This window comes from Carex rostrata, chromosome 11, assembly GCF_964058835.1.
Source record: "Carex rostrata chromosome 11, lpCarRost1.2, whole genome shotgun sequence".
Classification (NCBI taxonomy): Eukaryota; Viridiplantae; Streptophyta; class Magnoliopsida; order Poales; family Cyperaceae; genus Carex; species Carex rostrata.
In genome coordinates this window covers 7,371,218-7,443,306 of record NC_135928.1, presented here as the reverse complement: position 1 = coordinate 7,443,306, position 72,089 = coordinate 7,371,218, and the positions used below count along the sequence as shown (strand labels likewise).

The window sequence follows — 72,089 nt, the reverse complement described above, 5'->3', positions numbered from 1 at the left end:
TCAAACTAAACAGAAACATACATGTTTCAGCCAGAAATAGTCCACTGTTTTAAAAAAAAAAACATATCCGAACCGGACCCGGACCCCACCCGGACCGTGGACCGGACTGGACTGACCCCTAGATCGGACCGGACCGACCTGTGTATAATTTGAACCATGGGTCTAGCACGGGCATAGGCCATGGTCCTCCAAATTATACCCGACCCGTGCGATCCCCTGAACCGCGGGAACCGTGGACCGGCCGGGTTTGGACCGGACCTACCCGACCCGACCCGTTTTCAATTCACTATGTAGGGGTGTTCATTGGGCCCGGTTTAATCAGTTTTGAACCGAACCGAATTAGTTTGGACCAAACGATTCGGTTTTTTCGATTTAATGGTTCGGTTCAGTTTGCTTTTTAAAATGAAATTATAACTTCGGTTCGGTTCGGTTTAGAAATTTTCAAAACTGAAATAACCAAACCAACCGAACTTTTATATATTATGAATTTGGTCCGGACTGCCCCGGTTTGTTTCTTAATCAACTACTTTAAATATTTCTGTTTATTTCTTAATATCTCGGTTTATTTTTTAATACCCCGGTTTATTTCTTAATATACTTGAGTTTATTATATATCAATTGCTTTAAATAAAAAAATAATATATTTTGATTTGAACCAAACAGACTGAAATAAAACTTTGGTTCGATGTCGGTTCGGTTTTATTTTTGAAACCGAATTATAACTAGAGGTGCTACTTTTACCCGATTACCCAGATCCGATCCGGAACCGAACCGGATCTGACCCGGAACCGACCCGGATCCGATTAATTTGGATAGGGTATGGTTTAAAAAATATAACCGATTAAATTATGGGTATGGGTACAAAATTAATAATTTAATATCCGACCCGGATCCGAACCGGAACCGATACTGTAATGGGTAGGATATGGGTATCATTTAATTATCCGACCCATAACCGGACCCGACCCGATACCCGTATAAATACCCGATAAAATATATATTAATAACTCTGCATCAAGCTTTTGTGTTAGATAATATATTTCAGCTGAGCTATAATTTGATAAAACTTAACCAAATTTATGCTACTGTTTTACACTACCCTTTAATTACATCCTTAACTAGCCCTTTAATTATGCTCTTTAATTTTTGTTCTATATTATACACATGTGACACATGACACTTGATTATCAAATTTATTCTTCCATAACCAGCTTATTTTATACCTTTTTTCTTCTATTACATTCAATTCATAGATTTATTTGAATTATAGAAAAGGAAATCATCATCTCTAATATTTTACTTTCTAAAAATTATATCTCCTCCATCCTCCTGAATTCAAAAGCTATTAACAAAAAACTGAATTCAATATTTTTTGTTACACCATGAGTACTCAAAACAACTAACAACCAACTAATAATTTAGAGTTATTATTTTTATTTTGCTATGTAGCATGATATATTTTATTATTTATAAACATGATTAATAGTATAATTTTTATTTTGCAGTAGTTTTTAATTTATATTGTAATGATTTATTATATGAGATGTTTAAGAAATTATAATTATATTTAAATGTAAATAATTTCTCGAATACTTTGGAGTTGTGACCTATACCCGCTCTGGATCCGGAACCGCCCCGTATCCGAACCGGACCCGATAATCCACAAACAAGTTACGGGTATCTATCTACCCGGAACCGAAAGACTGGACCCGAAATATCTACGGATAGATAGGTATCCGGATCCGGACCCGACCCGATTTGAAACAAATAAGTATATGGATCGAAATTTGGACCCGAACACTTTTAGGGTCCGGGTCCAAATATAATAGTACCCGGACCCGACCCGACCCGATAGCACCTCTAATTATAACTTTGATTTACCCAGTTCAATTCGATTTCAACCAAATCGAACCGATAAACACCCCTAGTTGCATGAAATCAAACTAGATTTGTCAAAATCCTAGAATTTAGACGGTTTAATCTACGTTTTCTATTTTCATTTTTATTTAATTTTTCCAGTTTGTGCTGGGGCTAATTGAAGAGGATCAAATCAGCTAATTATAAACCTTAGAAAATTCGTTTGAGAAAATAACACGCAGGAGCTGTGAAGTTCGTTACAGAACAGAACAAAAAAAAAAAAAAGGGTCAAAACGGTAAAGCAACAGGTGACCCGGTCGGTGAGTGACACGTGCCAGTGGTCCACCGCCCACCCGTGCTTATCATCACCCACCAACCTGCCACCCCAAAGCGGCGGAACTCATTGTCTTCTCCATTCCTCAATAAACAGGAGATAACCATTTCCTTCTTCCAATACAACGGAGATCTCCATTTACATTAATAAAATGGAGAGGCGTGCAATTGTTGTGCATCATGTGCCGAAAGCGAAGCGGGGAAGGACGGCATTTGTCAGGATGCCACTAAATTGGCACCAATGGCCGCCTAACGATGGAGACCTTATTTCTTTTTTTAATGTTTTCTCTTTGGAGACATGTAATAGGTTTGTACTTGAGATTTTTGTTCTATTCCCAGTTCAATCAAACAAAGTTATTGCTTTCTTAGAGATATTTTCAATGTTTAATGATTTGGGACTATTGATAGAATGGATATATCCAACGATATCTAAATGCGGTCAGATTAGTCAACGCTGTATTTAAAAAAAAATCAGAACTTATTTGACAATAGATGGACTGCTTTAAATCGGGAAATTTTTTTTTGGTAGTAATTAGTAGAAAAGAAGAGAGGGAAACAGAAAGAGTACAGTGTTTTTTATATGGGTAGTAAGATCGGTACTGTTCATATCGATCCTAACTTTTTTTTTTTTGCAAAGTTAGGATCGGTACTGTTCATACCGATCCTAACTTTTTTTTTTTTTTTTTTTTTTGCAAAGTTTGAATCAATACAGATCAAAGTTAAAAAAAAAAATGGTTAGGATCGGTATGAACAGTACCGATCCTAACTTTTTCAAAAAAAAAAAAAAAAGAAGTTAGGATCGGTATGAACAGTACCGATCTTACTACCCATATAAAAAACACTGTACTCTTTCTGTTTCCCTCTCTTCTTTTCTACTAATTACTACCAAAAAAAAAATTCCTTTAAATCGTGTAAATTTAAGTTGAGCTATCTTGATCTAACTTGATTCTGACAAGAGAGCCCACGGACCCGAAATTTTTATTAATACCATTTAAAAAATAAATAAATCAAAACACCACTAAAATTAGAGAATTCGATAAATACCACAACCTCCTCCAGTTCAATCTGCGTTCCCCCTCCCAAAAAGGAAATCCAAAAATGCACTATAATATACTGATATTTAGATTTTTGAGGGGGGCTTCAATTTAATCTGTGCTCTCCAAGAATAGGGCTGCAGATTAAATTGAAAGCCCTGATATTTTTCGAATTCCTTTTACAGTGGTATTAATAAAAAATTTAGCCCAGGGACAAATGGGAAAGAAAAAAAAATTTAAAAAGGAGAATCAGTCTTTAATCTAGTGACAATGTTGTATGTATGAGAAGTCGTAAGTTCAAAATCCGAAATGAATAAATTCTTTGTGAATATTAAATAATTTGATGACTTCACTTCCAACTTTTACTAAAATAAGAAAAACTGAAAAAAAAAGTATACACCAACAAAATTAATTATTACGCATAAAATCAAAATTTTGAAAACATATTGCAATTTTGAAAATTGTAGAGACCAAACTGAAAAATAGATGATAAAGACCAAATGGGTAACAGGGTAAGACACTAAACTTTATCATTCTGTTTGTATATGGTGATGCCGAGTATATCCAAATTCTTTGGAGAATCATTAATATTAATCTTTCACAGAATAATAATATACTGAGACTGAGACTGACTCATCTGGTTTGCAAAGAGTGATATTTTAATCGCTGAGAGCATTCTTAATTAGGCCTACATTTTAACCAGCTAGTCTGATTACCTCGGGACTGGAGAGGATATATAAATTTGGTACTGGAGAGGGCATCTCTCGTCATTCTAATCCTGATTGCCTCTGTGATTAGCCATTTATTCATGTTTTGCTCATATCATTTTCTTCTCCTCCTTTTTAAAAAAAAAAAACTTGGTAGGGGCTGTTTTAATTTTTTTCTTTTTTTAAACAGAACTAATTTTAAATATTTTAACAGAACAAGCATCACTGATTTAGTTTTTTTATAAAAAAACAACTCTACTGATTTGCAGGATCAATGGAGACATAAACATGTTTGCTACACCGATCCGCAGAATTGGTGGAGTTATTTACTATTGATTTCTACTGTCAGATTGTATAGATGCATGGGTCATAAAAGCGGATCGGTGGAGCAAACATATTTATGCCTCCACCGCTGTATTTTGTAGAATTAAAATCAATAATACTTGTTTTGTTAAAAATATTAAATTTGTTTATATTAAAAAAAAAATTGCTGTTTTGCTCCGGTCCGCAATGAGTTATTGCAACCGGCAACTGAGATTTGTGCCCCAATTGACTTCATTTCTTCATATCTCCACAGAATCTCAAAAACTATGATACTAAACCAATCTTATTGCTAAAATAACTTGAATCACTAAAAACAACGACTTGAAAATAACTCAAAAAAATTTCTTCATACATCTCATTTGAAAGAGAAAATCGAGTAGAAAATATTCATAATTTTAGATTCGCAAAATTTATCATGAGTCGTCGGAAAAATAGACAAAAATGATCAGAGAAAAAAAGAGTGAGTGAAAGAAAATTTTCCTTTTTTGGATAGAAGAAAAAAAATAATTAGGAGTTAAAACTATTCAAATTTAGATTTAAATGCTTGCAGATAGAGGTTTAAAAGCTTGGGAGTAACATTTTAAAAAGTTATAAATAGAACTTTAAAAGCGTGGATATGAACGTTGAAAATGGAAGTTAAACAAAATTAAAAAGTTTTTTCGGTTAAACTAGTTAGGGAGTGCACTCGGATATGATGACTCAGGGACAACATTTTCCTTAAAAATGTTAATTTCGGTCCTATTCAAACAATGTTGTATAAGAAGTATACTTTTTGTTTTACTATATTATCTTGTTGTTTAACAGATTCAACATCATTAGTTTATTCTTATTATATTTTTAAAGCATATCCATATTTTAAAATAACATCACTTGAAAATAACTGCAATAAAAGCATAGAATTATTATATTCAACAAATCTTCTACTTTTATTGCAGCTTCTTCTAAGAATAAATTTATGGTTTCCTCAACTCAATAATGAAATTTTGCGTTTTCAAATTAATGCTGAGAAAAGTTGTAGGATGGATTCTATTATTCATTAACTTATGGAAGCGTCTAATTGTCCACAGCTTTTTGTCCACCATTTGTCCACAGCTTTGACTTGTGCGAATACTGTAAACTTACTTCTACATGCTATATAATTATACAATATATCACATAAAATATATCAGTTAATCACAAAACATCCAGCAACTATTTTGAGTGGTCCCATGATAGTTAGAAAAAGATTGCAACTTGCACAACATGACAAAATAAATGTACTTTCAAACTGTACTTTCGAAAATTACAGTTATAGGAAGTTATTGGCAGTTAGAGTTAGTTATTAGCGGTTATTGGCAGTTAAAATTAATTATTAGCGTCCGCACTGGGTTGAATCTTGTATACTGTAAAATTGAATCTTGTATACTGTAAAATTGAATATTGTATACAGTAAAATTGAATCTTCTACACAGTAAAATTTACAATTTAATCTTGTATACTGTAAAATTGAATCAACAGAACTGTAAAATTGAATCTTGTATACAGTAGAATTTTCAATTTAATTTGTATACTGTAAAAGTTAAATCTTGTATACAGTAGAATTTTCAATTAAATCTTGCATACTGTAAAATTGAATCTCGTATAATGTAAAATTTTCAAATAATACTGTAAATTTTCAATTGAATCTTGTATACTGTAAAAAGACAGTTAGATGGGAGTGGATAAGGTTGCGGACAAATGGTGGACAAAACCCAGTGGACAGAAACCTTTTCTCTTAACTTATTTAGAGGTAAAATATTAGTTGTTTCTAACATAACATATTTATATCGATTTGACATTTTTTTATATTATTACCTTGTAAATATTAGTTGTTTCTAACATAACATATTTATATCGATGTTGAAAACGAGATGTAAATTTACAATAGTAGACCACTGAGGTGTAAATAAATTCCACTTTTTCTTTTTTGAAAGGCCTCCTTTGGCTTGTAAATATTTTTTTTTTATCAATGAAAATCCGTAAGATAGCAAGTTGCTACCTTACCCTAAAAAAAAATATATTATTACCTTGTAGAAATTTTGTTTAGATTATTTTTCAAAAACTATCCATTGTTTCTTTTTTCAATATGGCCATATTTTTTTTGTAATTTAATTATATATTTTAGTGTTATCTCTAAAAATTAAGATACATTATAAATCAGTATAAGGTTCGAAATTTTTGGGATTAATTTCAATCCAAATAAGAAAACGCATAAGATATATGTTTATTTTAATAAACTAATTTGAGTGAGTATATGGTATTATGTATATTACGATTTGGTCTGTAATACGGATCGATATTTTCTTTTTCAAAATCTTATTGGTCGATCTAAACCGTTAAATATGATTTTCATATGAATATGTACTTGTAAACCAAATTTTATATTTTCTTAATTAATTTTTATTTTTTAAGATAGGTAGAAGATCATTGTTTTTTGATGGTTTAGAATTTTCAGATCAAGTGATTTTCTACCTATCTTAAAAAATAGTAAATTTTTAAAAAATATATATAAAATTTGGTATGCAAGTACATATACAGATGGAAATTATGTTGAACGGTTTGGATCGACCGTTAGAATTTTAAAAATAAAAATATTGATATGTATTACAGACCAAACCCATAATATGCATAGTACCATAGACTAGCTCAACTAATTTTGTGAGGAAATAAAGATAAATAATTATGGATGAAAAAAAGGTGTGGAATAAAATAACTACAAAAGGGCCAAATTGTATACAGATGGTCAACAAAAAAGATACACGTGTATTTCTCCATATGAATGTGTATTTATGTAAGAAATGATTACTTAGTAAATTCTTCCGGTTATAATTTTCAAATTTGGAAAAAAAAAATTAAAACATTCCTTATAAGTTCATGAAAATTTCATTGGACTTTTAGTAATGGAAATAAAATAAATAATCATTAGTCATTAATATAAACAAAGTGTATTCTAAAAAAATATGGCATATATAGAGAAGTTAAGCAAGGACTTATATGTCCATACAAGTAAAATAAATAATCATCAATCATTAATATAAAGAAAGTGTATTCTAAATAAAAATAAAACTGTTGTATCAATAAAAAATTGATTGTGTTAGTATCATCACCCAGTGTTTAAGAAGAACAAAATTGATATTCAGAAGAAAATTTCTTCCTTAAATAGTTCAAATTATGCTCTGAAAATAATAGCCCCTTATGTTATTTGCAAAATAATTGTAATTAAGTTTGTTAGATGGATGCTGTTGTTCGTACAATAATCATTTTCGTCTATTTGACTAATTTGTAAAAACATACAATTATTGAATTTTACGATTTCTTCTATTTTAAGATTATGTAGGTCCAAGAAGAGTTGGAATTACAGAATGATACGCTTGGACTGAAGAAATCATGAAGACTTTTATCAAGAAGACAAATTGTAAAATCAAAGGTGGTAAAATAAGTTTGAGGATGTTTTTGCAGAAGTAAAACGTTGGTAACGTTTATAAAACGTTGTAACGTTTTTAATTCTGCCAAAAACACTTAAGTAAAAGATTGATTAAAAACACAGAAATAACTTAAAACGTTATAACGTTTTTACAAAACGTTGCAACGTTTTAGGATTACTAAAAATGGCAGAAGCACTGGTGTACAAAACAAATAAAACGTTATAACGTTTTGTAAAAACGTTATAACGTTTTAGGATTGTCAGTATTTCAAATATAAAACGTTGTAACGTTTTCATAAAACGTTACAACGTTTTAATTAAATCTAAGCTTCAAACTGTTCCTGTTTTTGATCAAGATTTTACAGCACAAAACGTTATGTAACGTTTATAAAACGTTGTAACGTTTTTGAACCTTTTTGCTGAGCTGTCAGAAATCTAAACCCTAAATCGCAATTTGAACTAAAACGTTGTAACGTTTTGGTTCAAACAGCTCATTTTTGAGCTGACACTATAAATAGATGAGTGAGGTTTTCTTCTCACTTATCTCAGCCGACCCTAATTAATTCAAAAGTGATTTTCTGAGAGCTTAGCATACTCCATTGTTGTGAGAGCCTAAAACTTCAAAATCCCTCAAGCAACCTCAAACCTACTTCACCAATCTTGATATAGATTAGGTTAGAGTGATCTATTGAGTGTTTCTCTTGTGTTCCTAGACAATCGAGACCTTGTTCTCATCTCTTTGAGTTGGCCGTTTGATTTCCCGCTTGGTGTGTAAGGGCTCAACGGTTCACAAGTTGTAATCCTTTCGTATTGGGTAATAGGAAGGCGCACCTCACAAGGTTGCGAAGCCCCGGAGACGTAGGCCTTTGTTTTGCCGAACTCCGTTATCACCCCGCGTGTCAAATTTCTCTAAACTCATCTCTTTACTTTCAATTGCAATTTAATTTCAGTTTTTGAGCAATTAAAGGTGCCCCTAAGTGCAACAAAGTGGTATCAGAGCAAGTTACTCGAATTAAGACACACTTAATTGGAGATTAGATCAACTTGACAAATGGCACCCTATAGATCCGTGAAAGAACCCCTAGTTTTTGGTACTACCACCAAAAATTTCATGCATTGGAAGAAAACCATGATTAATTACTTGAATATCCTTGAGGTGTGGTATGTGGTTGAAAAAGGGTATACACCAACATACACAAGTGTAGCTACCGAGGGTTCAACCGATGCCAAAATTGAGACCGTTGATTCCAAACAAACCAAGAAAGACAATGACCTAGCAACCAATGCCATATTCAATTTGGTTAGTGAATCGGTAGCCTCACTCTTTGGTAGTGCATCAAGTGCGAAAGAAATGTGGAATGCTCTTGTAAACCGGTATGAAGGCAATACCCAAATCAAACGAACCAAAATAACCGGTTTAGAAGCAAAATTTGAAACCTTTAAGGTTGAGGATGGTGAAAGCATTGAGGATATGTATAATAGACTTATGCATATCCAAAATGAGTTTACCGAATTGGGAGAACCACTTTCTAACAATAAACTTGTAGGAAAGCTATTGAGGGTGATGCTCATGAGAGATAAATGGTCCGGGTTGGTGAGTGCTCTAGAGGCAATCCAAGGCACGCACGACACATTCACACCGGATGACCTCTATGCTCATTTTAGGAGTTTTGAAGAAAAACTTCGACAATCCGGTGATTTGAAGCAAAGCTCAAAGTCCAAAACCGTAGCTTTTCCGGCACAAAACCGAAACTTTCCAAGCTCCTCAAACACCCGTCTTTCAAATGATCAATTTATCAACAAAATTGATCATGAAACATCCAAGGATGCCCTTCTCTTATCCAAAATGTTTCAAGGAATGCTTGACTTTGAAAGAAAATACAACAAGGAACGAGAAGAGAAGAACAAAAGGCTAATGTGTTTCGCTTGCCATAGAGAGGGGCATTCCATTCAAACATGCTTCAAGCTATTTCCACAATTGAAGAACACGGATGGGGAAGCACAACAAGATCGAAAACCAAGACAAAAGTATGATGGGTACAAGAAGAAGAAAGCCAAAGCTATGCAAGCTTTGTTCTCGGATAGTGAGACGGAACAATCCGATACGGAATCGGAGAATGAAGAGGAGATCAACCTTGCATTGATGGCAAGTGTAGATGAAGGTCCCTCGAAAATTGACATAGACTCAATTATAGCTAGCAAGAACATCACCGATGAAACAACCATCAACTTTCTCATGGAGCTTGTTAAATCAAGGAATGCCAAGGAGGGAGATGATGAAGTCAACACCTCAACAAACTTCGCTAGTGAGGTACATTCAACACTTAGTCTTGATGGTTATGAGACCGAACTTGAATGTATAAATGAAGGTGGTGAAGAGTATAGTGGTGAAATTGATATTGAAAATTGCATAATCACAAATGAGACCAACAATGACTTGTGTACCAATAGGTTAGACACCAATGATGCAAGTACTTTCAAAAATGAAATTCTAATGCACGATAATCATGAATCTAGGTTGAAATCACTCCTTGATGAGTCCAATAGAATCTTGGTTGAGAAGGAAGGTATTATTCAAAAATTAATTGCTAAAAATGACATGTTAGAACTTGAAAATAAAAAGTTAAAAGCATCACACTTAGGTGAAATAGGCATTTTTAAAGTTAAAGTTCAAACCTTAGAAACCGAAATTCGGGCATTGAGATCTCCTAGTGAATTATCAAAAGTCACTAGTCTAGATCCCTATTATGTGAGCAAGTTGATACATGATCAATCCTATTATAAAAATGATAGAGTTGGTCTTGGATTTGAGAAGGGTAAATCCTCACTTAAATCTAATCACATGCTAAGCCCTAAAGGAAAAGGGGAACATTCTCAAACTTCAAGTATTCCAAATGCCAAATTAAAGTTTAATTGTGAACAATATTCAACTTATCAATTTTTTACTAAAAATGGTTTAACTCCTTTGAGCAAGGAATCATCAAAATTGAAGTCCTCTCATGTCTCAAATGCTAAACAAGATCAAAAGTCAACAAATTATGCCTTTAGGTACAAATACAATAAAAGAATTTCTAAGAACAAAAATGTTTATAAAGATAGTGATGGGAACACTCTTAATCCAAAAGGGTCAAACAAAACCTATTTTAAAGGACCCGATGGTTGGTTTTATGAATTCAAAAATAAAATTGCTTTACAAAACCAAACTCAAAGAAATGGTTTAGCTAGAGATGTTCCCCAACATCACAATAAATTTGATTCTAACAAAACCAAGAGCATTGCATCTAAAGTTGCAAATAGGTCACATGGTAGTCATAAGAGTAGTTTGCATGAAGTGAAGTACCAATCAATTCTCAAACAAGGCTCTACTACTCAAAAGCAATCAACTACAATATGCAACTATTGTTGCAAACTTGGCCACACTTCCTTAGAATGTAGCTTTAGGAATGTAAACAACAAACATAATGTTGTTTGGGTTCCTAAAGCTATACTAGCTTAGGTTCACACTTAATCTCCCCTAAAGTATTATAATTGCCAAACATAAAGGGGGAGATTAAAGACAAGGTATATGTTAGTTACTAACTCAATAATAACTAATATATACTTTGTAGGTGTGTTTGATTTCATCTCAAAAGGAAAGTGCTTGGATCATTGATAGTGGATGCTCACACCATATGACCGGTGACAAATCTAATTTTAAATTCTTAGAACCATATGATGGAGGTACGGTTACCTTTGGCAATAATCAAAGAAAGAGCTCTATTATTGGTATAGGCTCAATTGGTAACCAACACTTGACCATATCTAATGTATATCTTGTTGATGGATTAGATTACAACTTACTTAGTGTAAGTAAGCTATGTGATTCGGGATATTATACCAAATTTGATGCTAATGCTTGTCACATAATTAGGTCCTCGGACGATGCTCTAATTTATTCGGGAAAACGAAAGAAAAATGTTTATTACTTGTATTTTACTCACTTTGATTCCGGTGAAACATGTCTAAGTGCCATATCCAATGGATCATGGTTATGGCATCGTAGATTAGGTCATGTTTCAATTGATACCATTAGGAAATTAGTGAAATTAGATCTTGTGCGTGGTCTACCAACACATAAACTAGAACTTGAAGGATTATGTGAGGCATGTGTTCAAGGTAAACAAACCAAAAGTAGCTTTAAATCCAAGGATATGGTTTCTACCGATCAACCTTTGCAATTATTACATATGGACTTATTTGGACCAATAAGTGTACCAAGTTTAGCAAAGAAGAAATATGCATATGTAATTGTAGATGATTATAGTCGCTTTACTTGGGTTTTGTTCTTACAACACAAGGATGAAGCAATTAGCAACTTCATTGAATTTTGCAAACGTGTTGAAAATGAAAAGGGGTCAAAAATCATTAGGATTAGAAGCGACCATGGGGGGGAATTTGAAAATGCAAAATTTGATCAACTTTGCTATAAAAGGGGATATAAACATGAGTATTCGGCTCCTCGCACACCTCAACAAAATGGGGTAGTTGAGAGGAAGAACCGAACCTTAGTTGAGCTTGCCCGAACCATGCTAAATGAATACTCCTTACCCAAACACTTGTGGGCCGAGGCGGTAAATACGGCATGCTACGTGGTAAATCGCGTAAGCATAAGGACCATGTTGAATAAAACACCATATGAGCTATGGAAAGGGTACAAGCCTAAGTTATCTCATTTTAGAGTATTTGGTTCAAAATGCTTTGTTCTTGATGAATCTCCCAAAGTAACCAAATTTGATTCTAAATCAATTGAGGGAATGTTTGTAGGATACTCAAATTCAAGTAAAGCCTATAGAATTTACATTCCATCTCAAAGAATCGTAATTGAATCCGTGCATATTAAATTTGATGAAAATGCTAATCAAAAGGTCGAGAAAGGTATTGAGATTGTAGGTGTTGAAGTGCCAATTGTTGATCAAGATGAAGTTGAAACAAGAACCGACACAATTGAGAATCAACCCGAACAAACTCAACCCGAAATAGATACAACCAACAATATTGAGACGGATCAAATAATTGAAGATGCAACCAATAATGAGATGGATCCAATAGTTGAAGGAATGCAAACCGAAGAAATACAACCTCCACGAATTGAGTACCAAATCCCCCAAGACCTAAGGGAAGTACCATCTCATCCTCTTTCTAATGTAATTGGTGATCCTAGGGAAAAAGTTAAAACAAGATCCAAATTAAATCAAATGATTGGTCATTGTGCATTTGTATCTCATATTGAACCTAAAAATTTCAAAGATGCAAATGTAGACCCTAATTGGATTTGTGCCATGCAAGATGAACTTGCTCAATTTGAAAGGAACAAAGTTTGGGAACTTGTACCTAAGCCAAATGATAGAATGATTATTGGAACCAAATGGGTTTTTAGAAATAAAAAGGATGAAGATGGAAATGTAATTCGCAACAAAGCTAGGTTGGTAGCTCAAGGGTACAAACAACAAGAGGGTATTGACTTTGAAGAAACCTTTGCACCCGTAGCTCGTCTTGAATCCATTAGAATGCTTTTAGCATACGCCTCAAACAAAAATTTCAAATTATTTCAAATGGATGTTAAAAGTGCATTTTTGAATGGATTCATAGATGAGGAAGTGTATGTTAATCAACCTCAAGGCTTTGTTGATTCAACATTTCCTAATCATGTGTATAGACTCACCAAAGCACTCTATGGACTCAAACAAGCCCCTAGGGCATGGTATGGTGGATTAAGTTCCTTTCTAATTGACAATGAATTCATTAGAGGCAAAAATGATACAACTCTTTTCACCAAGAAAAGGAATGGAGCACTATTGGTGGTGCAAATTTATGTAGATGACATAATCTTTGGTTCACCTAATGCGGCACTTGCCGAGGAATTTTCTTCTCTTATGAGTAGTGAATTCGAGATGAGTATGATGGGTGAATTGAATTTCTTCTTGGGACTCCAAATCAAGCAACTCATGGATGGCACCTTTGTGAGTCAAACCAAGTATGCGAAGGAGTTGATCAAGAAGTTTGGGATGACCGAAAGCAATACGAGCAAGACTCCAATGGCTACGAATGCAAACCTTGACTCGGATCCAAATGGCACATCGGTGGACATCACTCAATACCGAGCTATGATAGGTAGCCTACTCTATTTAACCGCTAGTAGACCCGATATAATGTTTGCGGTATGTCTATGTGCTAGGTATCAAGCAAATCCCAAAGAATTGCACTTGAAAGCCGTTAAAAGAATTCTCAAATATATCAAGGGTAGTTTAAATTTGGGATTATGGTATGGCAAACAATCGGATTTAGACTTGATAGGATATGCCGATGCCGATTTTGCCGGGGATCGTATGGATAGAAAAAGCACAAGTGGCACATGCCAATTTCTTGGTGGTTCACTTGTATCTTGGTCGAGTCGCAAACAAACCTCGGTTGCCCTTTCCACAACGGAAGCCGAGTATGTAGCGGCCGGTAGTTGTTGCACGCAAATTCTTTGGATGATCCAATCCCTAACTGATTATGAAATTCGCTTCCGCAACGTACCAATTATGTGTGACAATACTAGTGCCATTATGATATCCAAAAATCCGGTCCTTCATTCTAGAACCAAGCACATAGAAATAAGGCATCATTTTATTAGGGATCACATTGAAAAAGGTGAAATAGAACTTATACATATTGACACCAAAGAACAAATTGCCGATATATTCACAAAACCCTTGAATACTCAACAACACAATGAATTAAGGTTTAAATTAGGCATGCTTGAACTGAGAGATTAATGCATATCAAAACTTTGTTTTAAAATAATTCATATAAGTCAAAACAGTTCAATTTGTGTTAAACTTGACAGTACAAAACGTTATGTAACGGTTTATAAACGTTGTCACGTTTCTCATCTGCTACTTAGCCAATTTTCAAGGAAATTTCCCTACCTAAAACGTTATAACGTTTTTAGAAAACGTTATAACGTTTTTTGTTTTTTTTTAGAAAATGTTGTGCCGTTTTACTTCCGATACTTGACCAATTTTCAGGGCAATTCACTACCTAAAACGTTGTAACGTTTTTAGAAAACATTGCAATGATTTATTTCTGATACTTAGCCATTTGAAGAACAGTTTTCCTGTTTAAAACGTTACAACGTTTTCACAAAACGTTGTAACGATTTAAATAAAAGTTTCAAATTCAAAAGTTGCAAAATTGATCATTCTGAGACAGCACAAAACGTTACATAACGTTTTTGAATCGTTGTAACGTTTTAGACAATAACGCAGTACATTCACAAAACGTTGTAACGTTTTAGAAACCGTTGTAACGATTTAGGCCGAAAAGGCGTTTTAAGTGCAGATCCGACCCGATTTCTTTCATCCCCTTCTTCTCCAAGCCGCCTCCTCTCCTTCTCTTCCTCTCTCCGCCGTTTTCTCTCTCTTCACCTATTCTTGCCAACAAAATCTACGAAATCAAGAAACTTGTCTCGATTTCTCCTCTCCTCTCTTCTCTCTATCCAATTCTTCAATCATAATCTCCATTCTCTCTCTCTATCACCCGGTCTCCAAAACCCTAGACGAAACCCTACTTTCAAATCCGGCGATCCGACCGTTGGATTGACGATCCAAGTTCATCTCTGCACTTCTCTTACTTCACTCTTCTCAATTTGCTACTTGCTTCTTCAATCGGTAATATCTCAAACCTTTCTAAAATTAATGGGTCCAAGAAAGCAAACGGGTGAAAGGGGCAAGAAGAGAGCCCGTATTGGGGATGGTTCTGGAGGAAGTAACGCAGAACCAAATTTTGAAATAGACCAAGAGAACCGGTATCTCTTTCAGGATATAGAGGCATATGACAACTATATCGGTCATTTTCAAACCCGAAAACTGTGCAAATCCTACTATTTTAACAAAGCAACTGTTACTTTTAGCCTACCAGAGGATAACAAAATACTTGAATATCTGAACCATTGGAGTTGGGAACCCCTAGTGAAACTTGATGAACCATTTGCGGAACTCACTACCCGTACCTTTTATGCAAATTTGATCTATACCGAGAGCCCATTTGTAATGACCTCATGGATAGGCGGAAGAGAAATCCGCATGGACCTTACCAATGTTGCCCAATGGTTGGATCTCCAAAATGAAGGAGAAGAGAGCTATCTGTTGAGAAATTGGCCAAGGGGTGCCACTGAAACCGCTGACTCTTACAAGAAATGGTTCGACAGGAACAATGTGGCCGGTGCATCCATTTATGCAACCCCTCTTCCATCCTTACACCGATTGTTATTTCTCTTTGTCAACAATATCCTAACCCCTAAGTCTCAAATCAAAACCAACATTGAATACGGTGCCATGTATTATCTTCGCCATCTCATTCAATTGGATGAAGTGTCAATCAACATTCCTTACATCATTCTCTGTCATATGCAAAGTGCACATAGAAGCACCGTGGCAAATTTGCCATATGCCCATGTCATCCACAAAATTATCAGGTTGAGTGGCATTATTCTACCAACGGACCTACCCTATCGTTCCCCTAAGAACCTGACAACTCTTCTGACAAAAATTGGGTGGATGAAGATGTACTCTCCTTCAGGACAGCTGATGTACTCTCCCGATACGCGGGATATCAACTCATGGATATTCTATCAAAATGCCCTGCCAAACCAGTATTGGGATCCGGATGAGATGATTCAAGAACCACCGGTTGAAAACCCTCAGGAAAACCAACCCCAATTTGGCCCTCAACAATTGCCTCAAATGGATCAACCGTTACCATTTCCTCAAATTCCTCGAAACCCAAATGATCAAATGATGTGGTTATGCCAAAGAATGCAAGAACAACACATGTCCTTGGTGACAATGCAAGCAGGGATGGTTAGAATGGAAGGGACATTGAAGAATCATACCAAAGCCCTTAAGAATCTTGATGAACGCCAACAAAACCTCTCAAAGAAATTCATCAATCAATTTGGCGTGTCGTGTGGCTCAGTTGCTTCTCGTGGAGAAGAACCTGAAGAAGAACCAAACCTTGATGGTATTGATGAAGAAGATGAGGAAATGGATGAAGAAGCAGATGAATCCACTCAAGACCCACCCGCACAGTAGATCTACCTTTAAAATTATCTTAATTGCATTTTCAAAATTGACAATTTGATCTCTTTGCATGAACTATTAATGTTATTGTTGCATGTTTTAGTTATGAACTATAATGAGGTTTAATTCGTGTTTTAAATTTGTTGAACTGCTACAATTATTAGCTAGCTATGATTTAGATTGCTCAAATCTAGGGTTCAAATTGCAAAAATTGTGATTTTTAGGCATTTTTCTTCAAATCTCATGTTATACTATGCTTGCAATGTTTAATTTTGTTGAATTGCATGAATTGATTGAATTGACATATTGGATATTTGCTATTTGGTGTTAATGTGTATGAGATGTAGATATTTTAAATGTGGTATATGAATTGATAACTTGTTAGGGGCTATATTGCACAAAGTGCAAAATTGGATATCTTGAAGCCTTAATAAATTGTATTGAATTGTTTTGGATTGCATGAATTGAAATGGTTTATATACATGGTTTATGCATAATTGATGTGCATAATTTGATGTGATAAATTGAAATTGAAATTTCTTGCATGATTAGAGTTATACCCTCAATCATAGTTTATTTGTGAATTATCGTTGTTACATTGCTAAATTGAGGGGGAGTGCATATTTTGAGGGGGAGCACTTAAAATTAGTGCTAATTTCTATTCCCTTTCGTCGATTTCCAAAAGGGGGAGAAATTGGTAACAATTGCTAGATACACAAAATCAAAATTGAGTGAACCAAACTGGACAATTTTCGATTTATGCACTTACTCGCATTGTATGTTTTTGCAAATCGTCAAAAGGGGGAGATTGTTGTTCGTACAATAATCATTTTCGTCTATTTGACTAATTTGTAAAAACATACAATTATTGAATTTTACGATTTCTTCTATTTTAAGATTATGTAGGTCCAAGAAGAGTTGGAATTACAGAATGATACGCTTGGACTGAAGAAATCATGAAGACTTTTATCAAGAAGACAAATTGTAAAATCAAAGGTGGTAAAATAAGTTTGAGGATGTTTTTGCAGAAGTAAAACGTTGGTAACGTTTATAAAACGTTGTAACGTTTTTAATTCTGCCAAAAACACTTAAGTAAAAGATTGATTAAAAACACAGAAATAACTTAAAACGTTATAAGGTTTTTACAAAACGTTGCAACGTTTTAGGATTACTAAAAATGGCAGAAGCACTGGTGTACAAAACAAATAAAACGTTATAACGTTTTGTAAAAACGTTATAACGTTTTAGGATTGTCAGTATTTCAAATATAAAACGTTGTAACGTTTTCATAAAACGTTACAACGTTTTAATTAAATCTAAGCTTCAAACTGTTCCTGTTTTTGATCAAGATTTTACAGCACAAAACGTTATGTAACGTTTATAAAACGTTGTAACGTTTTTGAACCTTTTTGCTGAGCTGTCAGAAATCTAAACCCTAAATCGCAATTTGAACTAAAACGTTGTAACGTTTTGGTTCAAACAGCTCATTTTTGAGCTGACACTATAAATAGATGAGTGAGGTTTTCTTCTCACTTATCTCAGCCGACCCTAATTAATTCAAAAGTGATTTTCTGAGAGCTTAGCATACTCCATTGTTGTGAGAGCCTAAAACTTCAAAATCCCTCAAGCAACCTCAAACCTACTTCACCAATCTTGATATAGATTAGGTTAGAGTGATCTATTGAGTGTTTCTCTTGTGTTCCTAGACAATCGAGACCTTGTTCTCATCTCTTTGAGTTGGCCGTTTGATTTCCCGCTTGGTGTGTAAGGGCTCAACGGTTCACAAGTTGTAATCCTTTCGTATTGGGTAATAGGAAGGCGCACCTCACAAGGTTGCGAAGCCCCGGAGACGTAGGCCTTTGTTTTGCCGAACTCCGTTATCACCCCGCGTGTCAAATTTCTCTAAACTCATCTCTTTACTTTCAATTGCAATTTAATTTCAGTTTTTGAGCAATTAAAGGTGCCCCTAAGTGCAACAGATGCATTATAATAAAGTTAATAAATACAAATTGGTCCTCTATTTCCTCATAAAGGCTTTACAAAATAGATATCCATCAAATCTTTATTTAGTTTTTGAAGCTACAAAATTTCAAGTCATTATATTAAATAGTTATGTAGTCTCTTTAATATCTAACTAACTAGATGTTATTAATATTTTAATTATTTTTTATTGCTAATAGAGACATCAAAGAATTGGACAAAAATAAAAAGCAAAAAGTTGTAATTTTTTTTGTCTTACGTGTCTGCAAGCTCTAGTTGGTGGGTCCATACTTAAGGTAAGCAAATTATGAAAATAATTAAAAATATTAAAGGTTGAATTAGTAGTTGCCGAGTTAGCTTACGAGATGACGAACATATTAATATGATCATGTACAACTATAGGATTAGAGTCGGTGCAATTCCAATTAGACATATCCACAACACGGTTTAATTTGTTGATAGAATAATTAATATAAACTACTAACTTAACTAGAAAGCTACTTCACATTAAATTGAAAAGACTTCAACCTTTTTTTAAATCTAATTAGGAAAAGTTCCCATCTTATCAATTGACCTAACCCGTGGGGTTGATGTAATCAATGATCAGATTATATGTGGTATTCATTTTTGTCTCTGATGAGTTCTGTGTTTTTTGCATAGTGCCCAATCATTGTTTCTTGAAGCAAAAAGAATAACAAGTTATTGCATTAAGAATTTAATAAATATTCAAAAATTATAGAGGAGGGTTCTAATACTTCATATCTTTTATATCTCATCATATTTTTTATTTTTAAAGTTCAAACTGTCGATCTGAATCGCTCAACATGATATTCATATTAAAATATACTTAGAGACGAAATTTTATAATAAAAATATTACTATTTTTTAAGATGGATACAATATCATTGTTTTTGGACCGTTAAAAAACAATGATTTTCTACCCATTTTACATAAATAGTAAAAAAGTTTTCAAAAATTATAAAATTTCATCTCAAGTATATTTTAATATGGATATCATGTTGAGTAGTTTCGAATGACAGTTTTGAATGGTCTCATTTTTAAATTCAACATTTTCATGATAAATATTCTCTAATAATTATAATAGTAAGAAAATTTAACCACATCCTTGTCAATAATGAATGTACATATATTGACCATAAGTGTCAATTTTATTTGTCAAATGTGAATCTATGTATAATAGTTGAAACTTTTCAGTTTATATAGAGAACTATAATTTAAATTGAAAATTTTCAGTTTTGTCCTTAAAATTTTAATTTAAAAAAAAATACTACTAATTTCCTTCATAAAATGAATTATATAATACTTATTTATCTAACTTCTATCTCAATTTTCTTATTATGTCCCTGAAACATACGGCACCAAAAATGCTTTTGCTTATGATTTTTAATTTAAAAATGTCTTGGGTTGATCTTCCAGTGACATATTACAAAATTACCCTCGTCTATAGACAATCTAAACATGTTAGCTTGTCCTTCACGCTCTGATTAATTCATTTAAGTCATAGGTAAAGACAAAATAAGGTATACATATTTGGCGTATTTAGAACCAGTTAAGTTACGGCTGAATTGGGGCTTATTACTTAACCGGACTATGATTATCTTTTAATTACATTTAGTAATTGACGTGCGGCAGAGAAGTTGACCAGATATAAATGCTTCTCAAATTCTTCATGACCGTTTGATAAGAGTGAAATAGAGGAATATAATGAAAAATATATTTTTGCCGAACAAGAGAAGAAGTTAGTGGAATTAGAAAACTAAAAATAGTAGAATTGAATTTGAATTTTTGCAATCAAATTTTTGTTTTTTACATTTTGGTCTCTCCTCTATTTCTGCATTAGTCAGTTCTCTATTCTATAGAAAATGTGAAATAAAGGAATTAGTTTTTTTTTAAGAGATAGATTTAACTAGTTTATCAGTGTTTGTTCACTCTTCTACCATTAATCGAACACGACCAAAATAGTGAGGAATTAAAGTCTATTCTAAATTTCACTTTTCCTCACTATTTTTCTATTCCAATGATTTTGCAAATAACAAATGCAAGCAACATCAAAATAACTAGAACAGTTTTATTCCAGTGACAAAAGTATGAGGGAAATATTATGAATACATTTATTTGACTACTATACATCTTTTTTTTTCTCTTAACTAACCCTTCATTTCTACAGTAATAATTAATTATCTTGTGTGTATATTAGCATTCATTGAGTGGAATAATCTCAACCACTCAAAATATAAATTTTAGTATGATGGCCGTATTATAAATTTATAATCAATCTCTCCAAGACAACAGGAATTACAACTCAAAAGTAGTATGAAAATATTTCCTAAGAACGTGCTTCAGAAAAAAGAAAAAAAATGGGAGAGAAGAATGATCCAGTTGTCGAATTATATGAGTCGTGTATTAAAATGCGGTTTTGTTCATGTATTTGAAAGTTCACCGCATATTGTATATGTCATTACATAACGCATATGCATATTTATATGTGCAAATACATATACAGTTTTATTATGCATGTTAAAGATATATAGATAAAATAAAACTAGTTTATATCACAAGGGTTGTCTAGTATAGTGATTTGTGCTCTTTTATTCTTATAAATCAAGGATTGAAGTCTCCCACAACTCAATTCTTTTCAAGACCGCATGAAATATTATGTGTCCGCATGGACGGCTACATGAAGTATTATGCGTCCGCATGACCACATATGTGGTTTGCGTATGTGGCCTCAATTCAAATCTTTATATATGGCCTCATTTTGAGCTCGACATCAGACCGCACGCATATGCAATTTATGTGACTGTATTTAAAAACACTGTATATGGGTTATGGTAATATGCATATTACGGATCAACATGTGCTATGTATCTTTATCTCTAATTTTAAAGTTCAACCAACCAATCTGAACCGTCAAACATAATATTCATATCAAAATGTATTTGTAGGCTAAATTATATATATATATTTTAGAATTTTTTTATTATTTTTTTAGATAGGTAAAAAGTCGCTACTTTTAGATGATCTAAAATTTTCAAATTAAGTTATTTTCTTCTATCTAAAAAAATAATAAATAATTTCTAAAAGATAGAAAATTTGATTTGTAAATATATATTCATGTGAAGATCAATTTACAATGAACTGTTTGAACTTAAAGTGAAAATATGAGTGCATAGTACGGACTCTTGTGTAATATGAACCGTAGCCTCACTCCAATTATATTTATTTGTTCTAATAATATAATGGGAGAATTTCATATATGCTACTTAAATATTTACCATTCAAATTTATATAATTAGGTATTTATCATCTAAAAATCTAATAACTCGCATAATTAATAATTAGTTAGTTGCCAAGCTTCTATCTAAAAATACAAACTTATTTATTAAGTGATTAGTGCACAATATCTATAAAGGAACTTTTGTTGTATTCATTTATGGTTTTTTTATATATATATTTAATTAAAAGAGAGTTTTGGAGTACAAGTTAAGGAATAGATTGAGATGACACCAACCAAAAACAAAGAATCATGCACGAATCTTAAAGCGCACCATTAGTCTATCCTGTGGGTCCCGGGAAATCAAAACTCCTCCAAAGCGCACCGACCTTGTAGAAAGGCTGAATCTTTTTCTCCTCTTATAAACCCTCTGCTCTGTTTCTATAAGCCCCACTCAGTTCACGCCTCACATTCTCTCCCAAATCTAAACATTGCCTCTCATTGGCTATCCACGCTTCTCTCTCTCTCTCTCTGGCCGCCCGCGCAATTCCCCTTTTGAATTCCAGAACCTCCTTTTCTTTCTTGTTCGATGGTCATGCTCTGCTAACACATGCAACTTTTTTGTTCCACTAATTGTTCCCTGTTTCTCTCGTAGCATCATAGTATATATACACACATTGGTTTGCTTCTCTTGATAACACAAGAAGCAAAATTTCAAAACTTGGTAGTTTTACGAATCCAAGTTCTGTTCTTAGAACCTCTGTTTTTTCTCTACCAAGCGGGCGGCCGGTTGATTCTTTCCATTGAAATTCATTGTTCTTTTCTTTTCTTTTCCTTTTTCTCTTTCTTTCATTTCCCTTTTTGTGTGTGGAAGCCATGGAAGGTTCAAGAAGAAATAGTCCAGAGGGTAGCGATAGGAGAAGAGCAAAAGGTAAAGGAATGAAAATGACTGACTTACAGTTGCACCCGGCACACCGACCGCTCAAAAAGGTAAAGAGCCCCGAGCGGCAGTACCAGTCATCCTCCACTACCTCATCTCATCCTATCTCCTCCATCATCAATCCTATCTCTTCAACTGCTGGTTCACCTGCCTCTTCACCATCAGCTCAAACCTCTCATCCAATTTTCCCTTTTGCCTATGACACTACTAGTCACACCAATCAGCCATTTCTAGCACAGCCCGGTTCATATCCACCGCAACTGGTACAGAACCAACAAATGATATCCTTTGCTCCCAACCAGCCTTATCCTGCCCCTGCTGGACCTCTATACCCTCCTAATTTCTTCATGGGAGAGGGACCAGCGGCATCAGTGGCAGCACAACATCAGATACTTAATTATTGGAATGAAGCTTTGAATCTTAGCCCGCGTGGCCAGGTCAGCCGCCTTGCAGGCCTCGACAAGAGAGGCCTATATTACCCACCTCTCTTTCAGGGTCCACAAATGCTTCCAGCCATACCACCCCCTACGAAGCTGTACCGGGGGGTTAGACAAAGGCACTGGGGCAAATGGGTGGCTGAGATACGCATGCCGAAAAACCGTACCCGGCTTTGGCTTGGTACATTTGACACAGCCGAAGATGCTGCCATGGCATACGACAAAGAGGCATACAAGTTGCGCGGAGAGAACGCACGATTGAATTTCCCTGATCTTTTTCTCAAAAAAGGGAAAGACACTGGTGCAAGTTCCGGGAGGCGTGAAGTAACCTCTTGCTCGTCTTCATCGTCTTCTGCTCCGCCGACCCCGTGCGAAGAACACCAGACCCAATTTATAGTCCAAGCACAACCCGAACCCCCAATGCAAGCCCAATATGAAATGCAACAGGAATATGAGCAGCCCGTTTCTCCGGTAGGTTTGAACACCGGTGCAACAGGGTCGGTGGAGCCGAGCCAGGAGATGGCATGGGGAGCGGCAGAGGAAGAGTGGTTTAGCGCATGGGGCCCGAATAGTTATGTCTGGGATGATATCGACGGAGCAAACAATCTCCTTCTGCAATCGCGTCTTGCAAACGATGCTAGCCAGGAGCTTTCGGGCCCACTGCCAGAAGCAGGAAGCAGCGGAAATGAGGATACCAGTGGCGCTGGTTCTTCCTCCGGAGGTGGCGGTCAATCATTTTACCCTCCTCCTATGTTCATGTGGGGCGACTAGACTTGCCCTCTCTCCCCTCCCTCCCTCCCTCCCTCCCTCCCTCTCCCTCTCTCTCCTTCTCTCTCATTCTTTGGGCATGACTAGATGATCATTGGAAGCTACATAATTAGGTCAGGATAGATCACTGGTTGTGTTAATTTTTTTTTATACAACCAGTGAATTGGAAGAAAATTGGGGCATTGTTTTGGCTGCATTTTTTTTCAGGCCAAAATCAGGCGTTCCCGATCTTCTCCGATCGATAGCTTAGCTTCTTGCCAGGGGGAATTGATAGATTATTTGATATCTAGTACCCTTGAAGTGCTCTTGCTTCCTAGCCATTTTTTTTATTTGTTTTAATTCAGTGTGCTTTGGAGGGAAAATGGGTAGTGTGTTTGGATAATTCTGTAGAATCTAGTAATTAATTAGTAGTAGATTTCTTTATGTTAAAGTCTGAGTGTTTTTTATGTTATGGTAATTTTAGTTGCAAAGGTAGAAGGATGTAAAGAGGAGAGGGTTTTATGTTCTCCTCTTTTCATTTGTAGCTTAATTAATGACTTTGTATTAGTAATTTAGTATTAATGGAATCTATATCTTAAGAGTTTGTTATTTAAGCATCTCTCTTAAAGGATGTAATTCATGAAGTACCTTGCTGTGAATGGCCTTCTGTTTTGATAAACAAGACTGTATCAGTTATGTCAGGTACCAGTATCAGTCAGTGTCATGGACCAGCTGGCAAAACCAGACACCGACAATGTAGGCAGCGTTTAAATCTCAAATTTAGATTTTTGTTTTTCCTGTGTCATTTTTTCATGTTTAATAAGACTTTAAATCTGTCCAAATATAACGCCATACAATGAATTCAGATCAGATCATGTACCTGGCCCTGTCAGATTAGAGGCGGACCGTTCAATACAAGTATGCACGAATCTTAAAGTGGACAATTTGACAGTACTCCATGATAGTTCCAGTCATTTTTGGTACTGGTTCAAAGTCAATATTTGCTCGTCTGTAGAAGTACAACATGATTAAAGCATTATAATGTATTCAACGATGATATTAACAGTGAAAGCATCTAATAGAGAAACTCCAATCAGCAGTGGCAGACCGAGAATTTTCGTCAGGACAAAAAAATATCAAATGGTATTTAAATAGCTTATCGTATTCAAACCCATTAATTAATTGGGTACTCAATAAAAATACAATGTTTTGACTTATATTTTCTAATACCCTAACTTATAATTTCTGATCTTATAACTTATAATCAATATTATCAATCATAATTCAAAAAATTATTTTAATTTTAACACTAAATTTAACCCGAATTACAAATCAAAGATCCAAAGGGGGCAAAAAAATTTCCAAAGAGGACCAAAATCGATCGGTACCAACAGATTAATATATCACCACTAAAACTCAAAATCCAGGGGAGGGCGGCTGCCCCCCGGGGTGCTACAGTAGATCCGCCCTTGCCAATCAGCAGTTATGGCAAACAGTAATTGTTTAATCCATTTATATATATGACACAAGTAAAATATGCAGAAATAGAAAGTTATAATGAAAATAGTTACACTCAAAAGGAGTTCAGCGACTATCCTATCGATGGTATTTTAGTTTAAGTGTCATTGGTTCCAAAAAAATTTAAATAGGCTTCAAATGACAAATTTAAATTTTCAAAGTTCAAATTGATTTATTTTACAAGTGATGCGTTTACATGCAAAGTTTATAAATTTTGATTATATTTAATATCAACTATCAAGTAAAGCGGTGGAAAAAAATTCTAAAAGTTAATTTTAATACATTTTTTTTATGAACCGAGGACTTAGTGCAGTAGCACGAACGCAGGTTCAATTCTCGAAAATATCAACCCTTTAAAAAAATATATTCATTTTTTTATTTTTTAATATTAAATAACACTGAATATTTATAAATTTTGCATGTAAATGAACATGTACTTATAATTGATTTATAAACGTTCGAATTTGTTTTTTGAAGTCTATTCGATAGGTTTTAAAGATTAGTAATATATAAACTGAAATGCCTCAATATGTCATGATAGCCTAGGCCTGCAAAGGAATCGAACTTACCTCAGTTTGAATTTGAGTTTGAATAAGATTCGAACCGAATTAGTTTGATTTGTATCAGAATGAACTAATTTTGAATCAAATTAATTGCGAATTACAAATTTTTCGAATCGAAGTCAATCGAATTGCGAACTACAATTTTTTTTGGCAGCCCTAGTTATACCAATAGTTTATGCATTAGTTTTATTCGCGTGGGACAAAATTCACACGATTTCCTTTTATCTTTCACGAATTCACACTGATGGATTATGAGCCAGCTCAAGACCCCCTTATCTTTTACGCTACTAGATTGATTAAAATTATGGCATGGACCTAGTCAAATAGAACTTATTTCATTGTTAATTTGTTACGATGCTGAAACATTTTCCTATTATAAGTTGTCATTATATTAACAATTTTGAGCTTTGCTATAAGTTCGGTTCTTGCATTATTAAAGATTGATGGTTGAATCCATTAGTTGTATTATTTGATATTCAAACCTAAATAGTTTGCGAATCAATTTCGAACGAATTATATCTAGTATAATTTGATTTGAATAAGATTCGAACCGAACTGGTTTGATTTATTTCGGAACAAACTAATTTCAAATCGAATTAATTGTGAATTTTTTTCAAATCAAACTCAAATCGAATTACGAACTACCAACTTTTTGTGCAGCCCTATCATAGCATGATTAATTCCAACTCAGAGATAATTAGGTAAATATTTACAAAATTAAAATTAAACAAGTCCACTCATGTCCGGCAACAAATAGCAGTAATGGTCATCTGTCAGTGCATTTTGCATGCGTTGAAATGCCACAAGAGCTAGCCACTTCAAACAATGCCACCTCCCTGCCTTTCATTTTCATCTACTTTTGACATTAATTTCTTGATTGAGAAATCGAGAGAGAGAATCCACCCTAAAAAGCAAACCCTGTTGACTCTCTAAAATGGTCCCGGCTTACGTGTTGGTGTTGCTTTACCAGAGGTGTTGAAAGAGAAATTTAATTTATGCATGCAATTCGCGGTAAATTGGCCAGTAGTGGAAATACTTTGTTCTGTGCTGTACTATGAATAATTGAACCTCATGCCAGAATATGATACAGGTGTTAGGCCTCGAGTTTTGCATGTAATTCTATTGCCATGTAATGAGCACTGGTTAAGAAAACGTGTTTTAGTTCAACAGTGTGTACTGGCGACTATTCAAAAGAAATAATAAATTCGTTGACTTTCCTATGTATTTCTGTTCTTCCCGTAATTCTATTGTCAGAGATGGACTTCATCTCATCATAAACAAATATTAAATCTACTGTTTAGTTTAAAACTGAGATTAAAATAAAGAAGTACTGACTCAATATGGCAGCTCTACAAATTTGCGATCAGTAACTCCTCCACACTGGTGCTCCATCTTAAGATAGTTGATTTCTATATTTGAACTTTTGCTGCCATTTTCTCAGAGAAATACCTGGAAATATAAATCACTAGGGCTGCAAAAGAATCGAACCAAATCAAACTTACTCAGTTTGAGTTTGAGTTTGAATAAGATTTGAACCGAACTGGTTTGATTTGTTTCAGAACGAACTTCAATCAAATGAATTAATTGTGATTTTTTTTAATCGAATTGAAATCAATCGAATCACGAACTACGGATTTTTTTGGCAGCCACCAATAGTTTATGCATTAGTTTTCTTCACGCAGAACAAAATTCATGCGGTTTCCTTTTATCTTTTACCTTTCACGAATTCACACTGATGAACTATGGGTCAGTCCAAAACTCCCTTACCTTTTACGCTGCTAGATTGATTAAAATCACGGCATTGATCTAGTCAAATAGAACTTATTTTCATTGTTAATTTATTATGTTGTTGAAGCATTTTCCTATTATAAGTTACTATTATATTAACAATTTTGAGTTCTGATATAAGTTTGGTTCCTGCATTATTAAGATTGATAGTTGAAGTCATTAGTTACATTATTTCATATTTAAATCTAAATAGTTCACGAACCAATTTCGAACGAACTATATTTGACTTGAGTTTGAGTTTGAATAAGATTCGAATCGAACTAATTTGATTTGTTTCATAACGAACTAATTTGAATCGAATTAATTACAAACTTTTTCGAATCAAACTCAAATCGAATCACAAATTACGAACTTTTTGTGCAGCCCTAAATATAATGAAAGACGCATACTTAAAAAAGACAACAGTGCTAAAAATAAAAATGCACAGTGGAAACCAATAAGGCCCAGTTTCAGGCCCATGTTGAATTCCCTCCTATAGTTCGTTAGAACTTGTAGACAATTTAAGACCAATTATTCCCGGGCTCACTCAGCAATACAGGCTATAGTACCAATTCATATCACCTTTAAGTAACAAAAATTTTGAGTTTAGATCCGGATTGTCCGATCTACTTCGGCATAAATAGCAAAGGAATCCCGTGAACTCCACCTCGGGCTGGATTGGCCCGTATTCTGATCTGACGATCCGGGTCTAAAATCAAAATTTCAGTTACCTCAGACGATCTGGACTACAATAATATTTGTGCTTAGACCTCCATGGAGCCATGGAGGCAAGAAACGACGTGCATACAATATAGATTGGCATGCCGACAACAAAGGAATGATGCCATCCAACATGGTATAAGTTTCCGTTATTCGGCCATTTTGAAACGAGATGTCAGAAATTATCGCCTAAAAACTAAAAAGTGCATTAAGTAATAATTCCAAGTGTCCAACAACGAGCAGTTGTACAGAGACTTGCAATAAGAGATCAAAAAATGCCTCCCAAACTGTAAACCTTTTCTCCCATTTTTCCATAACCATTGAATTTTACTTTCTTACAAGAATACGTAGTAATAGCACAAAAGAAGATTAAAAAGGGAAAAAAAAAAAAAAAAAAACGACTTTCCTAGTCGTATCTATTGCTACATACCACTTTACCGAAAAAAGAATCACCCCGTAACCCATTATAAGCAATAAACCCAGCCGATCTCGTCTCATCTGAGCCTCCAATTTTCATGTACATTTGCGAAATGGGACCAGCAGGCCAGGTAGCTTCTTCTTAACTAACAAATAAGTACTATTCTCACTGCATGATGCCCATATATGTATGTATATATATATCTGTACACGCACAGGAACAGCCTGGCACAATAACAATTATACCCGAACTGGGAACCCAAAATTCTGAAAAGTTCTAATCTCACCTCCACGTCCAGCTGTGACAATCACCATTCCCCAAGCCGATCGGGTTTGTGCCGGTATGCCACTATTAAATATATCAAGTGCGCTATCAATAGCAACATTGGCATTGCTACTATTTCTCGGGCTACTTTTTCTTGAATTCACAATCTCCTCTGGCCATGTTGCCGTGGCACGATTGGTTTCTCCATTTGGCTTGAGACCATTCTTGTCAGGAGTCAGAGTGGGGCCTACAGTTGTAGGGGACGGCCAGACGACAGCAGCAGTTACGTCCTGGCAATGGAAGTACTCATAGGACTGTGTGGTAGTGATGGCACTGCCCTTGGTGCGGCCTGGTTCAGAGTCATCGTCATAACGCCACACATAAACATGCGAGTCCTCGCTAGCTGATACCACATACTTGCCATTTGCTGAGATGCATGCTGTTATCTGGCTGCTGGTGTTCCGAAACCCTGAGAGGAAATTAAGAAAGCTCAACTGCTGTGTGCTTTATGATTCTTTTCTTTTAGAAATTTGCAGAAGCCTCTACTTTGTCCCCAATTGCAAAGATGCCCCTGCATTTCATGTATATGCAAAACAAAAACACCCTACTTTGTAGAAAAATTAAAAAAAGGTAACCTACCATTAGTTTTAGCATTGGCACCATCAAGCAACATTAATTATAAGCTAAGGGCAAAATATATTTGACAAGATAATCAAGTATCTATTTACATTTATGCAAATATGGGTATTAAAAAACAATAACTAAACTATTTTCAATAAGGCAGTAATTCAAAATATGGATTAATTATTTGAAAAGAGCAACAGAAATAAGGCTAAAACAAATAAGTGGCATTTTATAAATTTATCCACCAGCACAAAAAGAGGCTTCTTTGGAAATGATGTAAAAAAAACAAAATTCTTAGGAAATAATAGAGTGTTATTTTGCATAATTCTCCTTGTTAATTTAAAGCTTACAAAGCACTTCTTTTACAGGTCACCCCTAATTGATATTATTGGCCTAAAACCCAGAAATCATCACATAATTAACTAAAATGAATACCAACATAAAGGCAATCTTTTACTGAGTGAGAGGGAAGGGGATTTGAGCTAATAATTCCAAGTCAAACTTCCTTTTGCAACTACAGACACAATCTTTGACCAGACAATTAGTAATTCAAAAATCCTGTTTTGGTCTAAAACCTAATATTGTTTGGTAGATTCAGCCCCTTCCCAACCTACTGCATCCTTAAACAAAAATAACATACACCAAATGATGTACCTTTAAGTTTGTGAACTAGGTCTATGCCATCAACTACCCTGATACGTGAATCAGCCGATGTTATAAGCACCTTTGATGAACTTCCAGGGGCAAACTGTTGAAGTAACAAGTTCATCTAATCAGTCAAAATGAACTTTCCTAAAATTAAATCATTTCATGAATTTACTATATTGAATACCTGGAACCCTGTAACTTTCTTCTGAGTTGACTTCTTTCTTTTATTCTGTAAGTCGATTTGGGTTTTCTGATGAAGCTTGTTATCTGAGTTACAAATATGGAAACAAAATCATAAGAAGCATATTTAAAAGATAACAGAAGAAAAACTATTAAACATCAATAATGGTAGGTCTTAATGGAATTTGTCATACCAGATGTATCATACATGTGGCAACTTCCTTTATGAGAACCGACCAGTGCACTCTACAGCAACAGGAAAAACAGAAAGCATTAAGGAAATTATATGCAAATCCTAGTAAAAAAAAAAAAAAAAATTTAAAAAAAAAGAAGTATTCAAAGAATATTCAAAAACCTGTCCATCAGGGGTATAGCAAGCCGCAGTGATAATTTCATGCAAATCTGCCCAGTCTACAACTTGACGGTCAGGAATGCTCCAGATGCGTACCTTCTCATCAAGGGACCCACTAATGAAGTATCTGTCATCGACTGGATTAAACTGGATACAGGTCACTGCATTAAATCAAATTAAAGGTACCATTACATGAAAGAATACATATATTATATTGCTCAAAGTCAACAAAAGTATATATGCATTACTAATAATGTCAATAGCTTACCATAATCACTGTGAGAGAACATTTTCAAGCATGTATTGCTTTCCATGTGCCACAGCCGAACTGTTTTATCCATTGATGATGATAACAAGTACTACATTAAAACAAAAAAGAATGTGTTTATTAATATCTAACAGTAATTGTTATAATAGTAAGTATGCATAAACATTATATTTCACTTTGAAATAAAAAACCATTAGAAGTATTAAACATACTGAAAAAAAATAAAAAATTTACCTGTGATTTAGACCAAGATAGGTCGAGCACATCATCAGAGTGTCCTCTGAAAGAACAAATCGGCTTTTCTGACAAAGCAAACACATGCTCTGGTACCATGATGTGATCCAAGCTTGCAGATTTCCTCCCACCCACACCCCTAGCGCGTCTCTTCTTCTCCCAGTGGTTATGATTCGCATCACCAAGGCCCAAACTCAAACCCGGCTCTGGGGACCCATTAGTGACCGCCGCAACAAATGGGTTGCAACTGCCATTACTCTCCCTCTCCCCAAAAAAATCCCCTTTCTTATCCAACTCTGATACCTCCCATATATGAATCACACAATCCTCTCCAGCACTTGCTAGGAACCTCCCATCTAAGCTGAATTCAATGCTCCAGATAGACCCGGAGTGTCCTTGAATCTCCTGGTTCAAATATAAGCCAGTGATTTCTCTGTGGGATTTCCCATAGTATCTAACCTTGGCCTTCTCCGGTCCATGGTGAACAGTGTGTGTGCTCCCATCCTGGCTATCATCAGTGGCCGAGCTTGACCTCCGGCCGCCTTTCTCAGATGATGTGTCCCGCTCGTCACTGCTTCGCCGGTCCCGGTGACTGCTTCCCATGGATTTTATGCCCTTGAACCAGCTGCCTCTCTTTTTCGTGCGTGCCGCATTGGTTTGGCCAGACCCATCCAATGCAGTGTTACTTCCAAGCATGTCGCCCTTCGTGTTGCTTCCAGAATCTTCCACATTTCTCTGCCGGCGCATGAGTTCTTGGACAATTGGCGACCTGCCGACACATAGTTCAAATTCCTCCATGGTGAGCTGGCGGCCTGTTCGCAATTCCCTCACACGGGATTCTTTGACCACAAATTCAGTTCCATTATCTAAATCTTTTATAAGACATTTTGATTCATCCTCCTGATCTTCACCTTTCCTTTCTCGAAATTCATCAATGACCTCGATGCTATCATTAGATGCGGTTCTCAACTGCACAACCAGTGGAGGCCTGGATTGATTGACAGGTGGCCAATTTACATTGATGGAAGAAACTGGGTCGACAGAGTTGTCGGATCTGGATCGACCCATCCACATGGCAGAAGGGGAAGAAGACCGGTACGTATCGTTACTATCGTACGAAACAGATCTCCCAATCTCAGCTTCATGTTCCGGTACCGACACTGGTAACCCAGTATAGCGGGTCAAAGACGGGTCATGAGAAAGACCAAGTTGCACCAGCAACCTCCGGCGTCGCTCCTCGACCGGCGCCGGCTCAGCGATCCAGACATCGAGGGAGGGAGGAGAGGAACGGCGGTGGGAGTGACTTCGACGGTGGGACCCAGGAGCAGAGTCATCATCAGAAGCTGAAGTTGAGGAGCAGGATGAGGAGAGGATCCGATCCAAGGACTCATAGAACAACTCCTCCTCGGGCTCTTCTTCCTCTTCTTCGCCTGTCCCCTCGGAATTGCTCATATCGGCGCCAGCATTCCAGTGGCAGGGGCAGGGGAGGGGAGCAGTATTGTTGGGATTGGTTATTTGTTTGTTAGTGGTTGGAACTTACAGCAGCACAGAGAACAGAGAACAGAGAGGTTTTGGAGCTTTTGATGCGGGTTTGTTGGAGATAACGGGTTGGATCGGGTAGACGGGATACCCGAGCAAGAAGAAGTTGGGATGAAGGGGAGGCTGTCGCCTGTTGTTGAAGAAAGGGTAGGAGAGTATGGATGGTAGTACTGGTACAGAGAGAGAAGAGAGAAGAAGAGAGAAGACAGGAGAGAGAGTAGATCCACCATCATCTTAACCGATGCGATTGGGATGCCTAGGTGTCTTTAAACTTCTTTAATTATCTTTTTTTCTCGTTTTCCTTAATTTCTTGTTTTTTTGCAATACCCATTATATATAGGGGAATTTCTCATGTATGCCCCTAAAACATATTGAAATTAAGTATTCCTCTAATACTCATAATATCATATTTACCCTTCTAAATTCAAAAATTCAAATTTATTCGTTTTTATGTTAAATATCATTTTAAATTAATAAAATACCCATTGTACTTTATTAAAAAATATATAAAAATATATATAGTACATTTATGAATAATTCAGTCTCTAATTAGTTGGTTTTTAAGAACAACTTATTTATTTTCCAACGTTTACACGGTACAATTTAAGAATATAATTGTATAAGCGTAAAAGTTTATATTTGTAAAATGACGGTCACAATAACTTCTTATGAATATCTAAATACACAAAATTTATTTATAAAATTTTCTTTCCTTTTTTATTTTCTTCCCTCCTGCTACCTTCTATGAAAGGTTCTAAAAGGATGTTAGACTCTTACAAATGAACAGAATAAAATTTACACAAAGAAAATTACAAATACTAAACTAATATTAGATGTTTACTGGATTTATTCTAATTAAGAGGGAATCTTATCTTACTTCATTCTATTAATTTATATCCATTTTCAAATTTTTAATACTTACCATTTCAAGAATCATCATTAAATATTATTCTAATGCAGAGATGTCATATAATAATTATTTATTTATTGAATTAACTCAAATATCATATCAACTTTTTCAAGATTTCAGTTTTAAACTCTGTCTTTTAAGCATTCAATTATATTTATTTTTTAATTATGATTTATTATTAATTTGATAAAAAATTATCATTTGCTCAACATTTTGCTAGGGAGTAAGAAGAGAGAGGGAGTACATTATTTTCCTGGTGACGCATGCTTTATGAAAAGAGTAAGTTAATTTTATTTTTATTTCATTAAATTCAAAATATGGTTCAAGAGAATATCGCACATTTTTAAACTAGCATTGAATTAGTACATTCAAGTAGGAGCAACGGTAGGCTTATGGCAAAGATAATCGAACATTTAATAGTTCGTCTCGCATATAATTAAAATTAATCTGTGTTATTATCCTTTGATATAAATAGTACTAAAAAAGTTGTACTATTTAAAAAATTGAACATCTCCTCCAATGTTACTTTGGTTTGTCTTTCACAATCATATACAATCTTCGACATATAAACTTATAAAAAATACACGTAAAATTCTGTCAACAAATTTTTAACCGTAAAGAATTGATTTTCAATGTATGTATAAAGCTAGTCAAATTTGCATATTATATTTGTTGATAATTTTGTAAAATGTTTTCTATATTAAATGAGTAAATTTTGTTTCATCGAAATATATACAATAAATAAAAGAGAACATTTAGTTTTATCGAAATAAACAGTTAAAATATTAATAACGCAAAAAAGCAATATAATAAACCTACACAATTCCTATATAATATCATAAATTTTCAGGGGTATTTGTAGAAAATACCACACTTGGGAGTATAGTATGTATTGCAACTAACTGTTTTATTATTTACCACTGGCGCTTGAATTGGGGTGAAGAGAGTAACTATTTTAACAGGACAGTTTAGCTTCATACAGCGCACAAATAACATACAGTGCTGTTTGGATTGTATCGGTCGTGCGCTGCATGAATTGAAAATAGCTCTGTTAAAATATTTTCCCGGTGAAGAGGACACAAGGAAATGAAATCAGTTTTAGTTTAGCGCCAATAAGCATTAACAGAAAGATAACACAATGGGTTTCTAGATGCTGCGCGTGGTTGGCTAATGACGCTTTTTAGTTTTTAGTTGCGACCATGCGCTCTTCTCAACCAATCAAATTCGGAATTCATGGGTAATTTTTATTCTTTCACGGCACACACAATAATTGTGATCAATCGGCGTTTGTTATCGTTTCCGAATAAGGTGCTCTTCACCACTTGTGCGAATTGCATGAGTTGACAGAGTCAACGGATGCCTTCCCTGTACAAAAATACAATTGACACACAACGCCACGATGTGAAATTTTTTCTTGAAAATAATTATATAATTATTTTAAACACAAATAGTATTTTCACTATTTTGTAAATTTTTCTAAAAAAAATTCAAAAATAAAAATTGGGTTAGGATTAGACAAATCTCCCCATAGAATAATGTGGCTCTGCCACCACCGAGTGTATCATTGTATGCTTTAATTAAAAAAAAATAGGAACTACATTAATTAAAAAAATAGGTCAAAATTCTTTTTTATTAATAAAATAGATTAGAGGAATAAAAAGGTCTCAACTTTTAATACAAATTCATATAATAATGATGTAATTCATTTGTTTTATATTTTACTTCGGTCGATCTTGTCTTGTTTATCTTTCATTTGGTATTATTTTATGTTTATAATTATCATGTAAATCGAAATTTCTTTATAAAATCAGTACTTAACATTTCATCAAACAATATTAACTAGTGCAAAAAAAACACTATTCTACTTCTATTTTATATAAATTATTTTAATATATTCTATCTTTTGAAACAAATTGTGAGTAGAGTTAAAATGCTTTGTTAGTTTTGTACTTATTCATGCTCTACATTATTATTATTTTTTGTTTTCAAAGTCCACACAGTTGATCAAGACCGCTCAACATGATCTCCATACTAAAATGTGCTTGGGAACCAAATTTTATATTTTTTTTAAATTTGTTTACTATTTTTTCAATTGACACAAAATCATTGTTTTTCTGGAGATTATGGACCATCCAAGAACAATGAACCGTACCTATCTACAAAAATAATAAAGAAGTTCCAAAAATTAGAAAATTTGATGTACATTTTAATATAAAGATCATGTTGTGTGGTTTGGATTTACCATTTGGACCGTCAAAATGAAAATAAAGATGTGAAATATAAATTGGAGCACAATTACAATGAGATCCTCATAAGTAACTCAAAAGATGTCTTAGTTTAGACCGTCTGATCAACTTTGACACAAATATTAAATAGGAGGATGATTCAAATGTCTCCATTTTTTGTGCCTGTCTTGCCTCCATTTTTAAAACGTTAATAAATCAAAATATAAAAATTAAACGTTAAAATAAAACTGTTAGATGTGATTTCTCTTATTTTTCCTATGTGCTCATAAAAAATTATCACATTTCAAATTTTTTTTTTATGTGAATCAATAAGTTGAAAAATTAACGTTTAGAAATTATCCATTTTAGTACATTTTTACAAGCTCTTGATGACAACCAAAACAAAGTTGAAATAACATAATTTTTTATACGTGTATAGATAAAATGATGTAGATCATATCATATACCGAAATTTTTATTAGTACCCAAAAATTATATAAAATTACTCAATCTACCCAAATTTGCGCAGAATCTCGAAAATTGCCCCTTCCGGTTACTAAATAGCCGGACTCTATCCTTCTTTCCGGTGATTTAGTCACCGGATTTAGAAAAAATTTATGGTTACTAAATAAGCAGAAAGTGGCCTATGTTTGACTGGTTACTAAATAACTTTTGTTTGTTTGGCTTTTTTTTTTTTTTTACAAAACAGAATATTTTAATTTTTTTATTTTTTATATTGAAATATTAGAAATGTTGAATATATATCTTTGAAAATGGATGGAATACAATATAATTTGATTTATTATAAAGACTGCAACAAATAATCCGAATCAATATTTTTCAGGCTGAATTTTTCACGGCTGTAAGAAAAATTAATATATTTCTTTATGTGTTATTGGAAAAAAATAAATACGTTTTGAATGTGAGTTATTGATCGCGGTTCAAAAGTCACTTCTAGGTAATACATAAAATATTGTGATCCTTTTAGTACATTTAATTTCTAAAAAGTTGTATCTATTTTGATAATTCTTTTTTAATACCAATCATTAAATAACTTAAAGTTTTTATTTATTTTTCAAAAATAGATACAACTTTTTAGAAATTAAATGTACTAGAAGGATGACAATATTTTATGTATTTTCTAGAAGTGACTTTTGAACCGGGATCAATAACTCAGAATCTAAGTATTTTTATATTTTTCCAATAACACATAAAGAAAATACTAATTTTTCTTACAGCCACGAAAAATCCGGCCTGAAAAATGTTGATCCGGATTATTTGTTGCAATCTTTCTAATAAATCAAATTATATTTATTCCATCTATTTTCAAAGAAATATATTCAATATTTATAATATTTCAATACAATTTTTTTTTTTTAAATTTCTATTTTGTAAAAAAGAAAAGAAAAAAAAAAGCCAAACAAAAAAAGTTACTAAGAAACCGGTCAAACATAGGCCACTTTCCGGTTATTTAGTAACAGGAAATCTTTTCTAAATCTGGTGACTAAATCACTGGAAAGAAGGACAGAGTCCGGTTATTTAGTAACCGGAAGAGGCAATTTTCGAGATTCTGCACAAATTTGGGTAGATTGAGTAATTTGATAGAATTTTTGGTTTTATTTGACTTTTAAATTTAAAATTTTTGAGCTATTAATGTATTTAAAAAATGAAGGCATAATTAAGACACAAAAAATGAAGGTATTTGAATCCTCCTCACTTAGGGCATGTTTGGCAGACGGAGGGGAATGGGATTGCAAAATTTTTTAACTGATTTTTATTGTTCACGTGGGAAAATAAAAATTCACTCTGAGGCCCTGTTCGGCAACAAAACACAAGTTACCGTTCACGTGGGAAAAAAAATATTCAGTTAGATTGAATTTTTTTTTCCACGTAAACAGTAATTTTCAGTTCAAAAATTTTACATTCCTATTCCCTTTGTTCTGCCGAACCCATCATGAATTTTTTTTTCACATGAACAGTAATTTTTTTACTGCAGCTGAATAAAAACTAAATAAGCTATCTAACTTCAAATTTAAACTGAATTTATTTAAATTCTGATCGGACAGTCCCATCCAACTCAAATTTTAAATTATTTTAGAGGATCCGGACCTTACCAAACGAGAGAACAACATTAAAAGATGCATGACCTCATGTCATGTATTCACCTAACGACATGATTGAAATAAATATCAAAAAGCTAGAAACATCATCAACCTAGTAGAATGCAACAGGAGCATGCCAAGCGAAATAGAAGACACTGCAAGGCAAGAAATGCGTGAAGAGTGCCTAAAACTTTATTTATTAAAAAGTCATAGATGACTTACCTAAATATGGATAGAGGGAAGCTAAAAACACCACTAATATTTAGTATTCTTTTTTGGCAATGCTTTGATGTGCTTCCGAATTTTTTATTAACACCATTTTAAAAAAAAAAACACCACTGAAATTTGAAAATTCAAAAATACCATGACCTCCAATTTAATCTGTGGTTTCATTTTTGAGAGGATGCAGATTGAATTGGAGGTCCCCTAAAAATCTAAATATCAGTATATTACAGTGCATATCTGAGTTTTTGGGAGGCCTCCAATTCAATATGCTTCCCTTCAATAATAAAGTTGCATATTGAATTGGAGATCCTGTTTTTTTTTCGAATTCCTCATAATTTTTGGGTTTTTTTTTTTTTTTACGTCGGTGTTAATAAAAATTTCGGATGTGCATCCCTTGCTTTATCACATATATTTAATCATTTTTAATTAATTAAGATTTTTAATAGTCAAGTAAAATATGCAAAATCCAAGAAATGGTATAAATGGTGGACAAAGAGGAAATACTATATTTCTGGTAGGATTAATAAATGATATTAGCATAGAAACCATGCACTGTGCTAAAAAGATTATGAAACGCCAAATAATTTTCAGCGGTGATAAATAAGCTAATTGTCAACTTCTGACCTATTTTTTTTAAAATATATTTTTTGTTACGTTTTTTTCAGAAAAAATGACAAACATACACTTATGATTAAAATAATTATATAATTATGTATATCTTACAAATTTTGTTCTATCCTATTTTATTTTTGGTTTTTGCCTCTGTGTTTGTCAGTAGGAAATTGGAGATGGTTGGATGCTAGGTTAAATTCATCCGATGCTCGTCAAAATTTGTGCTAACAACTTTATAATTTGTGCATATCAAATGCATATAACTTTTTATGTAGATTGAACGACTCTGATTGTACATGTAATTGAATTATGAAAATATACTTGTGTATAAAATAATTATATTACTATGTTCAAATCAAGGTTTTAATTGGAGACTTGATTAATATTTATATTCTAATTGTTGGGCTCAGCTAAGGAGACATTTATTTCAACAATTAAATGTGCAATATTTTGATTTCTACGAGATTACTTATAGCATGTTCTGTATGAACAATTTTGTGCGTGATCCTAACTCAAGCACGCATATATTAAATGTGTTTATCATTTGAACTTAATAGTTTTTTTAAATATTATATCTAAAAATATCATAACGTTAATCATGTTCGACTATATTAAATATCATAATTATGTAATCATGTTCTACTATATTTTTTTTAACTCATCCCATCCTATTTTTTTGCTCTACCTACGTGCTGAAATTTTTATTTGTATCATATTAAAAATAAATAAAAAATAAACCAAAACACTTCGGGGATTTCGAAAAATACCAAAGCCTCAAAGTCAAACTGCAGCTTCATTCTTGAAGAGCACATATTGGTTCGGAGGCCCCTCAAAAACCTAAATATATTTAATATTATAGTGCATTTTTGAATTTTGAGGGACCGCCAAATCAATTTGCGGCTCCAAAAAATGAGACCGCACATTGGTTAATTTGAAGGCCCTGATACCCCAAAACATAATTTTTTGATTTTTTTTATATTTTTTAATATGATATAAATAAAAATTTCGGACCTACGTGTCTTGCATGTAAAAGTCGTTGCTTACATCAAGGTTCTCGTTTTGTTTTTGTTAACCAAGTTGTGATTTATTAACAGCGGTCAATTTAGCCAACAATTGGTAGTAAATTAAATAAAACCTTTTTATCGATCAGAGTGAAGATCATTTAGGTGAAAAAACATTAATCATTGGGTTGTTTACAATTCTTTAATTAACCTATATATTTGACAATCCAAGTGCTAATTCCTAGCTAGCACCAAATGTTGATAACCGTGCAACGGGGGCTTAATTTAAATTGTAATACTACGACGATTCTGAGGTAAAAACTTGTGCTGTTGACACAGTAATAAAGTATTAAATTTATATTAAAGGAGTATCTGAATGGATAAAGGATTGTCGAATGATGTTTCCACTATTGATATATATATTAAAAATTTAAACATCTCCCATTTGTACTTTTCACATCAGAGTGTCATGTCATGGTGAGGATAATGGAAAAAATTTAGGTCAAAATAAAAAGTTATTGAAAGTAAGTATTCATTAGTAAAGTATATATATTATAGAGAACTGCATATATATTGCAGAATTTTGTATGCGATATGCTAAATAACTAAAAAAAAATAGTCAATTAAACTAATGTGTAATCTATAAATTATAGTATTATTGTATGAGGACTGAGGAGGGATCAACTTACATCTTTTTTTGGTGACACCGGATTACACTTTGCATTTTCAAAATTTCAAAGTCCAAACAGTTGATTCAAATCGTTCAACATGACAGATACATTAAAATGTGCTTGCAGATCAATTTTTGCATATTTTTTTTTACTATTTATTAAGTATTTTACAAAATCGTTGTTTTCAGACTATTGAATTTTGTATCCATCTTAGTAAATAGTTAAAAAAAATGTAAAATTTGATCTGCAAGTACATTTTAATATATTAATCATATTGAACGGTTTGGATCGACTGTTTGTATTTTGAAAATGTAGGCTATAATCCGACATAACCAAGAAAAGGTGCAAGTGAATCCTTCCTCATCATGAGGAGAGATTCACTTACAACATTTGTAAGTTACATCATCTTACAATAATTTGGTTTTGTAATTTTTAAAGATCAAAACCGTTCAACATGATATATATATATATATATATATATATATATATATATATTAAAATGTGCTTGGAGATCAAATTTTATATTTTTTTGAATTATTTTACTATTTATTAAGTATTTTATAAAACTGTTGTTTTTCAGTGGCTTAGAATTGTCTAAAAAGAATAATTTTGTAAAATACTTAATAAATAGTAAAAAATATATAAAAAAAATATAAAAGTTGATCTCGAAGCACATTTTAATACAGAGATCATGTTGAATGATTTGAATCGACTATTTAAACTTTAAAAATAATAAAACTGAATTATTGTAAGATATTATAACTTACAAATGTTATAATTGAATTTCTCCTCTTAAATAATTTAAGTTTTCAAATTTCCTTGTATATGCACCAGTGCCACTAATTTTAGGTGGATCTTTTAAAAAACTAGAGTATAATTCTGATCAAAATAGATTTCTTTATTCTGAAGTGAAAAAAATAATAATCTTTAGTCCAGTAGTAAATAACAACATCTTCAGTTTAGATGGATCTTTATTAATATTAAATAAAAGATGAAAAATTAGATCTTAATCTTTCAATCTAAAAAAAATTAATATTTGAATGGAACTATCGATCAAAAGCTCTGCGTGAACGAGAGAAGAAAGAGTTTGACGAAATTAGACGAAAAAATAAAATCAATCCAACAAAATACGATAATTTTTTTTTTAATATGTCGGATATTAGCAGGATAAAGAGTAATGTTCTGAATTAAAAAAAAATTGAAATTGAAAAGCTGAATGTTATTCTAGTTTATTTTTCAAACCACAATCATCGAATTTCCTGGACCAATGTTAAAAGTTCTCAAAGATTCTGCAATTTTTTTTTTTAAAAATTGTTTAAAACATTAACTTTTAAAAAATTAATCAAGATTGTTAATCAATACAAAAAAGTTGCTAAAAATAATGAAAATGATGGATTAACATTCTCCGGAAGTAAACCCTGATCATTAGCATCAGGATTAGACTCAAGTAGAAAGAATGAGAGAGAATTGATCCCTTTGTTGTGATGTTTATATTTATATATGATTTTCTATATAACTTAGAATAAAGTATTAAGATAATGTAAAAAAATAATTTTTATTTTTTGTAAGAAAATTTTATAGAATTGATCTCTAATTATATTTGATTCTCATAATTTGAAAATCTAATTCCTCCTAATTAGTGTATTCTCCATATACAGGGGCGAACCCACATGGATTTTGAGTTTTAATGGTGATCTATCAGTTTTAATTCAGATTAAATTTAAAATAAATTTATTGAATTATGATTGGTAATTAGAATAAGTTAAAGCATCAGAAATTACAAGTCATAATATTAGAAAATATAAGTCAAAGCATTGTTTTTTTCATCAAGTACTTAATTAGTTATTTAAATCCAATTTGATATTTTTTTACCACATCACAAAAATTCTGAATCTGTCCCGCCATATACTCTTATATGTTATCACTAGCATTAGATTATTATTATTATTATTATTATTATTTTTAGATGAGCTTGATGGCATCTACGTACCTAAGCATGGATTAAAAAACAAAAAGAGATATATAGAGATAAAAAGGCGAAGCATTCGTGGAAGTCTCTCACACCAACTAGATTACAATTATTTGCAAATTTGTGTTGTACAAGATATGTAAATACAAAAAAGGTTTCAAAAAAGGCAGAACAAAAACAGTGTCTGTATCAATGTCAATTAAATATTAATAGACCGCACACACACACCCCACATGCTTTCCTTACCCGAATAAGAAAACATTTATTCCAGTCCGTTTGCTCTCCAGCTATCAAACAATGGAGAAGTTCTCTCTATCTTTTATTTTTTATTTTTTTATTTTTTCATTCATCTTCCTTGGATCTGAAATTTGACAAATGCTACTTTTTTTAGAAATATAAATATTAAATTATTGAAAAGTAGATAGATTATATTCTTCGAATTTACGAATCATTCATTCATTCCCTTTGGGATATTAACTGAGATCGAATCAACTTTTTTGGTCCGTGTAACTTTTGTAAATTACTGAAAGTCATATCATAGAAAAATAAAAATGGATTTGATTGTTATGAAAATACGATTTTTTTTTTGGTCCTTACAAATACGATTTTTTTTTTAAAATAGCATCAAATTTAACTATTTCAACGAAACAAACATGTTGAATTTGATTGTTGTGAAAAACAGCTCCACCGATTCACGTGATAGGTGGAAGCAGAAACATTTTTTCTCCATCATACTTACTGCATGAATAGTAAACTGCCTCCAACGATGAGCTGTTTTTTTATAAACCAAATCCAATATGTTTTTTCGCTGAAATATTTAAATTTGATTATATTTATAAAAAAAATCTACAAAGGCTATCAAATTAATTTCTCGTCTGAATTCAAATTACCTTATCTACATATTCTCTATTTTTTGTGCTTTCACCTCAAACATGAAACAATTAGTAAGCACCAAAAAAAGGCAGACACTAAATTATGCCTAAGGCGATCTCCTTCTCAATTATTTCTCTGGATGTCATTTTACACATTTACCAATAACTTACTTACTATTTACATATGCCTTTAAAGCTCACGGGAAGTATTTATGTCTTTTCCATGTTTGATTATGGCCTAAATTGGTTATTCCAACTTAGGCCGGTCTAAATTATTCATATTTGATTGAGGTCTAAAGTTAAATCATAGCTTAAATTATTTCTTGTTTGGTTAGAGTTGGTGGAGAACTAAAGTTTTGAAAGCCTAAATTTGTTAATTATTTATAATAAGATAATAATTATATAATATTAATATATTAATAATAACTGCAATATATTATATATTATTCTAAAATTTATTTAATATATTAATAATATAAAATATTAATTATCTATTAATAATAATTATTAATAATAAAATACTAATTATATAATTATAAATTAATAATAATTAATAAAAAGATACTAATTATATAATCTTATTAAAATAATTATTTAATATATTAACAATATAAAATATTAATTATATAATTATATATTAATAATAATTATTATTAATAATATACTAATTATATAATATTAACATATCAATAACAACTATAACATATTATAATATTATTATAATAATGATTTACTATATTAACAATATTAATTACTAATTACAAAATTATAAATTAATAATAATTATTAATAATAAGATACTAATTATAAAATATTAATATATTAATAGTAACCATAATATATTATAATATTATTATAATAATTATATAATATATTAACAATATAACATATTAATTATATAATTACATATTAATAATAATTATGAATAAGAAAATTTTAGTTATATAATATTAATATATTATAATATTATTATAATAATTATTTAATATATTAACAATATAGGATATTAATTATATAATATATAATAATAATAATAATAATATAATATTAATATATTAATAATAACTATAAAATATTATAATATTATTATAATAATTATTTAATATATTAACAAGATAACATATTAATTTTATAGTTATATATGGTGAATAAGATACTAATTACACAATATTAATATATTAATAATAACTATAATATATTACAATATTATATAATAATTATTTAATATATTAACAATATAACATAATAATTATTAATAAAAGGATATTTATTATATAATATTATTATAATTATTATTTAATATATTAACAATATAAGATATTAATTATATAATTATATACTAATAATAATTATTAATAATAATAATATACTAATTATATACAAATAAAATATTATTATAATCATTCAAGTTAGGCCACGAGGTGGAATAAAAATTAAACCACCATGTGAGATGGTTTAATTTAGGCCGGCCTAAAAATTGACTTATGCCATCTTAGTCCGGCTCAATTAAGGCACGTTTGGTGGAATAACGAGGCCTAAACTCCTTATTCCACCATTTAGGCCACAACCAAACATATGAGTATTATTTTGAATTTGGTCCAATCTCATTCAATGATTCAAATGTTGGATTTTAAACGTTAAATTTGATCTATTTTTGTAAAGTATGAAATTACGTAGCTTTTGAGTTCATTAGTAAGTGTTTAAGCCACTGCAAAAATAAAATTTGAGAAGTTTACATTAGTGCTTTAATAATTATAAATTATTTTTTACTCTTCGGTCTTACACAAAAAAAATATTGGGAAAATTCAAAAAAATTACCTCTTATTTAAAAAAAAAAATCATAACCAAAACTTAACTGCATTGCTCATATAATATCAATATAAGAGGTCTGAATATATTGTTTAAAACTGATCTGAGGTTATATTCATGATTATTTTTTAGTGTGTTTTCTCACTTTATGTAAACTTAGAGTTACAGAAAAACTCGTAGCTTGTGGCTCGACTTGTTTAATTAGATTTTTAGTCAGTTTGAGCTTGAGCTCAAGCTCAAGCTCCAACTCAAATTGTTTTTATTGACTCACTCGAGATCAACTCGGAAAAGCTTGATATATAGTTAAATTATTAAATTTGTAATATTTAGTCATTAACATAACAAAATATGTTTAGTTTTTTAGTAATAAATTAAAGCTTTATTATAAAATCAATAATATAGAAAATAAATATAAAGTCATGATAATTTATCTCGTGTAGAAAGCGATAGTTCTTGATTTCATACTCGAATTCGACTCAGCTTAACTTATAATCATTCATCAAATATTGTTATCTTTGCATTGTATTTCTTTTCCATTAATTTTGAAGAAAAACTCATATTGTTTAGTTGTACTTAGTGTGTTATGGACGTATTATTTCATTTCAAATGCATCATATTGTACAAGTACATACTACATATTACAAGTGAAGGTTTTCATACTAAAGAAAATACGCTTCTTTCAATCTTGAATCCGTATATGTCATTCTCAATGTCAATAGACATGCTGCGAATCTGAAACGTGCAAGTCAAAAATTGAATACAACACTTGTAATAACGCAAAATGTGTAAGTCTGAAAGTGTTGTTGTTGTTGTTTTTTAAATTTGAAAAACTATAAAAATAGTAATAAAATTTGGAAAAAATTTAGGAAAAATACAGAGAAGAATTTTGAATTTGAAAGGTTTATTCTTAAAAAAAATTCATACACATGCCACCTCGTGTCCCCAATGTGTCATCTTGTACCACCTTGTGTTTATATTATGTTGTATCGTATTTCATAGTTCGGTAATCTATGGCAGAAATCACAAATATTTTTTAAGAATAGCATAAGGTTAGCACTTTTTTTTGGGTTAGTGATTATTGTTCTCCACTATTTTATGATTGGATCATTCTAAGAATAAAATAAATCTTGGAGTTAGCGCTGTCCTTACTAACCTATTCGAATGTTAGAATAGCGATAATTCCATATTAGCGTTATTCTTGCTATTTCTGGAGTTGCATTCAAACGCATTCTTACAAAATTAAAGTGAATTTTTTTCCTACAAAAAAAATTCGTTTTTTTTTTCTATGGATAAAAATATAGATGCAATACATCTAATACCTTATATTCATTTTACATATTTTTTATAAATACAAAATCCTGTTCATATTTTACCATGATACCTATGCAGAAAGCAACATGGGATCCACAACGGTTCGTTGACGACACGGAAAAGTTAAAAAAAGAATTTCCTTTTTTTTTGGCAAGGGAAAAAAAGGAAGTTCTAGTGCACCCACGTCTCTGCATAAACTATTTTATAAATTTGTCACTAGTCAGTATTCAGTTCACCCCTCACATAAATAGTGAATTATGAAATGGTCCTGTTCTGAAAGAGAGCCATTTGTTTGCCTCCCTGCTGAATTGTAATTATGTGGCAGTGCACAATCGTCCGGATATGTAACGGGTCACGGACACAAGCAACTATAGTGACAAATGAATTATTCGGGTTCGGTGAGGTGAGGTCAAAAATTCGGGATTCAGGAATAATTCGGGTATAATTCGAAATTTTCCGGACTAGAGATCCTGTAATAGTGTAAACAAAAAAAAAAAAAAAGTTATGGGAAAAATTTCGCGAATAATTCGGTGTTTGGTTTGGCATAACCAAGAAAACAAATTATTCGCAAATAATTCACAAATCTTGTGAGTAGGGCTGCAAACGAATCGAACTTACCCCAGTTTAAGTTTGGTTTGAATTAATTTCGAACTAAGTTTGGTTTGAATTAATTTCGAATCAAATTTTTTACGAACTCAATTTCGAATCTTTTACGAACTTTTATACAACAAGGAAGAGTGATCGTAGTCGCCGAAAGCAAGATGTGAATGTCGTATAGGGTTTTAGAACTGAGAGTGAGGGTTACAACTTACGAGTTATGACTTATGGCTAGACGGTCTTATGTTTTAACTTAAGTCATTAGTAGAAATCAACGGTTCACGTTACTTTGAGATTCAAACTATAATAGTTCGCGAACCTATTTCGAATGAACCAGGTCTAGTTTGAATTTAGTTTGAATTAATTTCAAACTATTTCGAATCGAATTTTTTAGGAACCTTTTCGAATCAAATTCAAACCGAATCACGAATTACAAATTTTTTGTGCAGCCCTACTTGTGAGTGTGAGCAACCAAACCAATATCAGTCCGTTATTTCTCCAATAAAATGTCAGAGAAAATCTGAGATGACTGTAATCTATGCAGAATAGAGTATCCCCCCTACGGTTGTTGCTACGTGGCTTTTCCACCGTCCAAAGAACTGTACCGATGAGAAAAATCTGACTATAAACGAGCCTATTAGTGTGCACTATTTCATAATAATACTATCAAATTAGTTTCTCCTCTGAATTCAAATTACCTTATCTACACATTCTCTGTTTTTTGTGCTTTCACCTCAAACATGAAACAATTAGTAAGCAACAAAAAAAAGGCAGGCACTAAATTATGTCCAAGGCGATCTCCTTTTCAATTATTCTTCTCTGGATGTCATTTTACACATTTAGCAATAACTTATTTACTATTTGCATATGCCTTTAAAGCTCACGGGAAGTATTTATGAGTATTATTTTGAATTTGGTCCAATCTCATTCAATGATTCAAATGTTGAATTTTAAACGTTAAATTTGATCTATTTTTGTAAAGAATGAAATTATGTAGCTTTTGAGTTCATTAGTAAATATTTAAGCTACTGCAAAAATAAAATTTGAGAAGTTTACATTAGTGCTTTAATATTTATAAATTATTTTTTTACTCATTGGTCTTACACAAAAAAATATTGGGGAAATTCAAAACAATTACCTCTTATTTAAAAAAAAATATCATAACCAAACTTAACTGCATCCCTCATATAGTATCAGAGCATCTATATTCCTGATATTATTAGAGTTTCTAATCTAATGTGGCGGTTTTTTAATTCAGTTTCAGAGACGTGAAAGGGTTTCTTAGTTAAAAACTATACATGAAATTTTATTATTAAGAAATTATTTATAAACTCCACACTAGCTAAATGATTGGTTCAAATTATTTCTTTTTTTTAATTTATTGCTGACGTGGCTTAATAGAAACTCTAAAATTAATTCCAGGGATGTGAGAGTTTACAAATTTTGGAGACCTTAATTTCTAAAATGCATTTAACAGTTATTTAAAAACTCATTTGAGTTGCTAGAATGTAGATGCTCTCAATATAAGAGGTCTGAATATATTGTTTGAAACTGATGTGAGGTTATATTCATGATTACTTCTTAGTGTGTTTGCTCACTTTATGTATAATTAGAGTTACAGAAAAAACTCGTAGCTTGTGGCTCCACTTGTTTGATTAGATTTTCAGTCAGCTCGAGCTCGAGCTCAAACTGATCAAATTATTTTTATTGGCTCACTCGAGATCATCTTGAAAAAGCTTGACATGTAGTTAAATTATTAAATTTGAAATTTTTAGTCATTAACATAACAAAATATGTTTACTTTTTTTAGTAATAAATTCAAGCTTTATTATAAAATCAATGATCTAGAAAAGAATGATCATTTATTATTTTACACATTGATGAGTTAAAATAATAAAAATAAATATAAAGTCATGATAATGTAGCTTGGGTAGAAAAGCGATAGTTATTGATTTCATACTCGAGTTCGACTTAGCTCAACTTATAATTATTCGTCAAACATTGTTATCTTTGCTTTGTATTTTCATTTTCAGTAATTTTGAAGAAAAAAATCATATTGTTTAATTGTACTTAATGTGTAGGTGCTACATATTACAAGTGAAGGTTTTCATAGTAAAGAAAACACTCTTCTTTTAATTTTGAATCCGTATATGTTATTCTCAATGTCAATAGATATACTGCAAGCTTGAAATGTGCAAGTCGGAAATTGAATACAACGTACACTTGTAATAACCAGTGTTCTAAATAGCTAGCTATAGCGGTTTTGGACCTAGAAAGCTAAGCTACGGGGTAAAACTGTTCTAATTGAGCTACGGCCCCTATAGCGCTAATAGCGGTCCGCTATAGCGTGTAGCGGCAATAGCGGTCTGCTATGCTACATGGGCTTATGATTTTGCAATTTTAATGGGCGTTAATGTCCAGATGGGCTTTTTTTTTACTTTATCAAACTATATCAATATAATGGAACATGTGCGGGCTATACCACTATATCAATTAAATTTTGTATTATGCATTATTGTGGGTTTTCCAAAAATGAAAAATTAAAACAATGCCTAGGAACCTTGTCCGTGAGAAATTGAACTTCAATATGAATATTAGAACTTCTTAATCAATTTGGTGTTTTTTTCTCTCGATGAGACATGTTTACTATTAGTAGAAATATAAAATATAATTTTTGAAATAAAAAAATGTTATTTATGATAGCTTCCGCTATAGCTGCGCTATTAGCTAAATCTTTTTTTTTTTGTCTCTCCGCTATGCCGCTATAAATGCTATCTAGAACCTTGATAATAACACAAAATGTGTAAGTCTAAAAGTGTTTTTTTTTTACATTCGAAAAACTATAAATATTAGTAATAAAATTAGGAAAAAAATACAAAGAAGAATTTTGAATTTGAAAAGTTTATTCTTAATTTTTTTTTTCCTGCACATGCCACCTCGTGTTCCGAATGTGTCATTTTGTATCATCTCGTGTTTATATTATGTTTGTTGTATTTCATAGTTCGGTCCTTCTAGCATTCATTTCTAACAATAAGGTTTGTGAACACATCGGCACAATATATGTAAGAGTCTATGCTATGTCGTACTCCATACAATTTTATGTCATATTCTAAGTGACAAGTGTTTTTTTTATGACATTAATGGTACATCAATGTCAATTGACAATATCTCAACAAGGACAAATCAAAATATTTGAATTGTTTGAAAAAATACACCAAATTTTGTCTCCTCAAAGTACATCATATGAAACATATTAATAAGATTTTAGATGGATTGTATCTATATTTTGATTTCGTAGAATAAACTGAATTTTGTTTTGATTCTTTAAAGACCATGCCGCCTATTTCACAGAAATCACAAAGATTTCTTAAGAAGAGCACAAGGTTAGCACTTTTTTTGGATTAGTGATTATTGTTCTCCACTATTTTATGTTTGGATCACTCATAGAATAGAGTTATTTCTGAAATTAGCGCTGTTCTTACTAACCTATTCAAATGATAGAATAGTGATAATCCCATATTAGCGCTATTCTTGCTATTTTCGAAGTTGCATCCAAACGCATTCTTACAAAATTAAAGTGGATTTTTTTTCCTACAAAAAATTCGTTTTTTTTCTATGGATAAAAATATAGATGCAATACATCTAATACCTTATATTCATTTTATATAATTTTTATAAATAAAAAATCCTGTTCATATTTTACCATGATACCTATGCAGAAAGCAACATGGGATCCACAACGGTTCGTTGACGACACAGGAAAAGTTAAAAAAAGAATTTCCTTTTTTTTTTTAACTTTTCCTCTTTTTTTTTGGCAAGGCAAAAAAGGAAGTTCTAGTGCAGCCACGTCTCTGCATAAACTATTTTATAAATTTTTCATTAGACAGTATTCAGTTCACCCCTCGCATAAAAATAGTGAATTATGAAATTGTCCTGTCCTGAAAGAGGGAGCCATTTGTTATTGTTAGCTTCCCTGCTGAATTGTAACTATGTGGCAGTTCACAATCACCAGGGTATGTAACGGGTCACGGACATAAGCAACTGACAAATAAATTATTCGGGTTTGGTGAGGTGAGGTCAAAAATTCGTGATTCAGGAATAATTCAGATATAATTTGAAATTATCCGGACCAGAGATCCTATAATAGTGTAAAAAAAAAAAGTTATGGAAAAAATTCGCGAATAATTCAGTGTTTAGTTTGACATAACCAAAAAAACAAATTATTCACAAATAATTCACAAATCTTGTGAGGGTAAGCAACCAAACCAATATTAGTCCGTTATTTCTCCAATAAAATGTCAGAGAAGATCTGAGATGACTGTAATCTATGCAGAATAGAGTATCCCCCCTACGGTTGTTGCTACGTGGCTTTTCCACCGTCCAAAGAACTGTACCGATGAGAAAAATCTGACTATAAACGAGCCTATTAGTGTGCACTATTTCATAATAATACTATCAAGCTAGCCAAGCTACTCATCTGGTATGTATAAAGGTTGGTTTGTTCTTTTTAGGGGTGTCAATGGGTAGGATACAGGGAGGGTGGAACCATTTTCATATCCATACCCATTAAGAATTGATCTTATTCATACCTGTTAAGAATTTGTCTTAGCCTACTCTATCCATACCCGTTATGATTAACAGGTAACGAAACGGTTGTGGGCGAATAACGAAAATACTAATATAATGGTTCGGACAGCATATGGTCAATTTTGTCATTTGTTACATTATTTCTTCTAACATTTCATTCCATTTCATTCCACCTCGTTCAATTATTAAATATATATATTCATAATATAACCTTGAGAAAGATGACATGTGATACAAAATTCAGATGCTAACACCTGAGCTGACATTAATGGATTACTCATTTGGACCAAACAATACATTATTGTCAGAAAAATAAGGTGATGATATATTTTCTTTGAAACATGAAATATTTCCATTTGCAGAATTGAGAAAAAGACAATAACAATGAATAAGGAAGAAAACAAGGAAATGAATTCGTTGATATATATGTCTCCAGCGTTGATACAAGCATACAACAATATAAAAAGAAGAAAAATAAATAAATTGGATATAATATTGGTATATTTATATGTAATATATTTCATATAATTACCCGTTACCCAACGGATACGAAATAACATTTACCCGAACTCATACCTGTTTATCTAACGAAAAAAAATCTTTACTCATATCAATATCTAATAAACTAACGAAAAAAAAATCTTACCCATACCCGTCTTATCAAATACATACGGGTAGGGTAAACGGGTGTCATTGACACCCCTAGTTCTTTTTCCTCTCTCTCTCTCTCAGCGACATAAATGATTCAAATCTAACCCCTATTAAAGTCATTCGTAGTAGGGACAAAAGGAGACGCTGATGCCACCTCGCCTTAATTTTACTGGTACATGTGTTGCTTCTATATTTTTGGGCCGGGGAGATGGGCCGGGCTTCTTCGCAGATATTATCTTAACAAGGTAAAAGGTCAATGTTCCATAACAATATAGGTTGAAGTTAAACATTAGGTTGTTAATCTGGCGAGAATCTTAAAGCAAATCCCCTGTACTATGCTCTCGGCAGAGGATATGCACCTGTAAATTTCAAGTTTCTGTGTGAACAATGGAAAAACAGTTACAAAATTGTTTGTGCACCTTTAATTTTTTTCGTACAAAATGGGGACATAATAAGTGATCAGTGAGTGTCAGAAAGCCAGAAAAGATTTAGATGGGGTGAGATATTTCGATTGGCATGGGCTGGGCAGGATTAGATCTTAGAATTTGTTGCATAGAGCTAGAGATCTGATACAGCTCAACAAAGCGTGTAGTACAAAGTGCCAGGGATCATGAGGCACTAAAAGAGGAGACAATCATAAAAAAACAGTAGAAAACCTAGGAGGATTTACACTCTGCCAGAATTAATTAAAGGAGAGATAGAGAAGCTTCTACAATGCATATTCCTAATAGCAAAAAAAGAGATCACTAGCTCATAAATATATATATATATATATAGCACCGACTTAAATCTCTTGGATTCCACAAGATATGAACATAAATGATTTAAGTTTCATTACCTCATCATCAGTTCTTTCCTGTTGCCTGTTGCCTGTTGGCTATTTCTAATCATTCAATGTTTCACTGGTCTCTCTGTATGCATCTCTCGTGATCTAGTAATTAATTTCTTACAGATACAGGTACAAGCTTGGTATATATATATATATATTAATTTCTTTCTAGTTATATATGCATGAATTATGAATATAGATGTTGTCTAGCTAGAAAGTAGAAACCGTTGTTATAAATACCATTGCTTTTTACAAATTGAAAAAAAAGAAAGGCATGCACACAGCAAATGTGTGATGATGAAAAGTGATGAACTAACATGGGAGCATATAGATCCATGATTGGAATCACATAGATATATATCAAGTGTTGTGTTGCGTTACCACACAAGCAAGTAAAGAGAGCAAGTTGAAATTAGATGGAATGGTCCAGGAAAGAAGGTTGTGAGGCCATGTACCTTTGGATCATGGCATGTTGGAGCCACTTAAACTGCACCAAGTTAGCTAGAGAGAGGGGACCAAAGACACAGAATCAATTCTGAATTCTCCCTCTCATTTCTCATCTCTCATAGCATAATAGTGTACCGTTGCATCCTGATAAGATTACATCACATGACTGTTCCCCCCATCCTGTACTGTGCATGCAACCTTCAGTTATAATGTCACTTAATATTCATTCATTTCATTTCTCTACCGCTTCGCCTAGAATCATCTGTGTAATGTGACCCGTTGTATCATATATATCGATCAGGGATGAAACAGAAACAAAAAAAAAAGATCCTTATATATAGAATCATTATAATCTTATTGAATGGTTCATATTACACATTTACAGTTGATCATATATATTTGCAGATATGTTATAACATGAATTTGATAATCTTATTGTATTAATGAGACTTCAATTCATAATCTTTTTGAGCCTTGAATTAATTAAACTATAAGATCTATGAATGGAAGTCTCATTGACACATCAGCTTTTTGTAGGTTTGACATTGATATTGTGTCAATGAGACTTGAATTCAAATATATAGGTAAGTCATTTATTGAAAACTAGTATTTCAATTATATATAGAGATGATTTGGTAAGTGTTGATTTTTTCAAATAAACATTATAAGTTAAAAATTGACTGAGGTGTAATAAACTAGAGAATTAATTAGATAAATGATTCTTTACTTGAATGTACTTGTTTAATCAAAATAAACCTCTGTCATTAGCTAACCGTATTGGTTTATTTTATTTTAAAGTGGGGAGGGAGCTAGCGAAGAAGCTTCATAATGTTATTATATGGTTATAAATTAAACCAAGTGCTTAATTGCTTATATGGATATAAAATATGCAAAGTGCTATTGAACTCAATAATTATGGTTTCATAATTCATATTAGCAAATGGATGAGAACATGCTCAGGTAGTACATAGATGGTGGAGGGAATCCGCATGGTTGGAATTTTTAATCCTCTCCAGTTGGGGGTCCAAAATGGAGACTATAATTCTTGATTTTGTGATGAATTTGCACATGTATCTACTTTAGTAAAGCTTAGAAAAAAAAAATATAGTTTCATTTACTGCCAAGCTCTTATTTTCATTTTAAAAATGCATGAAAAGAACAATGTACATCTACTTTAGTTCTTCTATTAAGAACCAAAAATAAATATCAGAAATTCGTGAGGTGTTGATCTAAAAACAAAAAAATTGGTTGTGGTTGTGGAGAGGGGGGGGTATAATTATTATTAATAGTATAAAAAGTACGAATTTTTTGATTGGATATCGCCCAAAGCATGTGCTGGGTTTGTGGGCCAAAGCATAATTAAAACCCATGTTATGTCTTGTCAGATTGTACAAACTGCCATTTTGACTTTCATAATTTTAATATTGTGTAGGGTACCCTTGCAAAAGGCTATTATGTAATTTATGAGCATAGCTATAATTTGAGTAAATAAATAATCCGAGATTTAAATGCTTAATCTTGGATTAAAGATGCGTTAAGTTCCAAGCAGTAATGGAGCACATTTAGTTATTATTGGGTAGCCAGTGCTATAAAATATTGTTCTAGAAGAATTAATTTTTTAATATTTTACCCAATTAGTTAGCTTTGACCCTCAACTTTACTAAAATGTTGTTTTAAATATATGTGTAAAAGAATACATGAAACTATATGTATGGATTTAATACAAAAATATAAACTAAGTGTATGGAGCACATATGCAGTACTTTTAATACAAAAATATAATTCGACTAATAATATCATTGGAAAAGAGTTGACAAAATAATATTTTAACCTCCAACTTTAGGCAGCAGTTTTCTATTTGTCTCTCAAAGTTGGAGGGTTAACGTGCTTTTATTTAAATTTAAATCGGCTGAAATTCCTCACTCATGATCAGTGTTTTTGAAATTTTTAAAATTTTTGAAACTCTAAATTCAGTCATTCAACTTTTTTTATGCACGCATCTCGAAATAATTAATTTTTCTGTACACACATCTCGAAACAGCTCAACGGCTGAATTCAAAAAAAGCTAGGATTTTAAAAACACCGTTCACGACTGAAAATTTCAGCAGATTCATTTCCGTTTTCATTTTCATGTGATGAAATTTTTTTGTGTGTTTTGTATGGAGAATTTTGTCCGTACAAAATTAGACTGGAGACATGTGCATGGAACGTGGATATCTGCTAGTAACTGGAATACTATTAGATCAATGATTAGATACAGTTGCATATTGGCATGGTTAAGTTCTTTAAAGAAACTAAAGCACCGATATAAAAGGCAAATCAGGTTTTGCAGAAAGAGTAGTCTGTTCATATATATATATATTTTTTTTTGCATTTGCTGGAGATGGTGATGTTTTTATTAATTCACCAAAAAATGTATTTGACAGTTTGTACTGATTTTAATCAGGCGCTTATTAATCAATTATTAAAATCTAATCTATTAATCTTTTACTATAAGAATAATAAATTTTACACATTTATTTTTTTCATATTTCCATGGTTAATCAAGCCGCTTAAATTAATTCTGTTATTTTTCCTATTCAAAGGTAGCGTATAAATAAATATTCAAAATTTAACTTAAATACATAACTTGCATTCCAATCACAATGTATACTCGTTATTCATCTAAAAAATGGGCAAATTTTGATTTTAAAAAAAAACCTCCCAGTTTTGGTGGAAATTAATGAATCCCATAAACAAGTATAATTTTTTTTTGAAAAAAATAGGTGAAAAGAAGGCCTTGGAAATGCAATGTACCTAACTGAATCTCAATGGCCCCCAATTGAAGAGAGCAACTAATTTGGTTTCCCAAAAGTTTCCAATAACTCATATTTTTCATACCTCATCATATTTTATATCTTTGTTTTTAAAGTTCAAACTGTCAATCCGAACAGCTGAACTGTCAATCCGAACAGCTGAACATGATATTCATACTAAAATATGCTTGGAGATGAAATTTTATAATTTTTGAATTTTTGTTTTTACTATTTTCTAAGATATGTATTGAATCACTGTTTTTAGACCATTCATAAACAATGATTTTCTACCCATCTTAGAAAATAGTTAAAAAAAATTATAAAATTATAAAATTATAAAATTTCATCCTTAAGTATATAATAATATGTATATCATATTGAGTAGTCTGAATCAACGATTTAGATTTAAAAAATAAAAATATAAAATATAAAGTATGATGAGGTATTGGAACCTCCTCTTTCCCAAATTTAGTAACTTTTGAAGGCCTTTTTTTACCCTCTGCTAGGATAAGAAGGCATCTTTTTTTTCTTGTCAATTTCAGAGCACAAGCCATAAGGCTGCAGGAAGTTAGTTGTACTGCTTTTCTCTTGCTTCACAGCAAACTAAAATAGATGCTTTTTTTTTTCTTTTTTTTCTGTTAGGCCATGTTCATCTTTGCTTACCAAACACCAGTTTCTTCTATCTTTTTTTTATATATCAATACAGGTTGTAAGCATACAATTTGAATTACTGTTTAGATTTATCATGGCAATCACCCTCTTACATTAAGAAAAAAAATATTATTAGAAATGTTCTTAAAAAAAAATAATCCACAAACTGACACACTCAAAAGTAAAATTATGTTGGTATAAATTACTGTACAGATGAGTACCAGTACATCCGGTTACAAGAGGACCCAGAGGCCATGTTTTTGTATCTGCTCTGATACTGAGTATGATTGGAACCAAATGATTACATGCTTGTAAATATGAGAAATGATGTGACACTGGGATGTCAAATTGGAAGCCTCCAGGCCAGGGTGCACATGAGACATGATCCCACCTATGGAGAGATCTCAATTCTTCAATTATTTTACCTTTTTATGTTGTTTCCAAAAGTTGGCTACTAATGGATTGGGGCCCATGGATTTAGTGCCACTAAAATGGGCCCATTTTCAAAATTCTTTTGTCACCAACTCACCATCATAATTACACAAAAGAAAAAAAAAACATTTATCAGCAAACTATATTGCACAAGCTATATATATATATATATATATTTTTTTTTTATTGAATAAGCAAGAAAAAAAGTTGCATTAAAACAAATTAAAAATATCACAAAAGGTGATTTTACAAGAGCATTTAATTGTCAAAATAGAAAAATAGAAAAGTCGAAACAAATTCAGTTTGGAATCCACATCTAATTGTCAAAAGTCCCTAAATACAAATCCAAGAAAAGTCGTTTGCAATAATCACCCTAAGGTATTTAATTCTAAGCAAAGTTGTTTCATATGAATTCTCAATTTTTGTTCCTATTCCGATGTCAGATGTTTTTTAGATAATGTATCAGAACAGTCCGAGACCTCCAAACGATGAATATTTTGGAAATTTTGAATAAATTTTAAATTTTTCAAAAAAAAAAAAAATTAGACAAATTATTAAACTTATGATTTGATTGTATCAAATTTCATAAAATTTTAGTGCTACATAGTATTATACAAAATACAGTTAAATATAAACCATTACAAGGTTTGAATAGTTGGATGAACAATAAAACTTACATTAATTTCCTTATTTGTCATATTCATCATATATCATATAAATATAATATGGATCATATTTTTAACGTTGAATTTAAAAATTACAAATTAGATTTTATCTTTGCAAAGAATTTCACGTTAATATATTATCAATGAATCTCCACCCTTTTTTTTTATTCACTTTTTTACAAGCACGCATTTGCCTCTTTTATTTTCTCCTCTTAACCCCTCTTATATTTTAGTAATAATAATTATATCAAGTGAGTAGTGGACTAATGAGCACCAAAAAGGCGGAATGAAACAGAACAATTGCTAACTTCAGTGAAGTAGCCAATCTAATTTCTACCTTCGTCGAGAAAACAAAAACAAACAAAACAAGAGCAACCAAAAAGAGAAAAATATTTACAAATAGGAGCCGAAGCTCTCGACTCAACTGCTGCCACTTTGCAAAATTGGCAGGTACAATGGTTAACAGGAATCATTAAAACAACTTCCCAGCATTCGGAGCTCTGCAACTTGGCTTCCTCAGTAAAACCTTCTAGCACAAAATTTAACCCCACGGTACTTTCTGAAGTTTGTTATCTACCAGATGAAGGTATTCTCTGTAAATGCTGTGTATAATCGGACTTGAGATGCTTATTTGACATAGCCGCAAGTGCCCTGAACAAAAATTACAACCCAAATTAGTAACGGTATGTATTTGCAATACTTGTATTCTAATTCCACTCTCCTATTCTATATTAAAATGTAAAAAAATGAAAATACTAATTTTGTTACCATGGGCTGGAGCGTTTCCTACTGACTTGACCAAGCATGGGTTTCAAAGATTCAAGTGCCTCTTCTGCAGCCTATAAAATACAATTTTAATAACTCGGGAAATCTAAAAATTGGTATATTGATATAAACCATTTTATTTGAAACAGTAAAATATACTATCAACTTCTCACAAATTTAAGTTCAGAAAAAACAATATATCCAAAAACTAAGTTAGGCAACAAACCTGAAACTTAGCTTCTTCCCACGATGGCCCAACACCTTTCCCCAATATTTGCCCAGCTATTTCTACCTAAATTACCCACACAATAAAATATGAAAAAAAAATTAGAGAAAAGGATCAGAAAAGTTACAAATCCAAAGAAAAAGGTAATGCATACCTGCGCAACAGTAGATCCATCTGAAGTTTGCGGCTGTTGTAGAAACACCAAGCTATACCCCTCTGCCGTGCACTGAATGAAGTAAAAAAAAAGAATGGTAAGTTAAATTCAAATTAAATAACATATTAACAAACAGAACCGACTAGATGGAGATAAAATTAACAGTAACCAATCTTACTAGTTCCCTGAGAGAAGCAATAGAAGTGAGAGTTCGCTTGGAGTTAGCATTTCTGGGATCAATGTAATGTGACTCATCAGAGGTGCCTGTAATTGGCAATGCACTGCCTGCCTTCATGTCAGCTATGTTATTGTACCCAAATACGTTTGCACCTTTAATATACCCATTTTCTTTTGTTTTCTCCAGATCAGATAGTGCTCCAGAAATGTATTTATCTGCCATAAAATAATAGCATAGCTTGTTAATATGGCAATGCCAATCTTATACTGGGGAAAAGAAAAAAATTTTGCTCGAGTCACTTAAATATTTTGGATCAATCAAAACTTAAATAGGTCTTAGATACCAAATAGTCTTCTAAAGATTGCAAATTGTCCTAATTTTTCTTGCAAAAAGAAAAACTCACTAGCTAAATTTTTTAGAGAAATTTCAGCAGCTTGGTGCTGTGCTTCTTTCCTAGTTCTACCAGTCCCTTCACCAATCTTTTCTCCAACAAGCCAAACCTGGGAGAAAAGAAATAAAACAACAGTAGAGATGAATAGAAAATCTAAGAAATCATGATGCACAGTGCTCAAGTATATAACGAGATAACTGTAATAAACCAACTGCCAAGAACACTTGAGCTTTAACATCATCTGTACCTCGATGCAGAACATGAGGTCAGCAGTATCACACATTATTGGCCGGAATTCCACCTAATAACAATTTTTTTAATGGTTAGAAAATAAAAATGGCTAATACAATTAATAGTCTACAGAAGGAAAAAAATTACAGTAACAGTATTCAGTGCAAGTACCTTGGATCCACATTTCATGGCGATAGTTTGTAAAGCACCTACTGCCGTATCCTTGTTTGAGGGCGGTTGATCAAATCCTGATAAAAAAGTTACAAGCCACTTCAATCAGTTCTCATGTGCATCAAAAAATAATAATATTTGAATTTTTTTACGCATACATCCTAAAGCCCAATTACTGTCATATTTAGAAACTTCTTGCAGGCGCTAAAATTACAACAGTCGACTTCAAATTCAGGATGCAAATAACACATGATTGTGAATGATCATGCTTCACTAGAATAGAACAGTCAACCAGGCATGTCTGAGTTTTGTTGATCAAAATTATGGTCGAATATGACAAACGAACGAATATGACAGATAACCAAACAAACGAATATGACACACAACAACGACAACTACCAACCTTTAGTCCCAAACAAGTTGGGGTAGTCTAGAAATGATTTGTACATACGGCATAAATAAAAAATGGATTGCAGGTAGTACCAGTAGATCGTTTATGGTTCAGAGGTGCATTACTTTGACGAACTCTATCATCTCCACGAGGTACCTAAAACAAGCCAAACAATTACAAACCAACAATTAGAAAACCATAAACTACAGTAGAATATTCTGATGAAAGATATATGAAAAAGTAATTTTAAATTAAAAATTTACTTGTGGAGGAGGAAATCTCTGGTTTTGACCACCGACTCGATCAGAAGGGAAAGGAGGATAAGGCAGCCTCCTATCAGGCTCCATTGGATACTGTACTGGACCCAGTGGGCCCCTGTTTATACTCTGCATTGGGACAGGTGCAACAGGAACAGGGACTGGGGGCACAGGTACAGCAGGTATGGCAGAGGCTACTGGGAAAGGAGGTGGGGTATCCCTAGTATCTTGGCCATGTTGCAAAATTAGTAGCCTTCTTCTTGTATCAGGGTCTAGCTCAGATTCAGGCACCTCACCTTCTTCTCTTGCCTGAGAAGTATGAGCAGGGGAAGCTTCTGGAATGACTGCTGGGGTCACTTGTACAGGAAAGGGAACAGGTGGAGGTGGGACTTGGGGGGCCGTCAGAGGTACAAGTGGTTGAGGAACTGTTATTGGAACCCCCATTGTTGGATGTGGCGACGCTGTGTATTGGTTAGGCAGTACTAACCTAGGGTCTAAGGTAGTAGTAGGTTTGGAATTGATAGATTGAACACCAGTAGTTGCTTCCTGCTAAAATTATATTAATATATATAAAAAGAATTGATAAATATTCCAAGTACATCATTCATGCAATAGGCATGTACAGAAAATGTGTATGGCATGTGTTACAAAACAAAATGTGGTGATTCCTTTTCATGCAACATGCATCTTGGCCTTCTTTGATGGAAATTTGCATGATTCATTCTAAATGCATTTCCAATTAAAACTAATTGTACTTTCTTAATTGAAAAAAAAGATAACCTTTAATCGCCTCTCAACCTCAGCATCCGCCATTCCATCAAATCCAAGAGGGTCCTTGTTTCCATTTGGTGCCACATTCTCATCCTGTTTGTACCAAGAAATGAGGTCAAAAAAACAAAACCTTGAAAGAAAATGACTTGGAAGCAGTTAACTAAAGTACCTCTGATATTAAATAGTTGCCGGCATCTGGAGCAGACGGAAAACCACTAAAATCATCTTCATAAAAAACCGCACCAATTTGAGGCAACAAGCTATCATCAAATTCCCTATAAAGTGCCAAGAATGTGCAAGGGTTAGGGCTCGTATGTTTAAAGGATTTAGCACTAGGTCTAAATAGTGTTAATTATAGTGTTAAGAAGAATTTAAAACTAAATGAAGACTTTTGCCATTTTTAGTAACAAAAAAAAAAATCAACTCACTTGAAAAAACTGCCTCGAACACTGCATGCAACATTTCTGGCAACATGTAATACAGGCGGAGTACTGTTTGCCTAAAAAGAATAGAAAACAATCTATCTCAGTTAAAAACATGAAATGACAAAAAAGCAGCACAAGGAACTAATGCAAACAAGTATTACCTCTGCTTGTGGGGCATAATAAGGCGCAAACGCAGGGACCACATGGACCCTGCACTGGTCATTCTCATCCCAGACCTTCAACCGGTCGTCAATCACCAAAGCCATTTTGGGATGGCATGTGCCGTCCTGAAATACACCTTGCAATGACTTCTTTGTACCAGCTTTAACACACACAATTCGATCGAGAAGCAGTGAAGAGCTGATCAGGTTAAAATCTGGATCAAGGAGCCGCCACATCTCCAATGCATAGTCTCTCTCAGCCATTGTGCAAACATACACTTCAAACCGCTTTCGGCCTCTTGCAGTTAGGTAGCTTCGCAGTTCCTCCCATCCTGGTCTCAGCTTTACAAGTACACTTGTATCCCTTACCTTGAAATTGTAAACAAAGGCAAGGAATTCATATCTTTTGCTTAATTGAATTATTGACATTAGATCTCATTAAAATAGAACTTATCAATTCATGTGATTGCTACAGTATGCAATTTAGCGCTGGGGCAATTTAGTCTCCTATGTTGGACTAAACCATGGTTTGCAAAATGCAGAAACCATATTGAGCATTGGTTACACTAAAGAGACGCATCGAAAGTTCATTGCAGATACAATAATAAATCAGTTAGGGTTTTGCAAAAGAATGCAGGAATATATCTATTAACTTGAGATAAAGACATACTGAGGGATTTATCCTGGTCAATACGATGCCTCTCTCCGGCAGCCTGATAATGGGGCGGTTCATTAATGGGTATACATCAGATAAGCGCGGAACCACTTCCGACTGTACTTTATATATCTTCCCATTGTCAATCACTTGGTCACCTTCTGCATATTGCTTCAATAGCGACCGGTCCTCTTGATACCTGCAATTACCCCAACCAATATTTATCTCTTGTTTTTTTTACCAATCCGATCGGGCCCAGGGGTACCTCTAACCAATTTTATTCCCTTGTTATAATATTCACATGCCTTATTGCATCTAGAACGAGTAAAGAGCAGTACATAACAGCAGTAAAGGTCATCCATTGTTGCAAACCTGTACACATGGTATGCTGCTACATATCTTACCACCTCAACCCTAACTTGTGCCACGATCCCAACAAATTTCCATTGGTACAGATTCTGTGGTTTGACTTGTTTATTCCGTGGTTTGACTTGTTTATTCTGTGGTTTGACTTGTGCCACGATCCCGACAAATTTCCATTGGTACAGATTCTGTGGTTTGACTTGTTTATTCCGTGCTATTTAGTTTTCTGTAGTTAGATCAGTTTCATGGTTGTTCCAAAAAAAAAAAAAAAACACTATATCAATGTATAACAGCAACTGAATAATTGTTTAAATACCTTTTGATTTCAGCAATCATGCCTGAAATACGATGTGTGTCACTCTCGTTGATTATCTTGCGTTGCAAGGATTCAATTCGGTCCTCAAATGAACGAGTTGTATTGGCAACAATAAGAGTCTCATCTAGGTCAAAAACAATTCCAAGGCACCTAGTGTTCAACATAGTGAGACATGAGTTATACAAACCATCACCAACTTTGAATCCCCAAAAGCATGCTGTTTTTGCTGTGCTGTTGAGGTCTTTTCTCGAGTTCATGGCAACTAAGTGGATTTCCTCTCCTCCAATTGGTATAACTGCAGTCTGTATAACATTTTCAAATCCGTGTATCAGTGTTCTATTATTATGCAAAAACCATGTGATTAAATCCCAATAAGAAGGATATATCAAAAAGGAAAAGAAAAAAATTCACATGGTTCTTCTATAAATCAATGTCTAGTCAGAAGTTGATTAGCCAGGTTACATAATCAATTAGGACAATTCGAAATCTGTAAGTTACATTCGACAAGGTTTCTTTATACAGGAGAATTTTTTTGGTGCAGTGGCAAGATGAATAATCAAAATTCATAATTTTATAACCAATACTAATATCCCTTGGTCAATTAGCACTCAAAAAGAGATAAATTCATGTAAAGTGAATTGGCATCAGCATATTCCCTTAAAGAAAAAGCATGAGAGTCACATTTACATGGTGCAATTGCATGTGTCATGTACTTAATATTCCAGTTACATCTTAGGTATTCAAGTCACACAAAAAAAGAAACTCATAATGGCAGTCATTATATTTCTGTTTCTTTCCATTTTTCTTTCCTTTTTTGACAACATTAAAACCCTGTTTTATTTTCTTTTTAAGGCATTTGGAAGGTATACCTTGTTATCTCTGAGGCAAGCTGTGTGCATGGAAAACAATGGTGCTGATTCATCCTTGCACTCCATTAAGAAGCAAACACCGCCTGATCCGACGGTGTGGAGTACAGCAAGTGGTGGGCATCTCTCACTCTGGGGAGTCAGATGGGAGATCCTGATTTCCCTTACTGGTGTGATCAAGTTTGTGTTCTTGGGGTACACCTCCACTTCCCCAACCGGGGAATTTGCAATATAAACAAGTGATTTGAACATTTTTAAAGGCAAATCCCGGTCAAATATATGGGTTGGATTCAATATCCCCTTGATTTGTGAATCATATTTGTTATTCCAAATTTCCAATCATACTCACTTTGATTAATCCTTCCAATTTGGCCTTGATTATAAGAAATTTGGTCCTTAGGAACCAGATCCGCCAAATTGTCCTTAAATTGACAAATCTCTCTTCAAAGTACGACTTTTACTTGGGGTAAAAAAGGTCTGGATCAAATCCAAAATAAGAAAAGATGGTAGTTTTTGGCGTGTGATCTATCTCCAAAAGTTCGAAAACTAACAGATCTGTGCGTTGCGTCGAAGTTTTCGTCGGATTGTTCTTCCAAAGTTTATATGTGACAGATCTGTGCGTTGGAATCAAAATTTTAGAGATAAGAAGGTGAGAGATCTTTCCGCACAAAAGTTCAAATCGGAGAAACTTTTTTAAGTCAAAATTCCCCTTGTGAGTTATTATAGCGCTAGTAATGGAGTTGTCAAGATCAAAATACAAGAAAAAAAAATAGAAGGTCTGAATTTGAAACTGGCGGCGTTGCTTAGCCGATGAAGGTCCACAGAGAAGATTGAACCTTTTTATGGCGTTTCGAAAATATTTCGGTTCCTCCTTTGAAGATAGGTATATAGAGAAAGAGTTTAGAGGTGAATTTCAAGCTTTAATCAGATTCTATGTGGTTAAATTTGGGGCGATGGTGCCGGAGAATTGCGTGCTATTTAGAGAGGATGGAAACCCTAGATCGGAGAGGTGATGCTAAGTGAAGAATGTGACGATCTTACTTTCCATTTATTTTCCTTTTTTTACGACTTCTCACATTTACGTGACGTGGCTGATTTATGTGTACATCTTTCCACGCTTAAAGGATTGAATGTATGTATGATTGCCACGTAATCTACAAGTAAACTTTTGTAAAAACGTTTTTAGTCTCGAGAGGTGTCGGAATTAAATAAAGTAGGGAGGGTGTGGATAGAAGTTATTAATTGCTTTCTTCATTTCTTTTTCTGGTTGTGGGTGACTTGTCAGATTTTAGTTTTATTTGGCAGTGATTCTCTACGACAGCTTCCAAATATGAATATGTGTACATAGATCTTCTCTGAGTCTCTGGGACAAATAAATAACCAAAGTTGACGCTTGACAGAGACCCGTTACACGCTCTTACTTGTTTCGCACGTACATTGGAATTGGACTACCTGATTTTTTAGTTTGAATTTTGATTCCACCAGCTGGCAGCTTTGGAAAATCTCTATTGGGATGATTCTGAATTTCTGATCTCATGATAGCAATCTCTAGAAGACATCTCCGTGGCAAATGGACGGTTCCTTCCAAATAAATTATTTATATTATATAAATATAAAAAAAGAACTATATTAATATGACAATTAAAGACAATTTACATAAAAACTTGATGAAATCCAAATAAAAGATTATAACTTCTATGATATATATATAAAATTTGTTTCAAATATGTGCAATTTGAGAATCGTTAGTTAAAAAAAAAGTCTTTTTAATCTCATTTGATAAATGACTAAATGTGATTTTAAATTGCATCAAATTTAATATACAACCTATAAACTATATCATGAGAGCATATTTATATATATTTTCCCCATTTTGACAAGGGTTATGTTGGTTCTTATTGTTGTCAGATAAATTTATTTTTGGTATAATATATTTCATAATTATAATATAATTTTCTCATGAAATATATTATACCAAAAAAAATTATTTTTGGTATAATATATTTCATAATTACAATTTATTTTTGGAATAATTTTTTCCGGTTTTAGATTATTTTTTTAGGAATTTTTTTTTCATTTTTCAGTTTTTATAATTTATTTATTTTTTGTATTGAAGTATTACAAATATTTAATATATTTTGAAAAAAATAGATGGAATACTATATAATTTGATTTATTCGAAAGACTGCTACAGATAATCCGGATTAACATTTTTTATGCTGGATTTGAAAATAATTTGAAAATACCAATCGTTGAATGCCTACCGTTGAACGAAAACTTAAACTGAATTTTTGAGGCAATAAACAACGTTTTTTTTTTAAATTTTGATGCCTCATTTTTTTCATATCTCATATTTTATATTTTCATTTTCAAAGTCCAAATTGTCGATCCGAACCATTCAACAAAATATTTATACTAAAATATGCATGGAGATAAAATTTTATATTTTTTGGAATTTTTTTGCTATTTTTTAAGATAGGTACAAAATCACTGTTTTTGAACCGTTCAAAAAACAGTGATTTTCTACCCATCTTAAAAAATAGAAAAAAAATTTCAAAAATTATAAAATTTCATCCCTAACCATATTTTAGTATGGATATCATGTTGAACGGTTCGGATCAACAATTTAGACTTTGAATATGAAGAAGATGAAGATATAAAATATGAGGTATGATGAGGTATAAAAAAATGAGGCATTGGAACCCTCGTTTAGTGAACCCTCATTTAGTGCCTCAAAAATTCAGTTTAAGTTTTCTTTCAACGGCAGGCATTCAACGATCGGTATTTTCAAAGTTTTCAAAGTCCAAACAGTCGATCCAAACCATTCAACATGATGGATATTTTAAAATGTGCTTGCAGATCAAATTTTATATTTTTCTAAATTTTTTACTGTTTATTAAGATGGGTACAAAAATTCAATAATCTGAATATAGAGATTTTGTTAAATACTTAATAAATAGTAAAAAAATTCAAAAAAAATATAAAATTTGATATGCAAGCACATTTTAACATATATATTATATATACATATATATACATATATTATATTATAGATGAGGAGGGATCAAGTTACAACACTTGAAAGTTACAACAAAGTTACAACATCATTTTTTTTCATTTTCAAAGTCCAAATCGTCGATCCAAACCGTTAGATATTCAATCTATATTAAAATGTGCTTGCAGACCAAATTTTACATTTTTTGAAATTTTTTTGCTCTTTATTAAGATGGGTACAAAATCGCTGTTTTTATTAAAATTCTGCACCATTAAAAAACAGCAATTTTGTACCCATCTTAATAAATAGCAAAAAAATTTCAAAAAATGTAAAATTTGGTCTGCAAGCACATTTTAATATAGATTGAATATCTAACGGTTTGGATCGACGATTTGGACTTTGAAAATAAATAAAAAATGATGTTGTAACTTTGTTGTAACTTTCAAGTGTTGTAACTTGATCCCTCCTCATTATATATACATATACATATATTATATTACATTATATTATATATACATATACATATATTGAGAGTGGCTAAGCTCAAATCGTTTGTTCCTGGGCTCAGGAACAAACGATTGGGTTCTCCAATTTCTAAAGTTCAAACGGCCGATCCAAACCGTTAGATGTTTAATCTATATTAAAATGTGCTTGGAGACAAAATTTTATATTTTTTGGAATTTTTTTACTATTTATTAAGAGGGTTTGAAAGTCGCTGTTTTTTTATGGTGCAGAATTATAATAAAAACAACAACTTTCAAACCCTCTTAATAAATAGTAAAAAAATTCCAAAAAAATATGAAATTTTGTCTCCAAGCACATTTTAATATAGATTAAACATCTAACGGTTTGGATCGGCCGTTTGAACTTCGAAAATTGGAGAACCCAATCGTTTGTTCTTGAGCCCAGGAACAAACGATTTGAGCTTAGCCATTCTCTACATATATTATATTATATTTTTTTTCATTTTTTAGAAAACTTCAATTCAAAAAATAAATAAATTATAAAAAATGAAAAAAAAAATCCGAAAAAAAAATTTCCTAAAAAAAAAATTTCGGAAATTTTTTTTTCCTAAAACCGGAAAAAATTATTCCGATTTTGATATCCATTTACCAGAAAAAAATTTTCCGGAAATTTTTTTTCCGGTTTGGGTAGTTTTCGAAATTAACAAGAGATTTGGTTAGTTTTTTAAATTTATATTTTTTTGGATATAAATAAAAAAAATCTGTAATTTACACATAATAATTTGGTAAAAAGTGCTTAAGTTAGGTGCTTATAGGATTGATTATTGAGTATGGCTAATATAACATCAGTGTCATTTTAGTTTATATAACACAAACTCCAAAACTTATCAAATCGAGTTCAAATGGTGAATCCAAACCGTTCAAACTGATCTACTTCATTAGTTGTGCATTTTCATGTAAAATTTATAAGTTTTTGAGTTTATTTGATATCAAGTCAAGCGGTCGAATGGTTGAGTTTTTAAGTTAATTTTAATACATTCATTTTTCAATTTTTTTTGCCGCTTGATTTGATACTAAAATAACTTGAAAATATAAAAAGTTTGCATGTAAACGCATCACTCATAAATTAAATTGGTTTGAACGGTTTGGATTCACCATTTGAACTCGATTTGATAGTTTTGAAGTTGGTGTTATATAGACTGAAATGACACTGATGTTATATTAGCCATACTCTTGATTATTATTATTATTATTATTATTATTATTATTATTTTAATATGCTACTAGAATTATAAGGATGCAAATAAGAAACATTTTCAATAACTTGTTAGGTGATAATATGGATAAAAATATTAATCGCAATTATATAGAATAATTAAAAAGATATAAATTCATCTATCCTACAATTTTTTATTGATTTGATTAATCATGTAATACATGTAGCCACAAAAGTATTAATTTATACAACATTTCATAGTATTTACTCAATTAACAAATTATATTTGTGAAAGTAATGAAACAAATAAATGTATAATTTCTCATGACATTGAATATAGTATTATTTATGAATTCGTATCCACATGAGGTACTAATTCAAACAGTTCTTTTCCTTAAAATTCTCTAAAATACCTAAGGGGACACCGATTCATTTTTTCTAGCACCAGTTGGCCTGTGCAGGGCTTCAATAAAAATAAAAATAAATAGTAAAAAAATTCCAAAAAATGTAAAGTTTGGTCTCTAAGCATATTTTAATATAGATTAAACATCTAACTGTTTGAATCAGCTATTTGGACTTCGAAACTAGAGATATGAGAACAAATTAAAACAACCCCATTAATTCACGAAGTAGCGTAGCCTTACTCTCTATATATATATAATTTAGTTTATAAGTATATTTTCATATTAAGTAGTTCGTTCAAATGTTATATTTTCGTATAAAATTTAGTATGTAAATATATTTTAAATCAAGAGATCATGTTAAGTGGTTGATATATGAATTTTGATAATGAAGATATACCTTCATAACACGGATTACTTCATAATATGTATATTATTATAGTCTCACTAAAAAAAATTAATATTTTAATGATAATGATGCCGATTTTTTTATTTATATCCAAAAAATAAATTAAATTTAAAAAAATTACCGAACCGGCTATGTAATTTGAAATCTACCCAAACCGGTTAACCGTTAACCGGACCCTTTAAAAGCGTCCGGTTAACCGTTAACCGGAAATTTGGTTTGGGTCTGATTAGTGGTTAACCGGATTCGTTGGTTCGGTTAACCGTTAACCGAACCCGATTTTTTTTTTTTTTTTTTTTACTTTTTTTTAAAACAGAAAATTTTAAATTTTTTTATTTTTCTATTGAAAATATACATAAAAATTCGTATTTAGATTTATCAAATTTACACAAAAAAAATTTGTAAATCAAATATGAAATTTAAAATTATAAAAAAATACACATACACATACACATACACATACACATACACATACACATACACATATACATATACATATACATATACATATACATAAATAATATACGGTTACCAATTTTTTTTTTTTTTTTTTTTACTTTTTTTACTTTTTTTTAAAACAGAAAATTAAAATTTTTTTTTCTATTGAAAATATACATGAAAATTCGTATTTAGATTTATCAAATTTACACCAAAAAAATTTGTAAATCAAATATGAAATTTAAAATTGTAGAAAAATACACATACACATACACATACACCGAAGATTTTTATTAATATCCCTGAAACAAATCAAAATTTTAAAAATGCCCCTGTCCCCAATTTTTTTTTAAAAATGCCCTGACCGCCTGGGCCCAGGGCGGCCCAATATTCCCTGTGAGGCGCCACCCTATGGGGCGGGCCATAGCACAAGTGAGGCGCCACACAGCAGGGCGCCTCATGTGTGTGTTGATTTAAACCCCGTTTTCTGCCTCTGTTCGATTTGAGAATTTCGCTCGAGGCGAGAAACTGAGTGAATAGGTATGTTTTTTAATTATAATAATTAGTCATTACTGTAGTTATTTTTTACTGTTGTAATTACTGTTGCGTACTGTACATTTACTGTTGCGTACTGTACATTTACTGTTGCCTACTGTACATTTACTGTTGCCTACTGTACATTGTCTGTAGCGTACTGTATGTTTAGGGTAGCAATTTAGTTGTACAAGCACTGTAGCGTACCGTATATTTACTGTAGCAATTGCTGTACACGTACTGTAGCAACATTGTAATTTTTTTAAAAAATTTTTTAATTATTTTTCAATTAGTCATTTATTTTTCAATTAGTCATTTATTATTGTACCCATTATTATGTCATGTAATACTTGTAATTTTTTTTTTAAAATGTAGTTTGTTAAAGAAGAGATGTTAGTTGCACTGTATGTCGGCGGCAAGCTAGAAATGGATGAAGATGGCGTGCATTACACAAAAGAAGTCGCATTTGGCTTCGAGATTAATGAAAATACCACATTTGAGGAACTGAAGGAGCTAATATACGAAAAGACATATGTAAACCCCAACAGGTATGAAATAGAATTGGCTACACGGATTGACAACTCACGTGTGGGGGGTAGACCTTACTTTGTTAAGTTTCCAATAACAGATGCCAATTTGTGGAGAGTTGTGTATACTCAATTTGTGGCTTGTGGGGTCCCGGTGATGGACATATATTCGAAGAGGGTTCCCCGGACGAGGG

At 32.3% G+C, this 72,089-nt stretch overlaps 3 protein-coding genes across 6 annotated transcripts; 1 reads left to right on the top strand and 2 right to left on the bottom strand.

Moving 5' to 3' along the window:
- Window positions 1-22,398: 22,398 nt before the first annotated feature.
- LOC144562246 (ethylene-responsive transcription factor ERF054-like) lies at window positions 22,399-24,567 on the top strand. Its single transcript, XM_078311438.1, has one exon. The coding sequence runs from the start codon at window positions 22,890-22,892 to the stop codon at window positions 24,159-24,161; it is 1,272 nt and encodes a 423-aa protein (XP_078167564.1). The 5' UTR covers window positions 22,399-22,889; the 3' UTR covers window positions 24,162-24,567.
- A 4,417-nt stretch (window positions 24,568-28,984) lies between these two features.
- On the bottom strand, window positions 28,985-33,484 carry LOC144561513 (uncharacterized). Of its 2 annotated transcripts, none has more exons than XM_078310479.1 (7): window positions 31,694-33,484; window positions 31,460-31,550; window positions 31,195-31,352; window positions 31,034-31,085; window positions 30,844-30,926; window positions 30,666-30,759; window positions 28,985-29,856 (listed from the first exon to the last, which is right to left on the bottom strand). In XM_078310479.1, the coding sequence occupies exons 1-7, from the start codon at window positions 33,143-33,145 to the stop codon at window positions 29,363-29,365; spliced, it is 2,424 nt and encodes an 807-aa protein (XP_078166605.1). In that variant the 5' UTR covers window positions 33,146-33,484; the 3' UTR covers window positions 28,985-29,362. The 2 variants fall into 2 exon arrangements, with proteins under 2 accessions (XP_078166605.1, XP_078166606.1); XM_078310480.1 differs by having other exon boundaries at window positions 28,985-29,958; window positions 31,694-33,426.
- A 25,389-nt stretch (window positions 33,485-58,873) lies between these two features.
- CPL1 (C-terminal domain phosphatase-like 1) lies at window positions 58,874-65,912 on the bottom strand. Of its 3 annotated transcripts, none has more exons than XM_078310518.1 (17): window positions 64,918-65,912; window positions 64,049-64,350; window positions 63,385-63,568; window positions 62,715-63,083; window positions 62,557-62,627; window positions 62,298-62,403; window positions 62,138-62,221; window positions 61,364-61,906; window positions 61,193-61,256; window positions 60,710-60,786; window positions 60,555-60,608; window positions 60,320-60,416; window positions 59,917-60,131; window positions 59,739-59,810; window positions 59,585-59,650; window positions 59,362-59,432; window positions 58,874-59,244 (listed from the first exon to the last, which is right to left on the bottom strand). In XM_078310518.1, exons 1-17 carry the CDS (start codon window positions 65,164-65,166, stop codon window positions 59,163-59,165), a joined length of 2,706 nt encoding a protein of 901 aa, XP_078166644.1. In that variant the 5' UTR covers window positions 65,167-65,912; the 3' UTR covers window positions 58,874-59,162. The 3 variants fall into 3 exon arrangements, with proteins under 3 accessions (XP_078166644.1, XP_078166645.1, XP_078166646.1); XM_078310519.1 differs by having other exon boundaries at window positions 61,364-61,903; XM_078310520.1 differs by lacking the exon at window positions 59,585-59,650.
- Between the last annotated feature and the right edge of the window lie 6,177 nt (window positions 65,913-72,089).

Coding starts and splice junctions, on each gene's coding strand:
- LOC144562246 (XM_078311438.1), top strand. CDS start 22,890: ATGGAAGGTTCAAGAAGAAATAGTCCAGAGGGTAGCGATAGGAGAAGA.
- LOC144561513 (XM_078310479.1), bottom strand. CDS start 33,145: ATGAGCAATTCCGAGGGGACAGGCGAAGAAGAGGAAGAAGAGCCCGAG. Junction 31,551..31,693: donor TATCTTGGTCTAAATCACAG/GTAAATTTTTTA, acceptor GTTTTAATGTAG/TACTTGTTATCATCATCAAT. Junction 30,760..30,843: donor AGAAAGTTACAGGGTTCCAG/GTATTCAATATA, acceptor TTACTTCAACAG/TTTGCCCCTGGAAGTTCATC.
- CPL1 (XM_078310518.1), bottom strand. CDS start 65,166: ATGTTCAAATCACTTGTTTATATTGCAAATTCCCCGGTTGGGGAAGTG. Junction 60,787..61,192: donor GAACCATAAACGATCTACTG/GTACTACCTGCA, acceptor CTTTTTTATCAG/GATTTGATCAACCGCCCTCA. Junction 60,609..60,709: donor CCATGAAATGTGGATCCAAG/GTACTTGCACTG, acceptor AATTGTTATTAG/GTGGAATTCCGGCCAATAAT.